This window comes from Populus trichocarpa, chromosome 14, assembly GCF_000002775.5.
Source record: "Populus trichocarpa isolate Nisqually-1 chromosome 14, P.trichocarpa_v4.1, whole genome shotgun sequence".
NCBI lineage: Eukaryota > Viridiplantae > Streptophyta > Magnoliopsida > Malpighiales > Salicaceae > Populus > Populus trichocarpa.
The window spans coordinates 6,198,330-6,252,056 of NC_037298.2; the positions used below are offsets into that span (position 1 = coordinate 6,198,330).

The following is a 53,727-nucleotide window of genomic DNA, read 5'->3' on the forward strand; positions in this document are numbered from 1 at the left end:
AACTAAGACTGACTCGACAGGTTGACCTAGGAACAAGACTGATTTGAGTTTAAGAAAAAATAAAAAAAGCATTGACTCGACTTGACCTATTTAAAAACACAAGTCAACCTAGAATAAAACACGAACCAAAAACCTTTAAACTTTTTGAAGAAAAAAATTGGTCAAAACAAGGTTGCTTTAATTTTATTTTTTTAAAATGTGGGTTAGCCAAGTTAACCCTCCCGGCCTGTGACCTGAACCTTGTCTCGAGTCGACTCTCAAAATAAGTTTAAAAACTATGATAATAATCATTTTTATTTATATATTGACTTGGGTCAACCCATGTTAACTCTCTCGACCCGTGACTTGAGTTGTGTCCAAGTTGACCTTAAAGCCGGGTTTTTAAAACTATGATAGCAACAACTTTTATTATTACATTAACCCGATTGAATCTTTTAATCTGTAACCCGGGTATTGCCTCAGGTTGAACCCTGAATTAAGTTTTAAAACTATGATAATAATTACTTTTATTTTATATTGACCCAAGTCAACCCAAGTTGACTCTTTTAACATGTGACTCGAGTTTTACCCCGAGTCAACCTCCAAGTCAAGTTTTAAAACTATGACAATAACTATTTTTTGTCTTTATATTGACTGGGGTCAACGATCAACCTCACTCGTGCCTTGAACCTTGGCCCGATTTGACCCCCAAATCGAGTTTAAAAACTATGATAATAACCATTTTTATCTTTACATGTTTTAGTTAAATAATTTGAATTTAAGAGTTTTTTATAATGATATTTTATAAAATAATAAATATTGTCTCAGAATACATGTTCTCTTTGTACTTTCTATTTTGAAAGTACATAAATTGACTCTAAAATTGTCTCAGAGACAGTTTTGTTTTTTTTTTATCTTTGTCTTTATTTCTTCAACCAAACACATTTTGTTTTCGTTGTCTTTGTCTCTTCTATCTCATAATTGTAACTAAACACTATATATTAGTTGTGGTTTAAGAAATTAAATTTAAAAAAATATGTGCTTTGAAAAAATTGCTATTAAATGAATTTTTGTGTGTAAAATAAATTAAAAAAAACAAGTATTTATAAATAAAAAACATATTATTTTAACTTTTACAAAATCAAAGTTTCAAACATGATTATGTATGAGACCCTTGTAGAAAGCAGAAGTTATTTGACTTAACCAAGCTGTTTTTTTTTTTATTATTATGCAAAAAATAAAAGTTATCATAATATCAAATGTTTAGTGTTTGTATTAGTTGTTGTAGTCATTGGTAAATGTGAAGTAATATTTGTTTTTGTGATTTAATATTTAAAGTGTTTTTCAAATTATTTTTCGCTTAAAAAATATTAAATTAATGAGATTTTTGTTTTTTTATTTTAATTTGATAATATAAAAAAATTAAAAAGCATTTTTATAAAATCACCTGATAGCATTACAAATCCCACACTCACTGGGTTGGTAAGCACGTGGAGAAAGGGAAGATTTTGTGTTTTTTGGAGGATTGAGAGGCAGGTGAAGTGGTCCAGTTACATCTCATGGTGTAGGATGTGTTTGGTTCACATTCTCGTGAGACAGGATGAAGACCCCACAAAAAGAGTAAAAGTTGTCAAAATCTATTACCAAGGCTGTGAAAGTATTCTTTATGATTACTTGTTCATCTTTTTATTTTCTTTTATTGATTCCTTTTTTAATTACAAACTATTTTTGTTGTGTAAAAATGATGCTCATGCGTTGAAATGTAGTAAAAAAACATAAAAATCATGTCATGACAAAACAAAAAAAATGATGAAAATACCTAGATGCTCCTTAACAATTCTAAAATTACGAATGAATTAGTTTAAAAGATCATTTTACCCTTTAAAAAAACAATTTATTATGAGTTTTTTCAAGAGAAAAATTGTTAATTCACTATTACAATCCACATCAAATAAAGTTATTTGTACAATGTTTTTCCCATGTATTTTAGCTTTTTTTTTTAATGCATCATTATGTTATTAGATGCTTCTATATGGAACGGAAAAAAATCATTATGTATTTATAAATGTTTAAAACAACTAATTATTATTTAGTTAGGTTATCTTGTAGTGCTTTTGAGATATTAAGCGACCAATAAATACTATAATATACTAAAAATATTTTATTTATATTAAATAATCTGTTACTTGTTAATTCCATATAATAGGTATGCATGTTTTTTTTTATGAAAGTGATTCTCTAGTTTAGAAAACTATATAAGATGAAAATATATACAGACAAACAATTTTAGTAAAATCAATTGTCACACCTGGGACATCGTAGCGCCTAATTAAAAATATTTAATTAGAAAAGAATAAATTATCTGACATCTCATTTTTTAGAAATAAATATATAGTTTAAGAAGTCACCACCTAGTATTATGGTCACTATAAACCTTAACTGATCAACATAGATTCTATAGTACGAGACTGATTATGTAAAAAGAAAGATGTTATCACCCCTTAAACGTACTATCTGAAGCAGACTGCATTGCCAGTCTTGTCTAAAATTGCTAAAAAAATGTTTTTTTTTATTCTTCATATAATATTCCCGACTTTAACGTCGTGAACATTTATCACAAATATTTTCAACTCTGATGTTGGTAAATATTATAAAACTCAGAAAATGTGATATTCATGACTTTGACGTGAATGAATAAATTTACAAAAATTAGATTTTAAATGAAGAAAAAAACAACTTTTCTATGTCTTTTTTCTTCTTCTTTTTTACACTTTTTATTATTTGCTCTTTTTTTAAAAAGAAAAAGAAGCATTCCTTAACATATTTACATTTAACAGAAATGGTTAGCAAATTGAGTATATAGTAGAAAAAAAAATAAAAAAAAAATAATAAGTGTAAATGGCTCACAAAAAAATCAACACAGGTCTCCAAATATTTTCAGGAATTGTTTGATATAAAATAGGGTTTGTTTGATCAGATATCAAAATAAATATGAAATAAAACACATGAACAGGATATTAAGGTGTGTTTTGCCAAATACACTCATGATAAACATAGTCTGGGCAAGATGAGTTAGGCCCACTCGTTTTTTTGGGGGGTTGGGCCTAATCCAGCCAGCCCGGACCGGTTACTGGTTCAGACCAGTAACCGGTTGGGCTGACTTTCCCGCTGGCGTGTGTGAACTTAATCACACACGCCTGCTACAGTCGGTGGTTAATTAAATTGTGAAGAGAGGGAAACCAAAGCACTTACCTCTGCAACCGGATGCCGCAGCTTGAAGATGGTGGCGTAGCGTTGGAGAGCTTTCCTTCTGCTCTTCCCCTCGTTCCTCTTCTCTGTGACCTCTTGTTTCCTTTCTTGTCTCTCTTTTTTGTTGTTTTTGGTTTCTCTCTCTCTCGGTCTCTCTATCCTCTCTGCGTCTTCCCCCTGTTTTCTGCTCTTTATTTTCTCTCTTTTTCGTTCTGTTTCTCGTCAGAAAAAATCCCTCCCCCTTTGTTTTCCTGCCTTTTCCTCTGCCTTTTAAAGGCTTCCCTGCTGCTTATATCCCCAGGACCATGATAAGGCCTAGGGACATTGTGCTTCGGTCGGATTGGGGCACCAACAGTCGTGCCCATGCCGGACTGTTGGTGGCGGTTTCCTCGGCCTGCTAGCGATCTCGTGGCTGGGGAGGGACGTCGGCTGAAACGGGGTCCGACCTTTGGTCTTCATGTCATTGCCTTGTTGGGGTTGTGTGGCAGAATTTCCCTTTTGCAGGTGGCGTCCGCAGCTTCCAGAGGAAGAAGAAGTAACCATAGTTTTCAGACCCGTCCAGGTACAAGACCCGGGTTCCGGGTTTTGACCGGATCACCAAGTTTTGACTGGATCACCGGGTCGTCCTGGTCAAATTTTTTTTTAAATCAAAATGATGTCGTTTTAGTAAAAAAAAAAACAAAAATCAACTGGTTGCAACCAGGTCACATCGGGTTTTTTCTTCCCCTATTTTTTCTTGAACCCGACCCGGTTCCAACCTCGAGTTGGCCGGGTCCCGGGTCGACCCGCCAGGCCGGATTTCAAAACTATGGAAGGAACGGTGCCTTTGAAATGGCGTCGTTTCAGGTTGGGAACAGCAAATTTCAATGTGATCCTTAAGTTTCAACATTTATGATTATACTCGTGGGTGAATTGTAATTAGACCCTTTTATTTCAGTGCTATTTATAAGATAACTCTTTTTTCTAATTTAATCAATTTAATTCTTAATCAACCCCGACTTTTTAATATTTATTCAATTAAGCCCTGGGTTGATTAATTAACTAATTCAAAGTTTAATTAAGTTCCCAAACTTATCAATTATTCAATTAAACTCTAAAATTCCTTAATTAAACTAATTCTAAGCTCAATTAAGTCTCCAAACTTATCAATTCTTCAATTAAGCTCCTGATATCATTAATTAAAACCCATTCAAAGTTTCATTAAGTCCCCGAACTTGTCATTTCTTTCCATTCCTACCAAAATTAACTTTCAAAATTATAATTTCAACCTGATTAACCCTTAAAACTATCAATTTGCGTTGTCTTGACCCAAATCTCAAATTTTCTTTATTCATTCTAATTTTTCCATTTCATTTTCCTTTTATTTTATAAAAATAAAAATAAAAATAAAAAATTGGGTTATGACATCAATGATAAAAGAAAAAATATATATTTGAAAGATAACTATGTAAAATTGTACCTATGAAACATAGTATGGGGTTTGATCTAATTCAAGGCAAGGATCATAAATTGGTTGGGTCAACTCCATCTAATTTTATCATAAAATGATATCATCTTAGTTTTTTAATGAAAAAAAGGTTGTTTGGATAAAAAATTTTAAAAACCTGAAATTATGTTTTTTCAAAAGAAAAATCTTTAATTAATCCAAGTGTTTCATGTATCATGGATTGACCTGGTATGTAATTTGGTATGTTATTTATGTTTGATTGGTTGAGTTACTAGCCCAAATATATGTATTGTTGATTACTCTATTTTGTTTTAAAAAGAAACTTTTTAAAATGACACCTAATTTGATTTTAAAACAAATTAGTTAGTGGCTAAATATTATTCTTAAACTAAAAACAGTTAAAATCACAATAATATCAACCAGGCATATGGTTTAACGATTTCCAGTTCTCAAAGTTGCTGATATAGTACGATAAAGAATGAAAGTTCCCTTTTCCATTATTTCGCAGTCAATGAGTTCAAGGAAGACGCCTTGGCACGTTCAATACTCTGATCACACATTTTTTAAAGTTTTTGGTAATCTAAGAAGATAAAATTATCATTTTTATTTGTCCAAACTTATAAAATCTTGTTACGTTAGCTCCCGTAAAAAAGATTTCCAGAGTAAAAAGTGTTGACAACTCAGGGAAGTAGACGAAGAACGTAGAAATTTAAAAATGATACAAGAAGAAAACAAAGTTATACTGTTATGTTAAATAGAAAATTAGTTATATAAATGAAAACTAGCCATATAAAAAATTGTGTACTAGGATTATTTCGCGTGTAACTAGTTTATTTTTGTGACTTTGTTGTGTGTTGGATCTAAATATTTTGTATTTTAAAAAATAATATCTAAATCGACACAAGTTTTTAAAATTATCTTTAAATTTGGTATAATATCTTGAATTTAAAAAATTATAACCACTATTTGCCTAAATTTTAAATTAAATAATATGAAAGTTGCTCCAATGTAATTTTGTTTACTTATTAGATCTAAAGAAAAAACATCAAATAATAAAAAGAAACAAGGCTTATTCATCTTAGCCAACCTAAAAAACCTGCAACCCGAGTATTAGACTTCACTAAATTAAATTTTTTTATTTCATTTTATAATATGATAAAAAAATTAAAAACTGATTCACAATCAATCCAGTACTAAATGATAAAATTATCTAAAAATTCAATATTAAAGGATGATATTAGAAAAAAAACAAAAATAGAGCCAAAGAAACATGTAACCTGAATTATGGACTATACTGAGTTGAATTAACTTTTTCATGTTATAATATAAAAAAATATAAAATCAATTCACAGTCAATCTAATACCCAATTATAAAATTAACTAAAAATCCAGTATTAAATAATAAGATTATAAAAAAAAAGCAAAGGGAATAAAAAGAGCAAAGGACAAAAATCAAAAGGCCATTCAGAATTAAAATAAAAAACTTCTCTGGCCGACTAGAGCGTTTGGAAACACTGGCTAACCTGTGTTTTCAAAAAATTCAAAATTTTTTTTTTTTAATTAATATTTTTAATATTTTAAATTATTTTGATATGCTGATCTCAAAAATAATTTTTAAAAATATAAAAAAATACATATTAATATATTTTAGAATAAAAAATATTTTAAAAAACAATCATTACTACATTTCTAAACATAAAAAATAGTCCGCCCGACAAGCACCGGATCAGTGGCCCGTGTACATCCATTAGATGACGCAATATGGGCCCAACGCCTACATACTAGGGTGTAGCTGGTGGCCCGGCCATTGGATATCAGCAGCTGTTATCTGGATTAGGTTTCCAAGACGTCTCTAATCACTCTCTTTCCATGTAGGCAGTAAACAACAAAAGAAGTCAGCTCGTTAGCCCTGGATCAGGGCCATGTTGAGAGCAGGCCAGCTTCAAATTGTGCTCTTTATATATATATATATATATTAGCTAATATACTAAAACGGGTGGGGGATTTACTATTCTCCCACACACAAATCATTGTGGATTACAACAGTAATCCACAGTGATTCTTTTCCCTTTTTTTTTTCTTTTTTTTTAATTTTCTTATTTTTTCATTTATTTTTTTTTCAAAATTATTTTTGTTGGTTTTACCTTTTAAATATTGACCTAGTTAAAATTTTTACTTAGTAATTTTTTTCTTTAAAATAATGTGAATTGTTGTGATGTTTTCCCACTTAGTTTTTCTATTTTATTTCTTTATTTTTTAAAATTATATTTATCGATTTTTTTTAATATTGAGCTGATTGAGAATTTGGTTTTGTAATTTTTTAATATTGAGCTGGTTAAAAATTATAGTTATAATATGTGAGGAAAGCACTGTAATTTTTTTAAAAAATTATTGTTCATTCCCACAGGGTTTTTTTTTTTTTTTCAAGTTATCCTTTTCAATTTTTTTTTTTAATATTAAGTTGTTTGTGAATTACAATTACAAGTCATTACAAATAAGGCTAAATCATGTGGGGAAGCACTGTAGCTTTCATCACAAAACACTGTGAATTGCTACAGTGTTTCCAACATGATTTTTTTTTTTTGTGTTTGTTTTGTTTTTTTTTTTAAATTGTCTCTGTCGATTTTTTTTTTGATATTGAGCTGATTAAGAATTTAGCTTTTTAATTTTTCTCTTTAAAACACTGTGAATTGTTGCAGTGTTTTTCCAAAATTATCTTTGTCGATTTTTTTTTAATATTGAGTTGGTTAAAAATTATAATTACAGTAAAACTAAATCATATAAGGAAAGCGTTATAGTTTTTCTCACAAAACACTGTGGATTGCTACAATATTTTTTCTCATGGGTTTTTTTCCTTCCAAAATTATCTTTGTTGGTTTTTTTTTTAATATTAAGTTGGTAGAGAATTTAGCTTTGTAATTTTTTTTTCTTTTTATTAACTGAAAAGCTAAATCATGTGGCGAAAACACTGTATCTTTCCTCACAAAACACTGTAAATTACTACAAATCATTTTATTCAGTCTCTAAGTTTTGGATCACCAACATAATTTTTTTTTTTCGTCATGAAATATTTGCTCCATCATACCTTTAATTTCTATTACTTATCTAGCGCTGATTCATAATTATAACACTATCAAATGCATTTGTTTTATAAGCCCGCGGTAGCGCGCGAGCATGTTATCTCGTGTGTGTGTATTGTCACTTCTTCGGAACATGATAAACCAAAGAAATATTTTGGAAAAGCATGTAAAAAACATTAAAGTGGAATATCAACTCATGCAGACCATTGCGGATTAAATCATGGTAACTTGCCAATCAAAAAACATTTGAGTCAATAAAGCATGAAATGATATTTTTGAAAAAAAAACCTCACATATAAATTTAATATGATATCACATCGTGACTATTGTGTATCAGATTTATTATTTTATTGGTTCAGTAATTGACATGATTTCATGCATTGTATATGATTTTTCTTACCCCCACTTTAGAGCACATAATCATCGAGAAAGTTTATCAACCATGTCTATATTCTAATAATTGTTTAAGGTTAATTGAATCCAAAATCCCACTTTAACAGATGCACCATTTCGTTAATCACATCATTGATCATCGCTTAATTAATAGACATTCCAAGATAGGTAAATTATCATACCAGACAAGTGAAAAAAATAGTTTTACATTTACTGTGTTTGATTTGTTGTTTACTGACCTTTTTGAAATTTTGCTGCTGTCGAGGGACAACACTTAATCGTACTATGACTTCAATACAAAAAAGAAAAGGAGATAGCTTAAGCCATAATTCAGTGTTTCAACTTGGAACCGACAATAAAAGTTTGAACAATAGAGCCATTGGATTGCCAAGGGGAACTCGCTGCCATGGCTGTACCATGACTAGCCCTCCTAACTTGAATCATGCCATCAGGCACATCGCTCGTGTATGGTTGCTCCGTCGTTCCTCTCCGCACCCAAATACCATGCTTGCATGTTCAGGCACGGTGCAGCAGACATGAATTATATGGGTAATTCGGCTCAGATTTTTCTGGGCTGGGGCTACCTAAAGCTGTTCTACGTGAATAAGCCCGATGCCTGAATTTCATTTCTTTGTCCCATCCCAATGGATAAATTTTCAGTTACTTAAGATATTGATGAAGAGAAGGATTCGAAAGAGGTTTCACCTTTTGACCTGATCGAGAAGCCAGAGGTCCTTGTCACTCAGAAAGATTAAAATATCTCACTTCACTCAGTGAACATTTTCACTGGTTAAAAGTTTTAAAACCTCGGCACAGTGAAGATTAAGAGAGAGAAACAAACCAAGATTTCTGTGTTTTAACGTTCCAATACTGACCAAGTTCCGGCCTCCCCCAAGACGTACGTGTCCATCTGTGATTTGCCGTGATTGTTCATTTTCAAGCGTGAATATAATACTAAATGACACGCACTTTAGAAAAGGAGATTGATGAAACATTTTTCAGCATTAAGGTTAATTCCAAGTCAAGTTCAATTAATATTCGATGACGGTGTCTAATGTCTTATCAATTCAGTAACTTTTCTAGTATATGCATGCACTCATCAGTGGACATGGCGGCTGTCTCATTGGCTAAACGTTTGATCAGCACGAAAATTATCATTACACCAATCGGTTTGCTCTTGGTGTCAATTTTTTATTTATGAACGCAGCATTCGGGGTGGTTGATAGTATGATATATATTGTTTTTAAAAATATTTTTTATTTTAAAATAAATTAAAATAATATTTTTTTATTTTTTAAAATTTATTTTTAACATCAAAACAATTTAAAAAAATTAAAATAAAATTAAATTAAAATAAAAAAACTTTAAATTTTAATAAAAAAACAGGTTAGTTCGCATCTTAGGCGAGGTACATAGTCGACACGCTTCCTTTAGAATGCTATTCGTGGTAAGGTTCTCACCACTAAAAGAGAATCGCTGTTCGATTTCTTTGTCGTTCTTTTCTATCGCTGTCCTAAGCATTATGAAGTTAATTTCAAGCAATTATATGATTGAAAGTTTGAAACAAGTAGTCGGCAAATCCCTTTTTGTTAGCGTACCAGTGCGTGCGACTTTTTCTTATTTGCAAGCTGTGGATTCTCGTCCGACTTGCTAAATCCTTGACGTGTTAGTTTAGATGGGGAGTATCATTTTAATTTCAAATCCGAGGAAAACAGTGACAATTCAAGGGTCTTTGGCTCGATACATTTCTATTCTGATCACCTGCAAAGATTGCTAATTGTTTACAAATCTGTTCATTGTTGAACCCGTGAGAGCGTGCAATTAACTGAAATAGAAAATTTTCTCCTAGTTATATGACATTTTGTTCATCGCTTAAGATGAATCAAGTTCTTAAATTAAATTATAAATTAAGTTTTTTAAAATATATATATTTTATTTTTATATATGTCTAATAAGTAGGATCTTGGATAATCTTCGTTTCATCATTTGGTAGTTAATTTAATGTTGAAATTTTTATACATTGAAAGAAAATTAAATGTTGGCGATTTGTTTGGACTGAAAGACTTACTGGCAATCTCCAAGCAGCTCTCAGAGCTCGTCCTCTCAAGGTTCCCTTCAAGTCTCAAGTCTGCAATCTTAATTACTTCTCACATCGCATGTCGCTTAATTTCATTTCTGATCAATACTTGACTGCAAATAGACGTCAGAAAGTAGGATTGACATTAAAACAGTAGGAATTAGCAATTAATCAGCCTTGCAACTTGTTTAATTCCTAGCTTATTTGGGCAGACTGTAGACTTGCAACCACGTTTAGGTTGGGGTTTGCAAGTAGATTTTTATTTCTTTTAAGTTAATTCATTAAAAACAAAATACCAAGAATATAGTTAGAGCGTATATATATTAGAGTGTCTCCAATAGTTAATCGAATTCATAATAAATAAAGTTTGGTAGTTGGACTGCCTTACAGGCCATCCCTTCAACTTTTTTTACACATAGTTTCCTTGATTGCGAAAAACATAAAAAAATTATTAAGATTTGTATAGAGGAAAAGAATCATTTATAATTTTCAAGAAGAGGATTGCGATGATGAGAATAAGATTTATGATAGAGAAAAGGAGTCATTCCATAAAATGTTAACTTAAGAAAAATAAACATGATTTTTCCTACAACACCTCATCCAAAGGCATGGAAAATCTTTTGCCGAACTTTCTCAATTGATTTGGAACAATGATTATGATCAAATCAGGCATACTGACCCATTAGAGCATACCATGTGCAGTATTATGCTAAAAAATTGAGAAATCTCGAGAATAGTGGCAAAATAAAGAAATTAAGAGAGGTAGTTAGTTTTCTTTGGCGTGAACTTTAAGGAAGAAGATAATTGTCCCTGTAAATATCTTAAAAATCATGACAATGAAGATGAAAGAAATAATGAATTGGTTGAAGATTTTGATGAAATTCACAATATGAATTTTTATTTAGATCTTGGCATCATTAATAACAATTGTGATCAAAGTGTTAAATATGGAAATTCATTTCAAGATTTTAAGAAAAATTCAAATTTGACACGGTATTCCTTTACCGGTTCTAGGAATATAAATTAATGTTTTATCTTAATAAAGTATTGGTGATGAATATTTAGTAATAATATTTTAAAAAAATCTTATAATTATAATTATTTTATAATATTTTTGAATACTTTTATCTTAAAATTTTTATCTTTATTCTACACTTATTAATAAAAAATTAATAAAATATTAAATATAAAGATTGCTTTTATAAATAAGATTGTATGTATTACATAAATAAGTTCGGTCCTCGATTCGCTATATAACATATATATACTAACAAATGGCAATTACTCTCAGTCGTGCAACTTGTTTCCCAGCTTATCTAGGCATACTGCAGAATACTTGCAATCACGTCCGAGCAGGTAGTGGTTTGCAAGTAGAATTTTAATTCCTTTAATTCAATATATCTAAATGAAAATACCAAAGACATATTCAGAGCAGTGTCTCTAATAATTAATTGAATTCATGAAAAACAGAGTTGGTAATTGGAATGCCTTGTAGACCATTATCCAGTTCTTTTTGGGTTCTTGGAGGGGTAATTTCCTCTTCTTCTTTTTTTTTTTTGTTGGGTATTGTAATGCATGATATTTTATAAAAATATATTAAAATAATTTTTTTAATTTTTTTAATTTTTAATATTAGCATATTAAAAATCATCAATAAATACTAAAAAGATACATTTTAAAAAAATAACAAAAAAATAAAACATAAACTACTGTGATATTAAATACTTAAGCACCGTTTGGGAACGCAGTGCAAATTACGTTCAACAAAAATTTAATTTTTTTAAAAAAAATTAATTTTTTTTATATGTTTTGAATTATTTTAATAGCACATAAATCACTTTAGACTCCCAAACAGAAAATTACTAGAAGCTAGGGATAAACTTTAACACTTAACAGCTAAGACTTGTGATGATGTCATCAACTCCACACGAAGGGCCTATCATATTCGAGTATGGGCAATGTAATTGGATATGTACAATTTTTTCGAGGGTCATTTGTTGTTTTCTTCAGATTTCTTATATTCTGGAAACATCATTTCTTTATGTAATAAAAAATTAGCAAATTGCCTATCATTCCGGATCCAGTGAAAAGCGACAAGCGTACGACATCGAAAAGATAATAACAAATATTACACTATCTGTTAATAAATAAATAAAAATGATTAGAAAAGCGAAATAGAATAACCAACCAAAAAGGGGTGCGTAGTGTCTCCTTTCTATTTAGTATTTTTAATTAATTGCAAGAAAGTGCAAAGTAGGAAAAGGCATCTAGGCTGTGCTTATTAGTGAAAATTTGTTAGGAAATAAAATAGTAAAAGTGTAAAAATAAACTCTTTTTTTAAAAAAATAACACAGGTTTTCTATTTTTTTTAATTTCTATAAAACTGAAAAACATCAAATAGTTGTTTTCCAAATTATCTACAAAAAAAAAACTTATTTGATTCATGTTATGCTCTTTATTTTGAACAAAATCAAACAAAATCCTTGTTTTTAATCTTAAAAAATTTGTACTCAAATAAACGTTTTTTAAAAAAACTTTTCATGCAAATATTTTTTTTAAAAAAAGCAAAAACAAAAAAAAAACTAGAGATGAAAACTGAAACAAAAAAACTATTTTCCAAAAATAAACACAACCTTAATTAGTATAAACACGTTAAAAATAAACGCGGTTGGATATTTCTAAATATACGTGGGTGTAAAACATGACTTGAATTTAATTGTATAATCCACTTATCTATATATCCTTCAAAAATTAAATTAATAAATAAATTTCATTAATACATCAGGAAGATCTTGGACAGGATCCATCCATGCCTGTAATGGTAATGGAACCTACCGGCCTGGAATCAACTTATTCATGTCATTTTCTACTAAATTATACGATCGAGTACTAAACGACATAGCTAATTGTAACTAATCAATTTGTATGAATACACCTAATTAATCGGTCTTTCTCAGAAACAATAAAAGGAGAGAAACCTTGAGACAAAAGTTAATTAATTAGATACTTCTCAACTATCAAGCTAGCCCCATTTGGAATCAGACCTAAGCACACTCCAAAAGGTCACCGATGGAACAAGATTTAGCTCTAATTGTAACATTAAAAAACCATGAAAGAAACGATCTTGATAAGCATGCCTACCTTTTCACGACAAAAAGGGCAACTTCAGGTATGAGAAATGATTAATTAGGAACTATTTTCTGTTTCATGTCAAAAACCACCTACGATTTGCAAATGAACCTTTAGTTTTTATCATCTTGTTAATTAAATATGCTGGTTCCATCAGGAGACACAGAGTGGCCATTATGGTCGATCGGCCCTCCAAGTAAATGAGGAGGCGGTGACTTCACTGTCAGCCAAAAAGAAGAAGAACAATATTAAACTGAGCAGTAAATTAAAAAAAAAAAAAGAACGTGTATCACGTGAAATATATTAATAGAGGTCCCTTTCCTCGAGTATCCATCGTTCATAAAAAGAAGAAAAAAATAATATAAGGTTTGGTTAATTTGTAGTATTCAAACTTTAAACTCTGCAAGTCCATAGAGCACGTGCAGTGGTTGCTTTATGCCTTGATGGAGTTGATACTTTACGGCTGGGTCAATGTTCCCACTGCTGAATTAAAGGGTGCATGCCTAGCCTGTTTGCCAAGACTGAAGGAAAATTTCGCTCTTTTTCTCAACTCTCGAGGTAGTCCCTGTGTTATTCTTGGAACCCAATGGCCACCCATCTCTCCTAGCACATCGTATTCTACTTCTAGATGGAAGTTTAACAGAGTTTTCCTTCTCTACCATGCTTTCATTTTCCTCCCACCATATCTCTAAATTAATACAACATATATACCAATATCAATTCAAGGTATATTCGACGTTGTAGTAACAGTACTGATAAAAAGCTCAAATAGTTTAATGCGTAAATCTTGAGTTGTAGTATTCTCATTTTATGAATTGTTAATCCCTTAGTACTGATAAAAAGCTCAAATAGTTTGATGCGTAAATCTTGAGTTGTAGTATTCTCATTTTATGAATTGTTAATCCCTTTCTTTATCAATAAAATCGCGTTATCTAATATGACTATAGAAGTGGCACAGTTCTGGTAAACATACATAACCTTCAGAGCCTCAAACCCCTCAAGTTGTTGAGTAGGGTTTAAATCCACCTTTCTCATTTCTTACTGGACCAGGCTTGGGAATCCGGCAGCCGATTTTTAGGTGGTGGATGACGATCTTGATATGCCACCAACCGGGAGGGAGTACCATTCTAGAATCGCCGAGCTTTATTTTGTGTAGGAACTGGACTGAGCATATTCTCAAATCCCCCCTCCTCTGACGCGTGACAGGTGTATCTGTCGGTGCTGCATGCTTTAGCAAATTAACTCGTCACACTTCATTGAGCACATACTGACAGACAGAGTTTGGGTGTCCAATCGGACAATTTCATGCTGAGATGGATAGCACGTTAAGAGTTTCTTGACGCGCCATTAATTTTACGTTAATGCGCGGGGTTTATTTTTACGGTGACACGGTATTTTTCAAGAATATAATTTTATTTTATTTTAAATTAGTTTTTTTAATGTTTTTAAAAAATTTTAAAATAAAAAAAATACTATTTTAATATATTTATAAACTAAAAATATTGACTATCATGATATCAAATACTATCTTTGAAACATTACAGCGCACAATATATGGTTGCCTGCTTTTTTTTTTTTTTTGGGTTTTGATAAGAAAGCGCAATAGGGGCCTAATTTTTCTTCCACGCAATTATTGTGGCTACATATCGTGAAAGCAACAGTGATTTTTGAAAATATATCAATTTTTTCCCCGGTCACATTGATAATAAATTTATTATAAATACATCAATTTATTTATAAATTCGATTGGCTTATTTTCAAATACCCTAATCAATAATAAAGAAAAACAACAGTAATCTTTGAATATTGTGAAACTTGAAGAGATTGATGAATATTGACATGACAACGACATTAGTGCTCTTTTGCTGGTAGTCAGAAAAGGCGCCAAAACCTCCTCATCCATTCCTATATATGGCTGCCATGTCAAATTAGAGTACAATCGTGGTGTCTAACCCTCCTAGCGACTGGAAATAATTGGGGAGTGACTCGTAGTTAATCAGTCTACAGGAGTCAAAACTGAACCATAAATATAATTAATGCAAGAAAATCGAAGCTGGCCTAATTATCCTTTATGGCTTCAGCCAAACCAGAAATGTTGGCCGAAAATGACAGGTGAATCTTTGGATTAGATCATTCCCGCTATTTAGCTAGACATTTCGGCGCCTTACCTCTGAGCCTAAAGTGTCACGTATTTAATTTTTAGCGAACATCTAAGAGACACGTCTTATATAACACGATACCGCTGGCCGAGTCTCTTTTTTCTTTACTTCGAAAAAGAATGATGCATAAGTGTTGCTATCATGTTTTAAAGCATAAAGAAAATACAGGATTTCAGTCATGGATTCTATTGAATTTAATAAAATAGTTTAATTTAATTATATAGTTAAAAGAGCGATGGTAGTAAATAAAGTAAATATACTGATGTTAATCCTAGTTTATATTTCATATCCTTGATTCACGTTATAGGATCAGATATTATTATATATATAAAAAATTATAAAACTTAATTTTCAATAATATAATATTGAAAGATAAAATTTAAAAAAAAAAAAAAAAACTTATGATCAAATTTGATATGAAAATCAAATAAAATGATATAAGAGTCCCGAGTTAATTCGAGTTAACATTACAAACCCGCGACATAGGTTGTGAGGCTAGACTATATATCTTCATAGAAAGTAAAATCGTAAAAAATAAAGAAGCAAAATCTTTAATAAATCTAATGTTGAAAGATAAAATAAAAAAATTGATGTAAAAAAACCGATGACAATCCGGATTAATATTTAATACTCGTGATCCGGGTCATGAGACCACGATCATGGCAACATAAAAATTAAAAAACCAATTTATTCACTAGTTCAATATTGAATGATGAAATTGAAAAAAGAATATCCATATAAAAAAAATCTAAAAAAAAAGCAATTAAAAGAAAATGGATAAAATTTGAAATAAAATGAAATAAAATCATGTAAAAGCTCCAAGCCAATCTGAGTTAGCATGAAAAATTCACGACACAAGGTATTAGGTTGGATTATCCTTATAGAAAGCAAATAAAAAAACAAAAAAGCTCAATCATTAATAAACTCAATATTAAATGATGAAATTAAAAAAGAAAATCATTATAAAGAAAAGAAAAAAAGACCAATATCAATCCGAGTTAACATTTTACACCTGTGACTCGGGTCATGAGACATAAATTATCATATTAAAAGAACTTACGAAGTTTGATTCTCAATCAATCAAATATATATTGAAGGATAAAATTAAAATAATAAAGCTAATTTGAAAAAAAAGATAAAAAAACGAATAAGGATTAAGTCTGACATAAAAATAAAATAAAATAATAAGAGATGAAATTGAAAATGAGAATGATGAGATTCGAACTCGTGACCGCTTGGTCATCAAGGCTCTGATGCCATATCAAAGAATTAACCTTCTCAACCCAATAGCTTAAAATGTTAGGTGATGTCAAAAAATATGATTTATATTATTTTCTAATAAGAAAAAAAAAATTCTATTTCATTGAATATTTAAAACAATTAAAACTTTAGTGATGAAATCAAAACTTGCCAATTCAAGGATTGAAATGAACAAAAAAGAGAAAATTGTGAAAAGCATGGGAGAAGCAAATGCACTTTCTTGGTGCACGCAACAACCTAAGGCATCCAATTCTGCACTTTCTTAGTGTGATTTGAATAAAATCACCGTGATCTACCTCCATGGATAGCATGTATTGATAGAGGGGTTTTGGTTTGGCTATAGCAATTTTTTTTTTCTCGCCTCACCTCGATTTATACGCTTGAAACTCTCCAAAACCCAAAATGGGTTCCCGAAATTAATTTAGATGTTAAATTTAGTTATTATTCATTTGATTACTAATTTTATAAGTTTTTGTTTTTAATCTTTTGATAATAAGTTTGTTGAGCATTAAAATTTATGATTTTTTATTTTTTTTATGAGATAATCCTGACTTCACACTTGGTTCATGGATTTTTCAAGTTGACCTGAGTTTACTCGGAGATTTTTTATGGTTTTTTTTTAAATAGATTCATTTTATTTTATTTTTAAACATTGACTTAGTTGGAGATTGAACTTAATTATTATTTTTTAATTTATACTTTGTATTTTTTATATAAAAAATATGTCATAAAACTTGGATATTCAATTTTTTTTCTACCCATGACGCAACAACGTCCGTCAAATAGCTTATATTACACGTACATTTGATACTTTTTATGGCAATCAAAAAATTATTTCAACCCATCAGCTCCAAAAATTGAAGGCCGATATATATATATATATATATATATATATATATATATATATATATATATATAAAGACACAAGCTAGGATGATTTTGGCGGTACTTTTCAGCATCATTTTAGCTGGAAGGAAAATGTACCTATACGGCTATACTAATCCTAATATACAAACGTGGAGACCTAAACATGTTAGAAATGACACATACTTGATTTTTTTTATTTTTTCTGGTAGGAAAATGTTTCAGTGGACCCTTCTGGAGCTTGCATGTTCTGTTTTTTTAAATGAATTAAGTGACGGATCTTTCAACACCATGACTGGAGGGCCATATATATATATATATATATATAAAAGCAAAATCTCAAATCAAGATTTGATCTAAAAAATGACGTTGGAGAAGAAAGTTTATTTGTTTGAAAGTTTGATTTTCTGGAATAGTTTTAGATTCATTCATTCAAAAATAAATAAAACAATTTCCTCACAAGTGGGATTTTTCATTTAGAAGTCATAAGGACTAAAAAAATGTCCATCGTCTGATAATTATTTCGCTAGATCAATTAAAAATATATATTTCTTTTATTTTAACCACTAGAGCGTTATTGGGCCAACTTTTGTTCATAACAGTATATATATTTTCAAACCTCAAGTGAGACACATTAGGTTGAAACTTGTAAAAGCGGTGGAATCCAAGATTGAAATTTAATCTCTTCATCTGGGCAGATTAAAGCATAATTTTTTTTTTGTGCAACGCGAGAAGAAAAACTGATGAAGATGCAAGCATAGTCTTTCTCTGTTTTGTTTATGAAGAACGTAAGCATACAATGCTTAATATATAGATTTTTTGCAGCAATAATCCTGAAGAAAGTGTTCTTTACAGTGATGGTAGCAAAGTATGAATTCTCACAATGGTTGCTGTCAGATTGTGTTGTGCTAACAACGCGTACATAAATAAAAGAAAAGAAAATAAAAAAAGCAAAATCAGAGTTTGAAAACACTGATCACCTACATCGATCTTATTCCCAGCGAAAAGGAGAAAAAGAAAGTCACAACTTTTGTAATATATATTTCTTTTGTGAGCTGGACTCACTAAAGGTTCTTCAATAATTATTGGCCTTGTGGTTACAATGATATGATTAAGCATAATTACTTTTACTACCCGACAAGAGCCTAAAAGTTAAATGAATATTTACCGACAATTAAGAGCCTAAAAGTTGAATGAATATTTAGGGTTTGTTTATTTTTATGTTTTAACATGTTTTTTAATATTCTCTAGCTAGTTGTATTTCTTTTAAGAATTGTAAAATTAATATTTTTTTAATAATTTTAATGTTTTTTGTTAAAAATAAAATTTGTTTTTTAAAATATAATTTAAGATATTTTTAATTAAAAAATATTTTTATAAAAATACATTACCAAACAAATATTTAATATCTTTTGAACTTAGTAAACAATGAAAAGTCGAGGTTTCTCAACATAAGTGATGTCTGATTCGTTGGTCATAATATATTGAAAAGAACAAAATCATCGAATGAATCACACGCCCAATTAATTTGTTTTTTACTTTTTAGAAAATTGGACTTTCTGTAGGTAATAAAGTGACGGTGATTCTCTGTTTGCTAGTTGCTACAAACATGACATTCATAAATTTCACTTTAAGTTTTGTTTAAATAAGTAATATGTTAAGATATGAAAGGAAGTAACAAGTCACCACAAAGTAATTAAGATTCTGTTTAGTCCTGTTATTGTGTTTATAAGTTAAACAATTGTTGTATATATGTAAAAGCACCATAAATGAAATTAAGTTAATTATATTAATAAAAATTGATGAATGTGTGGCTATGATTGTGAAAATTTATATTAAAAGTTCCCGTTGAAAATTAAAATAATAAACAAGTAATTTCTCATTTTAAAGCAAAGTACTTTATATATATATACATATATTCAAATGAAAAAAAAAAAACTTGAATAATTGCTGGGATTTGTTATGGTGAAGAAATAATGGACTTTTATAGTTGTAATTTCTTGAAAAGCTGAGGGATAGTTTTGTTACATAATAATAGAAATTAAAATCTAGTTATTGGCAACAGATCCTACTTTAAAAGAAGCAAGTAATTATATGTTTTTTAACGTGGAAGCTTTCAAGTGATTGTTGCTTTAAAAAGCTGAAGATAATTAAGAAGCGAGACTTAATCTTACCAAACACTTATGACTGACATGCTATTAAAAGCTAAAACACAAAGCAGTTATCAGTTGTGCTCTGATTTTATGCTTAAAAAGCTGAGAAATCTTTTTTGCTCCACATCCATAACAATATAAATTAAACTTTCAATTTCCTATTTTTCACTAGTTTGATCCCTAGCTATAAATTAATTAGCGATGTGAATTAGTTGATCGCAGATCGACTCTTTACTCGGTAAAGCCTCGACTTGAGCTCCTTCCTCTTGATTAACGAGCTAAAATAGATAAAACTTGAAGTTTTAAAACTTTTAATTACTCTATTATATACTTTTAAATAAATATTGTATTGACAATTTGGAAAACACAAGAAAAGGTCAAGAAGAAAAAGTTCTGTGACCAATTTTCTTCTTTAAGAAATTAAAATTGATGATAGGTATTAATAATTAAAAAAAAAGAGCTGATAGAATTGGGGTTTATTTTAGTTTTTCTTTTGGTTTCTTGAATCATGCCTTGTAGTAGGGATCGGTTCCTAGTTTTTCTCCATTGATCAATGAATTAATCCATTCATAAAAAAAAACTAGAATTTGTATATCTTGTTTTTATCATTAGAATTTGGATATCTTAATTAAAAAAAAAGCCTTTCTGCTGCTAGTTAATTATATTTTCTAGATATAAATATAACAGGAAAATCTAATTAATTAATATCATTATATGTGAAAAATCTAATTTATAGTATTTTGGCGTATATATATATAAGTAATAAAAGTAGATTTTAGAATGAGATTACCAGATTATAGAGTAGGAATAACATCATCTATTTTTGCTTAATTAGTCCATGATTAGCGATTAAAATGAAATCAAACTCATCAATTGACTCATTTATAATTTAAACAAGTCACGCATGCTCTCAAAGCAAACCCAAACAAAGCTTGAGAGATGATATTGGACTGTGTACACAAATATAAATGATCAATAAAAATCCCTCAATTACAAATGTTGCCGCTATCTGTTCTTGTGGGTTTCATAAATGCCCGTCGAAGTAATTATCATTATTTTTTACATGCGCAAGGCACTGCAGACTTTTAACATCAGCAAAACCTAGCTAAACATACACAGGGCAAACGTAGCAGCAAATCTATCTTGTTTTTTTCGTTACAAATATTTGAACTCGAAACTTGTTAAGGCGAAAGAACTGCTAATAATGATTTTTAAAGTATATTGATTGCAGTACTGCGTACTATTCTTAATATTAATCATGAGATTTTCCAGAAATGTCACCAGGACATTCAAGATATATATATATAAAACCATCAAACACCAATTTAACTGCAGTGATAATATTGAATAGCAACTTTTACTATTAGTTTTAACTAAAATTATCCTCGGAGCGTTCCTTAATTTGTCTGGCAGTACGTAATTAGATTGAATTCTTTACCACCAAATTCATGTGCTCAAAGTGTTAATTTTGTGAGCCTAGAACTTGCTAAATGCTTGTGAAAATATATAGACATCTACAGCTCTTCTTCGTCGATCGAGCAAACTTATCACGTATATCTCGTTGTTTAGATAGTGTGTGAACCTACAACTCTGCGAAGTGCCTAATCCCTGAAAACCTGAATCCTCAGTGGAGAAACTTTACAAGCAGTACTCAAGTTTATCTCAAACAAGCATATCACCATCGCTTTCTTAATTACAAAGTACTGTTTTCTTTCATTATGTTTTCGAGTTCAAAAAGAATTAGGTGGAATTAGATAAATGGTTGATGATTGGACATTCCGAATATATATTTTTAGTTTAAAGGGGTTGCTTGAAGTGTGGTAGTGAATTTTTTTAAAATTTTTTAATTTTTTAAAAATTATTTTTACATTAATACATCAAAATAATACAAAAATATAAAAAATTATATTTTAAAATAAAAAATTATTTTAAAACAAATAGGCACACAAATAAAACATGTCTTAGTTGCATTGTCACTTTATACGCACATCACTGCATTAAAAAAGATATCGATATCATTTCCAAGTCAGCATCTTGCCCCTAGCTAGCTAGCTTGCAGTCCGTCCATGAGATGAGGTATCATCTAAAAAACGACAGCGAGTCAATATTGTTGATGAGTATATATATTATGCTTCGGTAACAAATTAAATAATAAGGGTGTTCATGGGAAGGTATCTGATTATATTACAGAGCATATATATTCTCTCTTACTTCCTCGGTTATATCTCAGAAAACATTGGTTAGTTTATAAAACAAGAGCAGAGTAGTAACCCTATCAAGGAGGACAAATGAAGACATGTATTAAAATAGTAAGCCATGACATGGCAAGAGACAGGCAGGTAGAGGAACCATCACAATTGCTTTTCCTTTTGCCTAACCCATTGCAGTAAACAAATTAAGCTCCAACTTATCTATGCAATTCAATTGATTCTTTATTGATGGTGGATCTTGACATGTTGTTGCGTAGGTGTTAACTATTATAAAGTCCTGCAAATCTAGAAAGACACGTCGGCCACGTCTACACAGATATTAACGATGAAAAAAAGGCATGTGATTTTCGAGCAATTTTAAGTTTCAATGTCACTTTCAAGATAACGCCAAGATGGTTTAAAATCGAATTTTTTTTCCTTTTTGTCAGGGTATGGATTAAATTGAAATGATCCAAAAAAAACGTCTTCTTTATGATTCGGCCACAAATTGATTCAATTCTTTAAATAATTGATGAGTCAGAAGGTTTGATTAATTAGTCCATAAAAAAAAGGGTGTGATTTATATGTTCGAAAACAAAGTTTGTTGAAAATAAACCTTTGTGCTTCCTTGTAAATTTATAAGAATTAATGGTTGTGAAAATTTTTTAAAGTGTTTATACCATCAGATTCTCAATAATAAATTTATAAGAATACTATTAGTACTTATGCATGGTGGCCATATATTTGACGAGTCCATTAATTTCACATTTGCTCAAACGTACAAGTATATATCTTGTTCTTCCACTAATGTTACTAAAGGTACAAGTATATATCTTGTTCTTCCACTATGACTAGGCTAGGCTAGTTTTCCTGATGATCGATGATCCACTAGGCTAGTTTTCCTGATGATCGATGATCCACTATGACTAGGCTAGGCTAGTTTTCCTGATGATCGATGATCCACTATGGGTTACTGTATCTTTCTTGGTCCAAACTTAATCTCTTGGAATTCCTAGAAGTAAAAGATAGTCTCGCATTCTAGCAAAGAATCCGAATATAGAGCTTTTGCCAACACCTGTGCAAAATTAATTTGGGTGCAATCTCTTTCCACCGAGCTTGATAATACCTTTCTTCCATTAACTCACAAAACATATTTCTATAAATTACCATTTTGTTCGTGATCAAGTTGCCTTCATATCCCTCAATATATGTTTTTTTCTTACAGATGCTCTAACAAAGCCATTACCTTCAACTAGTTTTGCCTCCATTCAACACAACCTCAACGTTCGAGAACTCTTGTTGAACTTGTAGGGATGTATGGAGACTAAGTCCACTTCATCCAAAACATCTTCAAACTCATAACAAGATAATCTCATCTACATCTTCAAATTAATGTAACGGCTAAAGATAAGATATGAAAAAGATAAATGAGACAATTTACATTTTTTTTTAATTTATATCTTTGATGTACATTGTAATGTAAAACAGAAGTTATTTCATCTATAAATTCCTTTCGTGGTGTCAAAGTGATTTATATTATTCTCTAATACACCCCTCAAGTGAAAGCCTTTTGAGATTGAAACTTGCACAAGTTTACATTACCTTGTGCTTAATTTTTATCAAATAAATGGGGATGATGAGATTCGAACTCGTGACCGCTAGGTCATCAAGGCTCTAATACCATGTCAAATAACTAATTCAACTCAATAAATTAAGCTGTTAAGTAATGTTTCAAGATATAATTTATATTATTTTCTAACACGTGACTACCAGAATAAACATGGGAAGCAAAATCTCAAAAACACTTTTTTTTTACATGCGTTGTTTAACAACGACTGTGCCAATATTGGTAATTTTTTAGATGGAATTCTCGATCGGCCACATATATACGTAATAAGAAGGCGATGTTAGACATTTAAACGAAAAGATTTTTCATTTCTTGTTCTTCTTTCATTTCCAGTTCATTTTTTTTAGAATCTTAATTTTGGTTTAATTGTACGTACTTGCACCTTTTATTCTCTAACAAAATAGTTTTTATATATGATATATTTCGAAATTAAGTTATTTTGCAGGAAACGATCTAAATCTAATTAAATTAATATTTTTCACACAGTACTTTCATTGTACAATGCAACTGCCAAAGAACAACAGTGTAATTCGTTGCACCATAATGATCTCCATTTAATTAGTCTTCATTTCTATCCTCATCATATATACCAGTACTATGATATAGTATGATGCATGATTTTGACGGGAAAACAAAAACCCAACGACAAAATACCACAAATTCCAGTAAGGAACCCCACTATTATTATAGCCAGTGCCTCGACCCTTACAGAGCCATTTACCTCTAGCCCAGTACTGACCATTCGCTTGATGCCACTGCCCCCGTCTATCATTTTCTCCACTGTGTGTCATATCCAATCTGTATGCGTACTCACCATTATGTAGGGTTCAGCTTGAATTTTTGTCAGCATATGTTGTATAATTCATAGACAGCTAATGACAAGTAGTTTGCCAATTGCCATTATAATTAATTAATGTTAATATTAATAAAAAAATAAAAACAATAATGGAGTTATTAAACAGTGTACATGCATTGTTACTGCTGAGTTGATTCGGTGCAATGTGAATTTCACCATGCATAAGTAATTATAATTTGCAATTAAATCCATATAATTATAAACTTTGTCAAAGAACCATCTCAACCCAATAGTTTTAATTATTAGGTGAGGTTCCAAGATACGGTTTATATTATTCTCTAACACACGTTCTCAAGTGAAAGCCTTTCGAGTTTGAAACTTATACAGATCCATAGTACCTTGTGTTTAATTTTTATCAAATAAATGAGGATGTTGAGATTCGAACTCGTGACCGCTTGGTTATCAACGCTCTAATACCATATCAAATAAGCATCTCAACCCAATAACTTAAACTATTAAATGAGGTCCCAAGATATGATTTATATTATTCTCTAACAAATTTTATATTTCAGTAATTAAATTTTATTTTTATCATATTTTAATTCTTAAAAGTTGAAAAGAAGAATGAAAACATCAATCAACATTAATTCGACTATAAAAACAATAGATATTAATGTCATTAAGTTCATCACGAAAAAAGAATTTATTTATGGTTGTTTTTGGTCTCGAAAAAAAGAGTCAAAATAGATCAGAGAGCAATTGGGTTTACGGATTTGATTCCTTTCTTTGAGCAGTTTTGGTTGTTGTAGATGAGTTTTGAGGTTGAAATTGGGTTTTAAGCAGCTTTTAGGTGCTTGGGATGAAAGTTTTGAGTATTTTAAGGCAAAATTGGCAATTTTTATTTTTTCAACAACCTAAAGCTCCGTGGAATTGTGACAGTGGACGACCATTCAGCTTAAAAGTTAAAACATGCAAGGCGATGTCCATGTGTCGTCTTTCTGTTTTTTTAAGCAACGAGGTCAGGTTTTCACAGTCAGGCGCGCACTTATGGGCTAACTTGCTGGCCCAAGTGTTTCATCACTTGTGCCTAGCGCAGCCTATCCCTATTTGTTTTTCCTTTTTAAAATTCTTTATCCTCTAAAATATGTTTGTATTTTTTTATATGTATTCTGAGTGATGTAAATATTTCGATTTATTTATAATTTTTGAAATATATATGGTAAAAAATGGTTACCATGACACCACAATTTATTTTACAGGGAAGTTTGCAGTCACAATATTGTAAATTTGTAACTTCAAAAATTCTCTTTGCGAATCAAATATATTCATGGGGACACAAATTCGGAAAGCACGAGTAAAAGTTTATAGCTAGTTGAGACGCCTAAGGAGGGTTTGGAATTGTAGTTGGCAACGTTTTTTTTTTAAAGAAAACGATTTTATTTTATTTTAAATTAATTTTTAGTATTTTTAAATTATTTTGATATGTTAATATTAAAATAAAAAAACTATTTAATATATTTGAAAATAAAAAATATTTTAAAAAATAATGTTTATCACTATTCTAAATACCCCTGATAATAACAATACTTCTATGAAGGGAAATATAATCTTGATTTATTGAAATTTTCTTTCGGCGGCGGTTAAGGGAAGATGGTTATTAAACTAATAAATAAACTCTATTATCTCATGCGGTAAAATAAAACTGAAAATTTCACAGTGGTAAGAATTTGGGACTAAAGGGTTTGTTCCCCTGTGGTTTCGGGTTCGAGCCTTGTGGTTGCATATGATGGTACTGGAGACTTATATGGTCGTTAACTTTAAGGCCCATGGGATTAGTCGAGATGCGCACAAACTGGCCGGACACCCAAGTTAATTAAAAAAAAAAACTGAAAATTTTAAGAAAATAATTTTTCTAATATATGTCCTTATGCCACATGTTAAGTGATATAACTGGAAAGTTTCACTTATATGATGAATCGATTTATTTATATAATTGAGTAACATTTTAATTTTTAGCTTAATATTTCTGGGAATGTAAATTAAATCATTATATTAACTGTTAGAAAGCATGACCGTGCAAAATCTCAAGAATACACATGATTTGAATTGTTAGATCATAATTTCAAATTAAAATCCGACTATAGATCCAATAAATATATATTTTTTGAGTTTTTTATTATTATATTCTTCCTTAATATATAGTTATACTCGTTCCAATTATATTAGATAAAATTCCTCAAAAGGAAGAAATCTTTGTGATATCCAACAACAGTACTTGCCGAGACAAGAGAATTGACAGAATCAAATCTTCAAAAAGAGCAAGGAAATAAAGCTAATACTCATCATCAAAATTCAATGTTTTTACTTCAGAAATTAGAATCTTGTCCTTAGGTTTGGACCCACTTTAAAATCAGCATTAAAATTATGATTAAACCCATCTTTGTCTAACACCCAGCAATAATTCCAGAAATAGCAAGAAATCCCCCAACTTCACCAGGCCCATAACCGTCTTTTCAGAAGTTCAACCCCCTGGTTTTCTACCGTGATATAGCAGAAAAGTCAAGGCGATAATGGGCATAAGGAAACGAGTAGGAAAAAGTGGACGGCAGTTGAGGAGGGCTGGCATATTAGAGTATAGTAATTGCCTATAAAAGAGCCCCAAAACAGAATCTTCTGCTCGTCAAAACACACACACACACCATTTCTCATTTCCATAGCCACTTGGCCATGACTCCAAATCTTTCATTCTCTCATATAGCTTTTTAACACTAGCAACTGAGTGACAGAGAGAGGGAGATAGCATAGAATTCGGTGAAGCAGCAACGACCTCCCCTGTTCTTCATCTCCTTTCACTTCCACTTGTTTCCTTTTCCTTGATAATAACCAACTCTTTCTCTGTCAAAGGTATTGTCTCTCTTCTGCTGCTGATTCATTTCATTTATCTACTTATGATAATTTGGTTTCCGTGTCCTTTTTTTGTTGTCTGTCTGTCTGTCTGTCTGCCTGCCTGCCTGCCTGCCTTGAATCTTAATACTGTTTTTAACTTTAGCAATCATAAAAAGGACCTTTGGCTTTGGCCGTTGTTATTTATGGATTGTTTTTTGTCCCTTACAAAAATAAATCTTTTTTTTTGTTTTGTTTTCTGTTTCATATTCTTTGCACCGGGAGAGTCCATCGGAGCTTGAACTCATTTGTATATGCATTTCCTTACCATTTGTTTCATGGCATACAATGAATGAAACGTTTTCCCGGAAATTTCCCCGACGTTGACCAAATAGTTGACTATCGTCAAGCAGACGATTAAAAGCTTTACACTTATTCTTGGTGAATCCTATCTCCTTTATAAATTCGCTGCTGCTGCCTGTAGATTTTGACTCTCTTTTCTATATCTCTTCTGAATTCCTCTGTGATTTCTCTTCATTGAATTTGAAGAGTAAAAACTCAGGTAAAGAGAAGAAACTAAAATTTTGACTTTTCTCTCTTTTTTAGGGGGGGGGGGGGGGGGGGTTGTTCGTGACTTGATAGTAACTGGAAATTAAGTTCGTTGGAGGTTTTTGATTTGCTGGGATACAAAATAGTAATATTTGAAGATTCAACGTGCTGAATCCCATTTTTGTCAATGGTTTATTTATGCTAACTAAAGTTGTACTAAAACACTGCAATTTCACATATCTTTGGTGACATAGATTTTGTCTCCCCCCCCCGTTTAGCTTGTATGTATTCCCATGGTTTCATTTCAAAGTCCTAATTAACCAACCTTCTTTGTCGTTTTATTGAACAATAATAACTGTACAAGCTTGATCTTTGACCTCGCTTTGTATTATACGATTGCTAAAATATATTTTCTTCTTTGTTTTTGCTGTTCTGATTGCAGTTTTCAAAAGGGTAAGTGAGGATGTTAGAGAAGAAGATGGAAGGAATTAACACCGATAAAGTGATAGAGGAATTTGAAGCATTGACTGAAGATGCTGGAATGGTTCAGAGAGAAACCCTGAAGAAAATATTGGAAGAGAATGGATCTGCCGAGTATTTGCTGAATTCGGGTCTTAATGGAAGGACTGACCCTGAGAGTTTCAAGTCTTGTGTTCCACTTGTTACTCACAAAGACTTGGAAGCTTATATTTACAGAATTGCTGATGGCGATCCTTCTCCTATCCTCACTGGGAAACCCATACCAGACATGTCTTTGAGGTGTATATTTCATGATTTCAATTATTTATTTGTGGATTTGTGCAAGCAAAGTTTTTAATTCGAGAAATTTGAATTGTTGCAGTTCTGGTACTACTCAGGGGAGGAGAAAGCTTGTCCCTTTCAATGATGAATTGATGGAAAACACCTTGCAGATATATAGAACTTCTTTTGCCTTCAGAAACAGGTATTAGGAAGGAATTAGTATTTGTTTTTATTAGAAGAGCCTTTTAGTTTGTTTTTTTTTTTTTTCATTTAACAGGAATTGTTTTTCCATTTGCTAGAAGATTACCTTGTTGGGTAATATGTTTCTGTTCTCTATTGTTTAATAACAAGAAAAAAAAACAAGAAGGATTAATTTTTAGTTGATTAGTTCTCTGTTGACGCAAGGAGGATTGTATAATGCAGAGAATTTCCACTGGAGAAGGGGAAATCCTTACAGTTTGTCTACAGCAGCAAGCCATGGAAAACAAAAGGGGGTTTAGGTGCAGGAACTGCCACAACAAATATCTTCCGCAATTCGAAATACAAAAATGGAATGAAGGCAATTCAGTTCCAATGCTGCAGCCCTGATGAAGTGATATTTGGTCCTGATTTCCACCAATCATTATACTGCCATCTCTTATGCGGGCTACTCTTCCGCGAAGAAATTCAGTTTGTGTTCTCTACATTTGCTCATAGCATTTTGCTTGCATTCCGGACCTTTGAACAAGTCTGGGAGGAGCTCTGCAATGATATACGTGACGGGGAACTAAGCAGCAGAGTCACCGCCCCTTCAGTTAGAATAGCAATGTCAAAACTGCTTAAGCCAAGCCCTGAATTGGCCGATTTGATCTATAAAAAATGCTCTGGATTGAGTAATTGGTATGGATTAATACCAGAGCTTTTCCCCAACGCTAAGTACATCTACGGGATAATGACCGGGTCAATGGAGCCTTATTTGAAGAAACTGAGGCACTATGCAGGGGAGCTGCCATTGATGAGTGCTGATTATGGTTCTTCAGAAGGGTGGGTTGCAGCGAATGTCAATCCAAAATTGCCTCCTGAGTTAGCAACTTTTGCCGTGCTTCCTAATATTGGATACTTCGAATTCATTCCTCTTAATAACAACGCTGAGTGCCTGTATATGGAGCCCAAGCCTGTGGGTCTGACGGAAGTCAAGATTGGGGAAGATTATGAGATCATTGTCACCACTTTTGCAGGTACACGGAGTTTTCCCTTTTAGATTTAATTTTTCTGTGAAATAATTTATTGGGGTCAAAAAGTTCTTCCTGCATTTCCACGAAGTTGACATAAAATTGCTGATGAAAACTCTATTCCATTATATGGCCTCTCCAGTACAGGCTAACAGCCCCATCTTTTATAATTTGTCAACAATTTTGAATTCACTAGCGCAGAAGCTTTATTTCATCTGTTGATGCGTTTAGCCTTTCGTGAATACTCTTGTCTTCTTTGTAGAGGCCATAATATAGGAATCTGCAAACCTAACTTTCTATTACTTCTCATTTTTTGAGTGTACTAGCCAGTAGCCTTGACAAGAACAGCTTCTATCCTGACGAAAATATTTCGGTTCTCCATGCTGCCATGTTCTTCAATTTTTAATTTTGTTTCTCTAGAGTCGCCAGTGGGAACAAGAACTATTTGACTTTACTGATCCAGCTGTCTTTGATTCATGGCTCCATTTATTAATGTTTTGATACACTTTGTTTCAGATGGAACAGTTGTGAACACCTTTTTTTACTAGATACTCCAATCTTTTTTAATGGAGGGGCATTTATTAGACATGTTAGGGAAATCCTCCAGGTTTAGGTTTACACACTGACATCGTTAATGCAAGATTCCCCATGTGTGGCACACCATTAGAAGCAATATATATCTTTTTGCTGGAAAACCCGTGTTCTCTGCTACATGTAGGTTTTTTGAAACTAAAACTTCCATAAAATGTGCTTGTTGAATGTTTATTTGCAGATACATTGGCAGTCTCTGAAAGAAGGATTGTTTTTATGTGATGTTGTTGAAGTGCCCTTATTACATCATCTAATAATGCTTTTCTTTTCAAAAGAATTTGGCAGTTGAACCATCTTATGAATGCTTTAATTTATGTTTTGTGCCTAACATCCTTCATCTTCATTTCTTGACGGGTGATTGCCAAAATCTCAACTTCGTCTTCTGTTCTTTGGTGACAGTTGAACCTCCTTCTTGAGGGTATAATGGGGGTAAAAATCATTTATATTTAGATTAGAGAAGTACATGTTTATACAATGGTCGTCTCTTGACAATTTAGCAGAACATCTACACAAATAAACATGATAGACGGCAGAAGTAATTTGTTTGATTATTGTATGTCAACGTCCAATATAATAAAAAGGATACTTTCAAGATGATGTCATTGTTATAAAATTATTATTGTAAGCATAAGGAGTGGTTATATGCTTAAGCGATGTTTATTTGTCTTTATTCTTGTAGCGTGCAAGAGAAGTTAAAACCGGGCCAAGTAAAACAAAAGTTCCTTAGGTTATGAAAATGATATAGAACCAATCAAAATAAAAATCTTGTGTTTTAGCTATTGGAAGGGGAAATTTCACTCCTAGGTCTGCAAGCATTTGTTACTTGTAATCTCTTACCCTGAACTTGGACCTGTCTGCTTCTTCTTTTTTTTCTCTCTCTCTAAGATGGAAAATTGAAATATTCAATGTACCAGTGACATAATTTCTTATCTGACTGAAAATAAAGTTTGTGTTCACATCATGGCAGTTTTTTCATTTAATTCTGATGTTGATTGTAAACTGCAGGTTTGTACAGGTACAGGCTAGGAGATGTGGTGAGGGTTATGGGTTTCCATAACACAACCCCAGAACTTAAATTTGTGTGCAGGAGGAACCTTGTTCTTTCCATAAACATTGACAAGAACACTGAGAAGGATTTGCAGCTATCTGTAGAAGAAGCTGGCAAACTGCTAGCCGAAGAAAAGCTTGAGATAGTTGACTTCAGCAGTCTGGTTGATGTATCCACAGACCCTGGACACTACGTTATCTTTTTAGAAATTAGTGGTGAACCAAGTGAGGAGGTGTTAAGGGAGTGTTGCAATTGCCTGGATCGATCCTTTGTTGATCCAGGCTATGTTGGTTCACGGAAGGTGAAGGCCATTGGACCCCTTGAGCTCCGAGTTGTTTGGAGAGGAACCTTCCAGAAGATTTTGGAGCATTACCTAGGATTAGGAACTGTTGTCAGCCAGTTTAAAACCCCTCGTTGTGTTGGGCCCATGAACAGCAAGGTGCAGCAAATCCTGTGTAATAATGTTGCTAAGACCTATTTTAGTACTGCCTTCTGAGTGAATATCTGTAAACTGCGATTTGGTAATTGCTTCATAATATAGTTTAATCCATGTAACAAGTTTCTTGAAGCAGCAAACTGGAGTGTATGTATACGTAGCAACATCTCTCTGGCTCCTCTTTTCTAATACCTTAGGTACTTTCCTTAGCCCGTTTGTTTCAAACCATTTTGTATCTGTTTTTCATTAAAAAAAAAATAATGAATAAAACATAATTTTTAGTTAAAGAAAAATCTAACTTGGTTTAATAAAGTGTGTTTTTATTTTATTTTAAGTGAAATAGTTTTTAGAAGTTGTAAAAAATTCAAAAATATCTTTTTATTTGTGAGGTTTAGTTTTTATTCTTTTAAATGTTATTTGTTTTGTTTAAAATTATTTATAAAATTAAATTCTTTTTAATTTCATCTCCTAACTTTTTTATATGTTAAAATTAATTCTTATTTTTTTAATAAATTTAAATAAAAATTAAAAATTAAAAGTTATTTTTTAGCTTACTTATCGTAACATAGTGAAATACTAAAAAAAATTTCAACTCATAATACAGTTAAATATCATAAAATAACTTATTTTTTAAAAAATAATATTTTTAAAATATATTTTCAAAAAAACAATCACGGGTTGTAGTATTCTTACTCTGTTTTCTGGGCCATTGTTTATTTGACTATTCTTTGTGATGGGCACTGGCAATTAAACTCTTGGGTTGAGGCCTGTCCATTAGCCAGCTGGCACCTTTTCCAAGTCAAAGCTGACATGATATCTGAGATAAAGGCTGTCCATTAGCCATTGCTTACACAAACCATACGTCCACAACAACTAAAAGCTGCATAAATTATGATTCCATCCAGCATCATGTGCTGTTATTGGTAGTAGGTAAGGTATCAGCTTTTAAAAAAATTTATTTTTTTATTTTAAATTAATTGTTTTGATGTTTTTATATTATTTTAATATCAAAAATAATTTTTTAAAAATAAAAAAATATTATTTTGATATATTTTTAAATAAAAAAACACTTTAAAAAATAACTATCACGGTACTCTCGTACACCCCATAAAACACATGAAGGGACATGACAAAGGAAGTGCACATGAATGTGGATCTACCTCGACGAACAAGAAAGGAGTATGTGTTGGCTATGACTTAAAAATCCATTATGTTACCCGTGGTTGCATTAAAAAAACAAAGTTATGTCAGTGTATGTAATAAATCGTTGTCTTCTGTGATTGGATGTATAAATCCTACTTGCCCAAATATTAAAATCACATGTATGCATGCATGCATGTTTGTATATTCAACTCTAGCAAAGATTACCAAATTTCTGTGCAGGATCTATGGTAGCTCTAGCAAGATATCTCTGCTAAAAGATTCAGATTCATGGAGTGAGATTTAGGGCATGAAGAAGTCATCAGAACCGAGAAAGGAGTAATTGTAAGTGGTAGTAGCAGGAACACCACCACAGGAAGTGGTTGGCACCCAAATATAGCATGAGAAGTTGGTTTTTTATAAAATAAAAAAAGATGGGATCTAGCCATCAAGGGACATTTAGCCTGTGTTGCTTCATTTTGTTTTTATTGGAAGGGAGAATTTTATTGTAAATTTGGATGACTTCTGCGCATTTATTCTCTTTAGGTTTCCCTTCGAGTCGATGGAACTTGTCATTGCCCACTTGAAGACAATGATGAAGGGACAATAAAGAAACAACATATCACTATCCAAATTCCAAAAAATAGAAAAACAGACTGGAATTTTGTGTATGAAGGGAGGTTCAAATTTGAGTGCTAATAACTTTATGAGCTCGTTGAGTAAGTAACCAGGCAGGGAGTCAATGTACTAGTCACTAGTAAGTGTGCTCGTACGAGTTGGGGCAATTTTTGAAATTTTTTGATTTGATTTTATAATAATTGAAATAGATATTAAAAAAAACGGATTTAAATTCTGAAAAAAGTATGTTTAAAATAAATTTCTCTTTTATTCATGTATTTTTTTATTTTAACAAAACATCACTTCAAGTATTTTGAATAAAAATAAAAATAAATATTCATAAAAACTTCTAATATCTTAAATTAAAAAATAATAGATATGTTTAATCAAAACTCCATTTCTTTATTCAGGTATTTCTTTTTTGTTTGGATGAAAGTATATTTTTTATATCGGAAGAGTTTTTTTTTTTTAAAAAAAATCATGATTTAAAAACTTAGTTTCTATGAATAGTTTTCAAGAGAATATATTAAAAAAATGAAAAAATAATTAATTTGATAAAATTATATAAAAATAAAAAAATAATGAAATAAATATTTTATAGAACAAAAAGCAGACTTTGACTGAAACTACAGGAACAAAATGGGGATCAAGTTATTGAATATATGAAACTTAAAGGACTAAAAATAGATTATATTTCATACCATAAGTGCAATATATAAAAAAACACATAACTATTTTTCAATGAACAGTAAAAGATCATTGTATTTTAGAACTTGAGAATCACAACGAACAATGCTATAATTGTTAATATTGTCTTCAAGAGCTCTAATCTTACTTGAAAACAATGTTATATTTGAATAATTTTTAAAATATTTTAAAAATAAATTAAAGGGTCATTTAAAAAAAAACAATAGCAATTGGTCTCGATGAAAAAAGGTCAACTGCACCTATTTTTTTAAAGCAAAATACACGCTTAATATTTTAAAATAAAACAAATAATACATCATTCATCGTAATAAATTTCAGTTATCTTTTATGATTAAAAAAATAAAGGTTGAGTTTTGGGACTTCTGAGCTCAATTCTCATCATGTTTTCACTAGAAAACATAAAACAAATTCATAAGAACCTCAATAATCCTATTTACAACTTAAAAACACTTTTTAATCAATCTAAAAATCCAAAACCAAACTGAGCAAAAAAAAACTCTCTCACTCTGTCTTTTTTTACCGAAGCATGAATGATCCAAAGCTTTCTCTTTCCTTTTTTTTTTAATGACTTTCTCACTCCTCTCTCGACTAACAGAGACTGAAGCTCGAGGAAAAATAATGTTTAAGATCAAAAGGTAGATATTCAAAACTCCAAGAAACAAATAATGAAAGCATGAGAAATTAAGGAACAAAAATGAGCTTTGACTGAGACTAAGGGAGCAAAACAATTAAAAATTTAATGACCAAAATGGAAAATATAAAAAACTAAGAGACTGAAATGGACTTTCACTAAAACTAAAAGGATCGTGTAAATGAATATATGAAAAATAAGAGATCAAAATGGATTATACTTGATACTAATGAGGAAAAATATAAAAAACATTGTTCATTAAACAAAATCATCTTTCATTGTTCAATAAATTAACTGTAACAACTAATTGTGTTTTGGTATAATAACTACTTTATATTTGCGCGCTACACTATGAGTAAGATAAAACAATAAATGTAATAAAAAATATTTAGGTTATAGAGAATTATTTAGCATTATTATTAAACTCGACTTATCGAGTGAACCTTGAAGCTCTTTAATCTGATTTCTTGTCTATCCCGAATTTAAAATTAAACTATGTTGAAGTTGTCTCAATATGACCTAGTTAACTTAGTCGATCCAAAGACTACGTACCTAGTCAAACTAGTAAAAAACATTTGAGGATGAAATTGACAGAAAAAAACATTTTGATCCAAATTTTTATCTAATCCAAGTTTAAAATTAAATCATATATGAGTTGTTTTAAAATTAACCTGGTCGATTTGACAAGTTTCAAAGCAACTTGAGTGATTATTAAAAAAATATTAAAAAAAAAGAAAAAAAAACAGAGAGCCAAATTAAAAAGGAAAAAAAGAAAAGAAAAAGGAAGCTGCACTGGTCATATAAGATATAAATAATGAAGTTGCGTTCAGTTTTGTTTTTTATTAGTATAGAAAAGGTAATAATAATTAACAACAATGAAGTAATAGCTATTCCAGAATTAATTAGAAGGTGATGGAATTTACTCGTATTTCTATCAAACTCATGTCTGCATTATCTTTACTTTTTGAGTTTTTCCTCTGCTTAAACTCTACACATGCCGATGATTATTGCAAAAATCAAGTGTCTTTGGTAACCATGGATGATTTTCTTGTCTTGGAAACCATTACAGAGATTTCTTCTACTATCTCATGAATCATGCATGATCGAGAAAGTTTCTTCAGCTATTTCATGGCTGGTGACGCTTCTCATTTATGCATGTGCCATGTGTTATATACATGTCTCATTTATTCAAGTAAACAGTCGATGGAGAAATATCCAAAAACAGAAATATATCTTATTTTGAGAAAAATATATACATGTCTTTAATTTGATTTATAAATATTTAATTTGAAAGTTAATACACAAACTCATGCATATCATTACTCCTCCCTTGACCGGCCGGCCAGCCGAGAAGGTAATAAACTAATAATACCATGCTTCATGCTTCTTATTGCTGAATTTATTTGGTACTGTGGTGTGATGATATTGTTTTTAAAAATATTTTTATTTAAAAATATATTAAAATAATTTTTAATTTATTTTTAATATTAACACAATATGTAAAAATAATATAAAAATATAAAAAATTAATTTTAAAAAAATAAAAATTTTCTAATTGATTTTAAAAACGATGTGCGAAATGTTAAAAATCTGGACTGGTAACTTGGACCCACGCTTGTGTGTTTCTATTTGAAGTTCAAAATTGTTGACAGGTGTCATTAATGGTGGATTTATGTTCATATATGTATATACCCGCAAGCAATATATTACTTTCTTAAGTTGATACGATATTTAGGACCACCTAAAATTAATGTCTGTGCTTTAAGAAGAATTAAACAAAAATACAAATTCGTAACGATAAAAGAAAAAAATATATATTTCTATAACATTTTAGGCTAGAAAAAGATTTATTTTAATCAGTATAATATCTCCTCCTGTTCTTTTTCTTCAGTCATGACAAAATTATTTATACTCGAGTACTAGCCGATGTTCATGTATAGCATTTCTTCTGTGTTAACACATACCCTACAGTATACAAACAGTTAAATACGTACTTTATACTTATGACTAAAATCCAAATTAAACGTTGTAATTATGACTGCATTACTAATCGGATATCACAAATAAATTAATTAATAGGTTTTTCGTAGACAGACTAAATTTTTAAATGAGCGGATCTGTCATTTTCCTCACCGAACTCGAACCCTACTATTTGGACTTTTAAGCGTACAGCAGATTTGTGTGAAAAAATACTACATTATCCCCAGTCTCTAAGAATCAAATTCTAATTTAAGGGGGCATTTTCAGAATCCTGTCAACTTCCAATTGCCTTGCAAAATTATTAATTAGTATATAACGAGGCAAGATGTCCTACTAAAGTAGCCAGCTTGAGTTTAAAATCTAAACAGAGAATCTCTGTAGCTGGTCACATGTTAGGCAAATTTATGTATGTTTCTGTCTGATTTCAACTCAGATCCCAATGGAGAAAATGTTGGGAGCCAAAAAAGATGGCCTGGAACGGAAACAGGAGGAGAAAACATTGGCCATATGGGATTTAGGCAGCCCTTTATATGACTCGTATGAAGTGGTGTCACTCACTCATCTCATTGAACGGCAGCTAATGACACTGCCATCTCTGGGAGGATCAAAAAGGCTCTCGTCCAAGATATTTTCTCCTGCATGTGATGATCATGCTGTCATTCCTGCTGCACTCCTCGAGTCAAATATGGGCTCCAAGAGAGAAACCAAAAGAGGACGCTCTTCTATGCTGAACAACTTGACCGAATTTGTGAGGAGACAGCTGCGGAGAAGTAGAAGCTGGATCGGATCCAACAACAGAAAGGACGAGTCCGAGAAGTTGAAAGCAGGGCAATGTGTCTTAGTATTTGGTTTGGTTTGTGAAGGCAACAGCCAGAAATAATTTAAAAAAAAAAGGTCACTAGAACCCGTAATTGACAGTAAGCTGCGGTTGTTTTATATAATTGCTTGTTTGAGATCGTGCTGTGATTGTTGTTTTTGTTCATTGATTTGTTGAAATATAATCTCTCAAATGCATAGATATCTCCTCCGGATTTCTCTTCTTATACATGGTAGCATTTAATATTGTACTTAATCTATCAAATATCGATCCTGGTTATTTTGCTCAAAATCACATAATTAAACAAGATTAATTGTACGTATACGCTCACCGACACACATTACCATTACCAGTCAGATTACAATCTTAAGGCAGGGTTAACATTCTTTAATTTCATTCTTCCCCCACCTCATTCCCTGTTCATATGATCAGGGAAAGAGGGCATCCTTTTTATTTTCCTTTTCCTTTTTCTTTTTTTTTCTTTGATTAAGTGATTTTTATCCCTTTTCTTTTAATTTTATACTTCAATATTTTATTGACTTTGAATTAATCATCATAATTTATTGGTCTTGATGCTCTCTTTTTTTTACATTTAAAGAACTTTGATTTAATTCACGGAATAACATAAGTCAGAAAAGTAACTCTTAAGTAGTATAATGGATTTATTTCATTATTCATATGAAGCATACAACGGCTTTAAAAGCTACATTTGAATTCCCTCGACAACTTCTCCATCATTGAGTGGCGCGTGTGGAGCATAAATCCTCGATTTGGCATCAACAATCCTTTTTCTTTCCTCCACGATTTTCACATCTAAACCTCTCGATTTTCAAAGTAGCCCTTCAATTTATTTTTTCTTTATATTTGATTCATGTTCTTTTTGTTACTATTTGTTTTATTTGAAATGATTTATAAAATTGAGTTTTCTTAAAATTTCATCATCCTTTAATTTTTTTTTATATATGTCATATTTGGTCTGTATTATTTTGATTGTTAATTATGTTGTTTTAAATTCCTTTTATTAATTGGATTTATTTTTCAATTTTATCCCTCAACATTTGGTTTTCATTATATTTTTATGTCAAATTTGGTCTTTATTGTTTTATTACTATTTGTTTTACTCTGACAAATTTTTTAGATTAAAATATTTTTTTCAGTTTCATCCTTCAACATTAAATTAGTTAGGAATTGAGTTTCATAGTTGAACCAAGTCTAGAATTTCACGGGTTATGAATTTCAAAAATTAACCCAGATTTAAGAGATTCGCCCGGATTTGCTTTTTTTCCCTTTATTTATGATGATGATTTTTTTTCAGTTTCATCCTTCAATGTTTATTTGTTTCTTAAATTTTATCTCTAATTACTTTATAACTCTTCAATTTGGTTCCATATTTAATACGACATGAGGTCAATTAAGGCCCAACCGAGAAGAAAATAAAGGAAGGAAAAGGAACAACTTGGATTGTCCAACTAGTTTAACTCATTGTGGTCATGTTCATTACTCGAGTCATAAATTTCACGTATTAACCCGAGTTAGTATAGTGTGTCATCATTTTTTCATTGCAATCCTTAGATTTTTTTTACAATTTAATTCTGTTACAGTATGTTATTTCACATTTAACCTATGGCTAGATTGATGTTAAAACAAAAACAGTGTGAACTCGTTTTTTAACCAAATCACCAATTGAACAGAGCGATTAATTCGCTCTTGGCTTGTTAGGTGAACAAGCACACCAACTTTTCTTGTATTTATTAACGCATTTGGTGATCAATTAATATAATATGATATATTGGTGAAGTTTTTTATCCACATTCTAAATATTTTATCACAAGTAGAAACAAATAACGGCACTCGCACATTTTTTTAATGCAACTTTTAATCCGGCCTGCAGTAAAACATGGACACCAAACCTACTTCATAACTATATATAAAAGGGAAAACCATCCCTTCCTATAGTTTGGTCAAAATTACACTTATTTATAGAGTTTTGAAAAATTATAATTTGCACACTGAACTTTATACATGCGCTAACACTTAACATTCTCGTCAAAAAAATCAACAAAAATTATTTAATTATTTATAAATTTATCATTATTTTTCATTTAATGAATAAAATACACATATATTAAAAATTACAACTTTTCCATAAAAAAAAATTGTTGCCCCTTCGTCCTTTCTCATAAGTGAATTTCGGCCATCCAAACCCAACAGTTGCCTAGAGATTTGGATTTAGAACCACCAGTCCTATTTGTCAAGGCTCCATAAAACCTTAATGAAGTTGTCATGACTGATATGATAAGAAGACTGACTAGAAAGGAAGGGACATTGAAGGTTCACCATGGAACCTTGACAAATAAGGCAGGTTGATATCTCACATCATCTTCCCTTCCTATCTTTTCCCTAACAATCCTCCATTTTCAACCTTCATATCCTTATTGGGCTCTCTTTTAACACCCAGAAACCTAAAAAGTAAAACCTAAAAACCCCACCAAAATTTTATCAGTGTTTGTTTCAAAAAGCTTCAACAATAACTTCTTTGATAACTAGGTCAACAAACCTCCAAAGCCTCTCCCTTCCATCAACCTTCTCTCTTTAATCTCCCTCAATAACCGCAGAAAAACCTCGAATTTTTCTTCTTTTTCAATCTCAAACCCATTCAGGAAATCCAAACAATCCGACCCAACAATAGCATGTTACTACAAACAAATGCTTGACTAGTATTTATAGGACTGTGGGAACCAACCCGATTATTGTTACCCCTTAAAAGTGGCAAAGATCTTAAACGAAGACCTGGTTTTTTAAGAGAAAAAAAACAACCCCGGAAGAAATTGAGGAGAATGAGAGATGGGAGGATGAGTTTCGGGTCAACCCGGTTGTTAAGTTCTTGACCTGAGCTTATCAAATTGCTAACAAAATTAGTTAGAAGTCCAGTCCGCTAAGCTAATTCTTTGATTTGTCTCAATTTTATCTTTGAAGATATTTTACATTTCTAATATGTTATTTAGTTGAGATTTTTAGGTCAAATCATCGAAATTTATCATGTGATTTCTACATGGCTATTTTTTATTCTCAAAATACACTTGTAAGTCAGATGACTAGAAGTTTTTTTATATGCAAATCACATGATTAATTCCAATAATTCTATTTGAAAATCCTGTCATAATAATATATTAGAAACTTAAAGTATATTTAACAATAAAGTTGAGCCAAATTGAGACATAATGATATATTGAAGAATTATCCTATTATATATTATATATAAAAAGAGCTTTAGCCATTAACCCTGATTTAAATTTATGTCATATATAATTGAAAAAAAAAGTTTTAAAAAAGCTTTACAATAATACAATATTAAATGAGATTTTTTAATAATCATTATTTTAAAAAGTTATGTGTATTTAGAGTATGAAATATAATCCAATTCATGTAATTACTTAAGTATAGTTAAAAAAAAATATTTATACTGTTTAAAATCAAATAAATTAATTTAATTATAATTATCAAAATTTATGTAAAATTATTTAAAAATAAAAAATATTTATTTTGATATAAATTAAAAAATATTTATTTATTTATAAATGACTCTGGATAATATAAAAATAAATAATATATTATAAATGTTAAATAATATATGCCCGAAATACGGCTACGAAACTAGTATTGTGAGATACTTGGATCCTCAAATCTTAGTGCTCAATTTAATGGAGCCAACAACCAAAATCATTCAAGTCAAAGAGTTAAAAGGTTGGCCCAGTTACATGGAAATCCACCCAATTCTAGCCTTGGACTGGATTACTCAATTCTCGAACTAGCCGACGTCACAGGGCTCCATACCAGTTACAGTTAGCACCAGGAAACGGTGCATCTTATGCCACGCTATGTTGTCTGTTGGATCAATTTTTTTATAATTTTTAAAGAAATATTTAGATAATGTTAGTGTTTTTAAATAAGAAAAGAAAATAAGACTCGGATGACTGACTTAATTGATTCAATAAATTCAGTTAATTTTAATAACATGATTGAAAGAAAAATATCAATAGTAAATAAAGTGAACAAAAAAAAATAACAGTAATTAACTATAAAAAATGAGTTGTTGATATCGTACTTTAAAAGAAAAAAAAAATGTTTGTTGAAGACTTACCGTCGCTCTGTCTTTAAAACTTCCACACCATCAAAAAAAGCTCATCGAGATGATTTTAACACTACTACAAAAGGCTGCACGATGAAATTAAAAGAGACCACATACACTGTCAGAGCAATGGATCTAGAAAAAAAACTAAACAAAATATCATGAAGTGAGAATTCCATATTTATTTTTAATCAAAAAACAAAATTTATTAAAAAAAACTAAATTTAACAAAGAACGACAAATAAAAAGACTTGAGATAGCCCAGCTTATTTTTAAAACTTGAAAAAGAATCCTAAAAAAAGCAAATGAAAATATAACGGTGCCTAATCTCCAATCAAATAAATACTAAATGATGGAACTAAAAAAAATGAGCTTGAAAAAAGAAAAAAAAACCACCAAACCTGGGCGAATCTACTAGATATGGGTTGATCTACCAAACTCGCAATCCATGAAATTTTAGACCGGGGATCAATCAAGAAGCTTGATTCCTAACTAATTTAATGTTACATGATGAAATTAGAAAAAAAAAACATCAATTAAAAAAAATCAAAATAAAAATATTAATTAAAAGAATGAGGATAAAATATGTCAAGAAGAAAAACTGAAGGAGGATGAAATTAAAAAAAAATTAAGAATTGTCTTAAATAAAACAAATAGTAATAAAAAAAATATGGATCAAATTTGACTAATGAACAAATTAGAGGATGTGATTGAAAAAAAATAATTTTATAAATTATTCCAAATAAAATAAATAGTAATCAAAAGAGCATAGATTAAATTTTAAGAAAAAACAAATTGAATGACTGTTTTGAAAATTTAGAGGGTCATGCGCAAAAATCAAGGAGGAATAGGAAAATAAGAAAAAAAAAGGCTATTGCCTCCAAACCAGAGGTTAGTAAGCAACACGCGCCGTGTAGGGATGGATGAGCTGCCGAGATGATTCCAAAGTAGTCACAGAAGGCAACGTTTGGTAGCCAAAAGATGCCGCATACACTGTTCAAAGAACGCGAGCGTCTCCTACATGCTGGTGCACACCTGTCATTTTTGTTTTTAAATTATATTTTATATTTATTAAAATACTAAATCGACCTTTGGTCAACTTGATTATAATTTAAAAAAACTACAGTGAAAATATGAAAAAGCCTCTGGACATTAGTTAAATAATTTTTGTTTATACGGGTGATTTAGTTATTTTAATGTGTTTTTAAAAAGTGAGAATACAAAAAAGTTCATGGACACAATTTAAATCATTTTTGCTTTTAAGAGTAACTTAGATTTTTTGCGGTGTTTTAAAAATATAAAAAGATATAATTATCTCCATCAACCTAATAATAATTAATGAACATTATGAAAAAATTGTATTATCTCGTATTATCTCAAATAGACAGTAAAATGATTTTGTTTGAGAATAACAAATTGATCACTATTTGAATCCAAATCTCAATGAATCTAGGGATGCATATTAGTTTGTTTTTTAAATTTTTGAGTTCGAAATAAAGCAAACATCCTTACAAAGTATACATGAAGCATCTCAAATTAGACCTCCATACGAGGACAGAAACAAGAAAGTCTGAAGCACACAGCCATAAAATCAGCAAATATCAAATACATAACTGACAAAATCTTGGTTCCGTTTGTATCACTCTTGAAAAAGAAACCGCGGATCAGTTCGTACTCATTGGAAATATCAAAATCACTGTGACCGTGTGGCTTCAAGCTGCAGAAAATGCAAGGAGCCAAGGAGTTCCATGTTAATTTGAAGTTTTTGTTTTCTCATGTGCTGCGAACCTGTGACGTTGCGGTGCAATACGCTGTGGAGATTCTCTACACAAGTGGTCAAGAAAAAAAATGCAAGCCACGAGTGCTGTTGTGTAGCTAGAAAGCATGCTGAGTGACGGGCTAGTGGAGATCTAACCTTCCGAAAACATGATTGCAATCTGCAGCATAAAGACAATGCTGAGTGTTCCTCGGCCCCTTAGCTTTTAATGCAGCTGTGACTTGGCGCGGGTTGAGAATTATCAATTTGGCTGTGATTTCGTTTTTCATTGTTTGATAAATATTTAAAAGTTATTATTACAATTTCTTTTGTGGATTATTATTAAAAGCTACAAATTGCCACAAACATAACTTTTCTAAACGGATCCTTAGCGTTTCATATTTGAAAATTGATAACTTAGTCCCTTTATTATTATTTTTTCTATTATTTTTCAAAAACTCAATTGGTTTTTCTCTAAACTCTCGTTATATAAGTTTGTTTTCTTCTAAGAATTAAATCCTCAAATAGTACATTTAAGATTACGAAATAAAAATCAAGAGATTTTTTAACAAATCAACGGTTAGTAAGAGCCAACTATCAATCAAGAGACTAAATTATGAGTTTTCAAATTTCGTCCCACATTAATCGTAGCACAAGTCAATAATCCAGTGCAATTTAGTTGCGGCGGTTGCTTTGATAAATTATCCTTCAATTCCCTGGAATGAAGTATACTATAACTTAATATTATTGAACATAAAAAAAATAAATTCAAGTATCATTAATTTATTTTTTTATTAAAACATATTAAGATTTTATATATATATATATATATATATATATAAAAGGTTGTGATAAACTTTTGACAAGTGAAATTATGAATAAATAAAATTAAGTATTTTTTTTAGTATCCTAGTGGTTTTAGTATTCTTGATTTTTGAGGGTTTTGACTTATAACAAACCCAGTTATTCTTAAACTTTGTATACTTTATCCCATCAACTTGGTAGGTCTAAAAGCAAGATAATTAGTAAAAATATGATTTAATTAAAAAAATCAAAACAATATTTTTTTTTTAATATTGAAATGACAAATTGGATTAACCCATGTCATCTTGGGTTAATTTGCTAAATTCACGAGCTGGTTATGAAATTATATTAATCTTATATGAAACAAATCAAAATAAATTTTAAAATCTAATTCACAATCAATTTAACATTGAATGATGAAGTTTTTTTTATAAAAAAATTAATCTAATTAATCCATCAAACACGTAACTAGGATAATTCTATAAAAAAATCAAAACAAATTATAATATTAAATAAAAAAACAAAAAAAACACATGTTTGTCACAGCTCACTTGTATCTAAAAGAATTGATCCTTCCTAACGTCTCGATTTCGGACAAAAAAGATAGGAATCGGATTCTTTAATTTTTAAAATTAGCCAAGAAGGTATTGATCAATTACCTCTGCGATGCCAAACTGCAAGCCTGCAAACTCTGGATCAACTCTTGGTAAACCTTAACCTGCTTGGGCGATCACAGAGCAAATCAAGATTTAAAAAGGAACAGAACATGTGTGATTAATTGAGATGTGTGCAAGTTGGTCTGAACATTCACATTAAACTAAAAAAAAAAATAATTCAAAAAGGAATGCGAGATGTTGACTTTCATCAAGACATTCGACCTCCACTCTGAAATTACCAGCGTTTCATGGTATAAATATTTAAATTTTCATTTAATTTTTTTATATTTTAAAAATAATTTTAAATAATTAAAATATATTTTTATCTAAAATTAATTTATATTTTTTGATTGTTTAATATGCTAATATTAATATTAATTTTTTAAAATTAAAAAAATATTATTTTAATAAAAAATATTTTAAAAAATAATCTCTATTTAAATCCTTTACTTTAAATATAATACAATTCATATGGATACGTTAACTGCTACTCTCCATTAAAATAAGCATTTAGACCTGTAGCTATAAGTGCAGGCCGTATAATTTGCCTATGCTGCCGTACGAATGGTCGCATGATGTGCCGTTTGCAGGATTCATTTTCCCTTCAAGTTGCCAATTTTTTTTTGTCAGCCAGCTCTTCTTCTTGTGTTTTTTTTTAATAGCTTTCGGCTTTGACTGGTGTGATCTGTGAATCATTTATTTACCTGCATCTAACTCTTATCAAAAAATTTAAATTAAATAATAAACACCAAAACATCTAGTTATAAGATAATAAATTTAACTATATAGTAGGTGTCATGATAATAAAAACTTGGGATTAAAAGATTTGTTTTTTCTATAATTTTAAGTTCGAGTCCTATGCTTGCTAATATGATGGTCACTGGAGGTTTACATGGTCTTTAACTTCATGACTCATGGAATTAATCAAGTTACGCGCAAATTAAACCGAACAACTATATTAATTAAAAAAATAAATTTTCTCTACGTAAAATCTCAAATCTAGGCGACGACTTTGAAGCAATCATTAATGAGGAGGGGGTTTAATCTTGATGTGTAAACATTGATTTGAAATGTCCTTGTTTTCTTTACTAGAGAATTAGTTCATTAACATATGTACTCTAAAAAAGGATATTTCAAAAAATTATATCATTAACATATTAAAAAGTGAAAATGAATAAAAATATGGATATTTTTAATTATATACAACAACACTTTATAATTTTTTTATATATACTTTTAATATTTAACCGCAGTGAAACACTAGTTAAATAGCTAATAGGCACTATAATGCCCAAATAAATTACTATAGCCCGCGCTACCATGCACATAAATCCAACACATTGTGAATGGTTGTAATGCATTATTTTTTATTTTTATTTTTATTATTTTAAGACTAGATTGATGGTTAATTTAGATAAATTTGTTAATAAAAGACACTATTTAAGGCAAGAGAATCAAAGTAAAAGAATCATAGAAAATGGGTGTCTGGAGAATAAAATATTTTTCAAAAAACAAACATAAAAAAATGTTTTGTGAAAAATACTGTCAGGAAACAAACAAATACTGAAAAACTTGAAGAATATTTTCTTATAGAATATTCCAAGCAAAACAAACCGACAGTAAGTAAAAAAAAAAACTCCCAACAAGAGTGCTTTATTACTTTTAAAAGCAGAACGCTCTCATTCCATAAATTATCAAGACCAAGCAGTAACTGGATTTGTTGGACAGACCCTTCTCTCATAAATCGATTCATCCAATTCGAATTGAATAAACCTCTCTACTGTAAATTGATCCATCTAATTACACGAAAGCGCCCTCTGCTAATAATTTTATTGCCTACCTAATTAACTATCGGCCACCAAGAACTGCAGTGCGGAACCAGAAATTTAGGTCGTGGTAAAAATCAAAATTTAATAACTCAAAGCTCAAAAAGTCAAACGTAGATGTCGTGGCAGCGATGCAGGCGAGGGTCCGTTGGAAGAATGGGCGCTAGAAGGTGTGGTTGTGGGGCAGCGAATCAATTGGAGACTGGTCATGACTCGGACCCTGTCAGGCTCTGGTTTTTCTCTTCTTTTACTCGGCTGCCATCCTCTCTTTCTCCTTTTCACTTCTTTTCACAGCGGCCAAAACCGTGCTTTTCTCTCACCAATCACTATTAACAACAAACCCACAAAAGCAAAAAGTCAGATACTGCGTTTACAAATTGGAACAGATAATATATATATAAAAAGAAACCAATAAAGCTAAAGAAGAAAGAGCACCCCAGCAGCGAATTGCAGCCCACCCCTCTCCTTCTTTCCACTCCAAAGTAAGTCTAAATCCTATAAAATGCAGGATTTTACTTTTTGAACAACATAGTTTACACCCATCAGGCATTGCATGACAACCTTTATATTCAACATCAACGGCATTAACTTTGAAAATCCACATCATTGGTGTATGAAATTAATTCTTGAATCCTCGAACTACAATTATTGTAAGCTTGATTGACCAAATCATTCGAATAAACCACACCAACTACTGTAATGTTAGTTTATTGATAAATTGAGATATCAGATATGATTTATTTTGATCATCAATTCAAAGGCTCTTTTTTCGCTTTCTCCCCACCTCCATTCATCCTAGTTATCCACCAAAGATGGAGATGGAGATGGAGTTTTTTTTATTTAAAAAAAGAAACATTTTGTGATAATAACCTTCTCTTCATGGATGAGTGACACTCTCAAAGAAGGATAAAAGCTGGTGTGACTTAAATGCTGAGCCCCCGTTTTTTTATTGGAGTCCTCGCTTGCCAAAGTGCATGAATGATAAAAAAAAAATTAAAAGATTTTTAATCCATGGAGTTATTTTTATACTGGGAAAAACGCACACAGTGTGAAGGAGGGGATACTTTCAGGCCCTATCTATAATTTTCTGTATTTATTTTCGAGTTAAGTAATAATTTTTCTTTTTAGGAACTGAAATAATCAAAATCTGGAGAGTTGATAGCCATTTCCAAGCAAAAAGTCGTTGATTTATCACTTTTCTCTTTTTTACTTTAAGCCAGACAAGCATCGATTCCCGAAAGGAATCTGGCGGTCAAGAAATACGACGTCGCGTGAAGCGTTTTTAGCTCACAACTGAAAGCCTGAAACATTGGAAAACGATCCCGTGAATTGTGTGGGTCTCTCTCTCTCTTTTTCTACAAAAACAAATGAAAACAAACAAAACACAAAGTCACAAACAGCATAAAAACACAAATTTCTCAACAACTACAACAACAGTAGAATTTCACAAATTCTAAGGTTTCTCCTATAGAAGATTCCCGAGAAAAATTTCCCTTCTCACCATTTTACCTTTCTTGTTTGGCTCCCCAGAGAGAAGAGAACAGACACAAAGACAAAAGTCCTTCTCTAGAAGACTAGCGTTTTCACCATGTCTTCTTAAACCTCTGATCTCCTCAACTTCCTTGTTCTCTCAATAACCCTATATCTTTTTATTTTCATGTTAAAACTATTCTCTTGTCAAGCTTGGTTGAAAGGTCGCTGTTACTACTAGTGTTTGTTTGTTGTGTTATTACCTGTCGTTTTGTATCATTGTTTATATAAACAAAAAAAAATATTTGTTTGAATGTTTCATACTTTGTATTAATAATAAAAATGGCGGAGTCAACGAAAGTGAGGTTGGTACGGTGCCCAAAATGTGAAAACCTTCTTCCAGAGCTTGCTGATTATTCTGTTTATCAGTGTGGTGGTTGTGGTGCTGTTCTTCGAGGTACTTGATTTTCTCTCTCAATTTTCTATTTGTTTGATGAGAAAGTTAATTGGGTTAAGCGATAGAAAGATTATGTCTTTAATTTTGATTTTTCTTACTTCTCATAATTGAAATTCTGGGCTTTTGTTATAAAATTTGGTGTCTAGCTGATTGTTTCCGTTTCAGTTAATTATGGAGTATTAGCAGTAAGTTGTGATGCATTATGTTTGATTTGAGATTTTTGTTTTCAATGAATGGAAATTTGATTTTCTCTCATCTTATTAGATGAAATGTGTGGTTTCCCCCCCTAGCTCATTGTAATTTCTGTTCTATTGATCATGAAACCAAGGAGAGAGAAGAAATTAATGAATTGAATCATCTCTGTACTTGCTGGAGTTTTTTTTTGGGATCAAGTTTTTAGAGTCGTATTTATTGTTTATGTGAAATGCAGCTAAAAATAAGAATCGGGATACAGACACTTTATCATTGGAGAAATCGGATGAAGTTAGCGTAGCTGGAGTTGCTACCATCTCACCGAATTCTGTGGAAAATGTAGTTGAACTGAGTGATGCTTCTGATACAGATGTTAAGTCGAATGCTGGTTCTTTGAGGTGTGAAGAAAAGAATCACGAGAAGAACGATATGGACCGTGACGATATATCCCGGAATCCAGCTAAATCTGCTAGTGGAAAATGGGTCGTTGGAAATGGTCTTGAAGATGATAGGAATAGAGATGATTGGGGTGATGCTGCGGGAAGAGAACCTGATGAGGTGAATTTGCAGATCAGATATACTAAAGGGTCTAGGAGATCTGGACAGATGTCGGGCAGGCAATGTGGGGATAGAGGTGAAATGGAGGGGTTTCAAAGAATCTTGAGATCTGAGGGTGAAGGCATGAGATCTTCAACTTCAAACTACCCGGATGAGGGCCCATCGAATTACAATTTTGATTCTTCTTATGGTTACGGTGATCAATTAAGGAATGTTGATGAGCAGAGTGGGCCTAGTAGAGTTCAGTACCTTGAAAAAGATCGAGCAGAGCTTCTCAGGAAGCTGGATGAGCTAAAAGAACAACTTAGCAGGTCCTGTGATGTGGCTGACAAACCCAACGAGAAGGTTCCTCTTAATGGGAGAATGGCTCCTCCAGATTCTTATGGTGGTTCTGATAAATGGTTTGAAGGTAGTTCTTCAATGCCCAATAGGGCTTCAATGCAGTTCTTTGCACCTGATAGGCATGCCACAGGGCCCTCTTATTTCAATCACCATTCTGAGTCTTTTGCTTATACTAATGGGCATGAAATGGCTATGAATAGCTTTCATCCCTCGGTGCACAAGTCAAATCTTATACCTGGATATGGGGATCCTTTTGGGCCCCAAATACTCAGGAGAACTCCACATAAGTTACCTGGTCAATACCAACAACCGCCTCGTCAATATTTTTCTGGACAATACTTTGATACCAATCCTGATTTATTCGAGCCATATCCATCCAATGCAGCCTTTCACCAGCCTTCTTGTTCTTGTTTCCATTGCTATGAGAAGCATCATGGAGTTTCAGCAACAGTTCCACCCACTTCTTTTGGCAATATAAGGTTCCCTGATATGTCAAACAATCCCATAATGTACCAGCACAGAAACTCTGCGGCATTTGGCCCACACATGAATAATTCCAGGATTCCTGTTCCTTCTCAATTGAATTTCCGCAGTTCTCAATCCCACAAAAGATGGCCAAGTGATCTCAACTCTGAAATGGCTGGTTTTGCTCGCCCTCATACTCGAAGAGTGGTCTTAGCCAGTGGTAGCAGATGTTGTCGTCCCATAGCTGGCGGCGCTCCATTTTTAACATGTTTTAATTGCTTTGAACTGCTGCAACTTCCCAAGAAAGTACTACTTATGGCTAACAATCAACAAAAGATGCAGTGCAGCACCTGTTCCAGTGTGATCAATTTTTCTGTTGTAAACAAGAAACTCATGCTTTCTGTTAACACAGAAGCAACACAGATTCCTACAGAGGTTGATGACAGCTCCAGTGAGATGATAAAAACCCACACTTCATATTCCCAAGACCACATTAACAGGATAAATGCAAATTTCTCTTCTGATGATTATGATAATTCTGGCTACGACTTCCAAACAGTAGAAACAGATCCAATAGGTCACCATTTGAACTCAACCAATCCTCAGGAGACACAAAGTTTCCACTCTTCATCTCCAAGTACATCTGAGTATGAAAATATCCCAGACATTTTAATTGCACCCATCAATGGTACTCAGCAAGCCTCACTGTCTCCACCACCTCCTGGTTCACCTCTTCAGCAGCATTTTGATTACTCTTCTAATAATCATGCAGTGAATCGATTTGGGAAGGGAAACCGAAGCAATCGTGCAGATCACGAAAGGGTGATAACAAACAAGGCTAACACACGACAAAATTCTATGAAAGAGGCTCCTGTGGCGACTGAGATGGAGGTGTCATTTCCTGATTATTCTAATACTGCAGCGTCCCAAGATTCAGGTGATGTGAGCAGAGAAGATAGTCAGTCAAGAAACAACAAGGGGGGTGATTCATTTTTTGCGAACATTATCAAGAAAAGCTTTAAGGATTTTTCCAGATCTCACCAGACAGACGAGCATGGTAGAAATAATGTCTTGGTTAATGGGCGTCACATACCAGATCGTTTGGTAAAGAAAGCTGAAAAACTAGCTGGACCGATCCATCCCGGACAGTATTGGTAAGTTTGCATTCAGATTCACCAGTTGTTGCAAATAAGAATGCTATTAATGCTTTTGTCTGAGGATTTAGATTGTAGTGGTATCCATGTGCTTTGTAAACCTTGTAATTGTACATGTTCTAGTATGTTGCATGTGTTTGAAGTGTGCTTAGTGCTGGCTGAATGCTTGTTATTTTTGTGCCTCAATTACAGTAGTGGTCGCTTATAATTCTAGAAGGGAATAAAAAAGGTTGTTTTAATGTTTGGTTTTTACTATGTTCCTTGACCAGGTATGATTACCGAGCTGGATTTTGGGGTGTTGTAGGCGGGCCATGTCTTGGCATAATTCCTGTAAGATCAACTGCATTTTATTTTTGGTGTGTGAATAGCATTTCATTATCATCGAGTGGTAGTTTTATTAGTAACATTTATGCAATTGTTATTTTTCTTGCAGCCATTTATTGAAGAATTAAATTATCCCATGCCAGAAAAGTGTGCTGGAGGGAATACTGGTATTTTTGTAAATGGAAGAGAGCTTCATCAGAAAGATTTTGATTTGCTGGCTAGTAGAGGACTGCCCACTGATAGAGACAGATCTTACATCGTTGAAATCTCTGGAAGAGTCCTGGATGAGGACACTGGAGAAGAGATGGATAGTCTTGGCAAACTTGCTCCAACGTAAGTTTCCATGCTCCACTGCTCATTTACCTCATTTCCTTTTGCTTGTCAATTTATCAAAGAATGAGAATTGCATCGTTTAATCCTGCCATCAACTATTTTACAATGAGTGTCATATCACAACGCCATTTGATTATAACCACTGCCTATGTCATAAAGAAAAATGAAAGGATCACAGCAACATCATGGCTCCCTCACCACTCTGAATGTTTTACTGGTATAGAAAGAATAATGCAATTTTAACACTATTTTTATTCAAGTGAGTGTTATGTTCATCACTGCATTTTCCCTACTATTTGCACCGGGCTAACTTTGCATGAAGAGATTACATCTCTTCATAACGGTACTGAATAATTGCTAAATTAGTTTTAGATATCTTGTCGATCAACTCAAGTTTTTCTTATCCTTTTGTGCCATTAGCCACCTGAAAAGGAAAGTTTACTAATTTTTAACTTGTCATCTCTGAGAGGAATGTATTTAATCAATGTCTCCCATAATAATGTGAGTCCATTACATGGGTTGAACCTACACATCCATTCTTTCATGAAGGTTGCTGTTGTGTCATCTAATATTTTACAGAAAACAAATTTGTTACGAAAGTGGAAGGATATAATCTCATTGATTTTCCAAACAGAGTTGAGAAGGTAAAGCGTGGATTTGGCATGAAAGTTCCCAAAGCTGCTGTGCAATGAAACTGTAGAGGTCAAAAGCATGTGATGTGGCTTCTGTAATGCGGGAACTCTGGAGTCGTTCTGTGTTGGAATTTGTAACCACCGTCACAGCCCATTCATTCAAAGGATTCAAAGGATCTGGACAAAGTGTTGCTGACATTGTGGTTCATGAGTGATTATATTTTGGATAGTAGGTATAGCTCTGATGTCTGGAAACTATATCTTAAATATAAGGCTGGTTCTTTGATATTTTGTTAGTGTATGTTGATTGTCGCGCATGTAAAAAGTGATAGTGTGTTGTGACTTGCCGAAATGGAGTAACTGTGCAATTGTTTTCCAATTTTTGTTAATGCTTGTTCTTGTTCGTTCATCAATTTAAAATTCAAGTCACCTCATTTCTGCTGTAGATCCAGCATTAAAGTAAATTCTGTAGGCAGAGCACTACATGGTAATTATCTAAATGGCTAAATGCGGCACCGAATGCTTGCTGATCTTCGTTTTTGAAAATAACTTGGAAATTGAACAGTGATATCCAAGTAAACTAATTGGTTCGATTTCCTTCCTTTTTCTTTCTTGCTCCTGTAAAATCTGGGAAGGTATCGAAGGTATCTTGTTGAGTATATTATTTACAACGCAATTTGCTCTCCAATGGAACCATCTCGTGGTGTTTCCTTAACCTGTGACTATCCTGTGTCGTGTTCATGGGCCTCACCCCCACCATATATCACCTGTCAAGACTTTAACAAGGAGCTAGGACTTGATGTATAAACAATCCATGTTCTTAAGTTATTTTCTCTGCTATTACAGGAACATGTTGTGACGTTTTTTGATGTTT

At 31.6% G+C, this 53,727-nt stretch overlaps 3 protein-coding genes across 6 annotated transcripts; all 3 read left to right on the forward strand.

Annotated features, from left to right (window-relative positions):
* The first annotated feature begins 27,002 nt into the window (after window positions 1-27,002).
* Window positions 27,003-32,001, forward strand: LOC7494139 (jasmonoyl--L-amino acid synthetase JAR4). 3 transcript variants are annotated; one of them, XM_002320147.3, is made up of 5 exons: window positions 27,003-27,306; window positions 28,277-28,593; window positions 28,676-28,777; window positions 28,999-29,792; window positions 31,383-32,001. In XM_002320147.3, exons 2-5 carry the CDS (start codon window positions 28,298-28,300, stop codon window positions 31,919-31,921), a joined length of 1,731 nt encoding a protein of 576 aa, XP_002320183.1. In that variant the 5' UTR covers window positions 27,003-27,306; window positions 28,277-28,297; the 3' UTR covers window positions 31,922-32,001. The 3 variants fall into 3 exon arrangements, with proteins under 3 accessions (XP_002320183.1, XP_024441009.1, XP_024441011.1); XM_024585241.2 differs by lacking the exon at window positions 27,003-27,306 and adding an exon at window positions 27,409-27,726; XM_024585243.2 differs by lacking the exon at window positions 27,003-27,306 and adding an exon at window positions 27,826-27,847.
* A 5,048-nt stretch (window positions 32,002-37,049) lies between these two features.
* On the forward strand, window positions 37,050-37,958 carry LOC7492760 (uncharacterized). The gene has a single exon (XM_024585853.2). The coding sequence runs from the start codon at window positions 37,378-37,380 to the stop codon at window positions 37,816-37,818; it is 441 nt and encodes a 146-aa protein (XP_024441621.1). The 5' UTR covers window positions 37,050-37,377; the 3' UTR covers window positions 37,819-37,958.
* A 10,295-nt stretch (window positions 37,959-48,253) lies between these two features.
* Window positions 48,254-53,242, forward strand: LOC7492761 (protein ENHANCED DISEASE RESISTANCE 4). 2 transcript variants are annotated; one of them, XM_024585163.2, is made up of 6 exons: window positions 48,254-48,853; window positions 49,284-51,098; window positions 51,183-51,564; window positions 51,834-51,894; window positions 51,998-52,221; window positions 52,856-53,242. In XM_024585163.2, exons 1-6 carry the CDS (start codon window positions 48,739-48,741, stop codon window positions 52,911-52,913), a joined length of 2,655 nt encoding a protein of 884 aa, XP_024440931.1. In that variant the 5' UTR covers window positions 48,254-48,738; the 3' UTR covers window positions 52,914-53,242. The 2 variants fall into 2 exon arrangements, with proteins under 2 accessions (XP_024440931.1, XP_024440930.1); XM_024585162.2 differs by having other exon boundaries at window positions 48,257-48,853; window positions 49,284-51,564.
* Window positions 53,243-53,727: the final 485 nt, after the last annotated feature.

Coding starts and splice junctions, on each gene's coding strand:
- LOC7494139 (XM_002320147.3), top strand. CDS start 28,298: ATGTTAGAGAAGAAGATGGAAGGAATTAACACCGATAAAGTGATAGAG. Junction 28,594..28,675: donor ATACCAGACATGTCTTTGAG/GTGTATATTTCA, acceptor GAATTGTTGCAG/TTCTGGTACTACTCAGGGGA. Junction 29,793..31,382: donor CATTGTCACCACTTTTGCAG/GTACACGGAGTT, acceptor TGTAAACTGCAG/GTTTGTACAGGTACAGGCTA.
- LOC7492760 (XM_024585853.2), top strand. CDS start 37,378: ATGGAGAAAATGTTGGGAGCCAAAAAAGATGGCCTGGAACGGAAACAG.
- LOC7492761 (XM_024585162.2), top strand. CDS start 48,739: ATGGCGGAGTCAACGAAAGTGAGGTTGGTACGGTGCCCAAAATGTGAA. Junction 48,854..49,283: donor TTGTGGTGCTGTTCTTCGAG/GTACTTGATTTT, acceptor TGTGAAATGCAG/CTAAAAATAAGAATCGGGAT. Junction 52,222..52,855: donor CTTGGCAAACTTGCTCCAAC/GTAAGTTTCCAT, acceptor TTTTCCAAACAG/AGTTGAGAAGGTAAAGCGTG.